This window comes from Macaca mulatta, chromosome 10 (assembly GCF_049350105.2).
Source record: "Macaca mulatta isolate MMU2019108-1 chromosome 10, T2T-MMU8v2.0, whole genome shotgun sequence".
NCBI classification, from domain to species: Eukaryota; Metazoa; Chordata; class Mammalia; order Primates; family Cercopithecidae; genus Macaca; species Macaca mulatta.
In genome coordinates this window covers 14,601,304-14,672,178 of record NC_133415.1, presented here as the reverse complement: position 1 = coordinate 14,672,178, position 70,875 = coordinate 14,601,304, and the positions used below count along the sequence as shown (strand labels likewise).

General features: G+C 47.7%; 1 protein-coding gene and 1 pseudogene across 5 annotated transcripts; both read left to right on the top strand.

Annotated features, from left to right (window-relative positions):
- Window positions 1-29,497: 29,497 nt before the first annotated feature.
- On the top strand, window positions 29,498-55,614 carry CSF2RB (colony stimulating factor 2 receptor subunit beta). 5 transcript variants are annotated; one of them, XM_077949797.1, is made up of 14 exons: window positions 29,498-29,887; window positions 38,868-39,115; window positions 40,088-40,211; window positions 42,812-43,005; window positions 46,239-46,396; window positions 46,474-46,642; window positions 47,201-47,336; window positions 47,499-47,656; window positions 49,604-49,743; window positions 50,620-50,782; window positions 52,137-52,227; window positions 52,416-52,504; window positions 53,335-53,461; window positions 54,180-55,614. In XM_077949797.1, the coding sequence occupies exons 2-14, from the start codon at window positions 39,040-39,042 to the stop codon at window positions 55,303-55,305; spliced, it is 2,751 nt and encodes a 916-aa protein (XP_077805923.1). In that variant the 5' UTR covers window positions 29,498-29,887; window positions 38,868-39,039; the 3' UTR covers window positions 55,306-55,614. The 5 variants fall into 5 exon arrangements, with proteins under 5 accessions (XP_077805923.1, XP_015005742.3, XP_077805924.1 ...); XM_015150256.3 differs by having other exon boundaries at window positions 52,416-52,473; window positions 53,358-53,461; window positions 54,180-55,449; XM_077949798.1 differs by having other exon boundaries at window positions 47,481-47,656; window positions 52,416-52,473; window positions 53,358-53,461; window positions 54,180-55,449.
- Window positions 55,615-65,172: 9,558 nt separating this feature from the next.
- On the top strand, window positions 65,173-65,254 carry LOC114670707 (small nucleolar RNA U13; annotated as a pseudogene).
- The last annotated feature ends 5,621 nt before the right edge of the window (window positions 65,255-70,875 follow it).

Sequence of the window (70,875 nt, the reverse complement as noted above, 5' to 3'; positions counted from 1 at the left end):
CTAAAAATACAAAAAATTAGCTGGGCGAGGTGGTGCACGCCTGTAATCCCAGCTACTCTGGAGGCTGAGGCAGGAGAATCACTTGAACCGTAGGTTGCAGTGAGTCAAGATCGCACCACTGCACTCCAACCTAAGCGATAGAGCAAGACTCTGTCAGAAAAAGAAAAAAAGAAAAGAAAAGAAAAAAAGACCGTTAGATTGAATTTTTAAAAATCTAAATCTATGTAAGTGTCATATATACAAGAGACACACATACAATAAAAGGTTATGGAAACATTGAAAGTAAAAAAAAGTATGAAAAAAGATATTCCTGGAAACCACTAACTGGAAGGCAGCTGGGACGTCTATACAGATTCACAATCTACTTTTGTGTAAACTTGGCACTCAAACTCACTTGGTAGCACTCCTTGCCCCTGAATGGAATAGTTACGCTTACCAGCCATATGTCTCTGCTATTCCCTTATTTTTTGACGCTTTGGGGGGGATGACTTTCGATTTTATGTATAACTGAAGTAAGAACGTGTCAAAATCAGAAGTGAAAAGCTTTTGCTGATAATGAAGCTGATGAAAATTGCATGGGTGGGTTTGTTAAGTAATGCTATCTGATGAAAACCTTGGCTGTGGGCATCAGTCTGCTCTGCAGAATGACTGATGAGGACCCACCAATTACTTACACCCTGTTGACTGTTCTTGGTGCACCACGTGCTACAGGAACACACTGGATACATTTGCAAGTAACTGGAAAAAGCCAACATCCATCATCTTTGTAGGATGTATCCAATTTACTGTCTGTCGGTACACATATTAGACACCATGAGTAACCACAGAAATATTTTCTGACTGATTAACAACCTTTTTCTACCAGTGGTACAGACTCATTGCAAGGATTCTGGCTTGGAAGAAACAACTGTTAGATGTTATCATTCCTGGGAAACTACTATGCATACCTCCTTCCTAAACATCTTGTGAAAAGCAGTTTCGGCTTTTATTTCCCCTAGGGGGATACGTGCATTTTAGCCTGAGTGCAAAGAAGTTTAGAGGAAGGGTAAACACCTTTTTTTTCAGGCTGTGTTCTTGCTACAGTCACAGATTCCATGACTCCCGAAAGAGTCCAGTGTTAGAATGTCTACACAATTGACAGTGTTTGGAATAATGTTGATTAGACATTAGCACGTTCGACACAGATTCTGACTATACTGATGCTTGCAAACAAGTCTGTACAAAAAGGCTTTGGAGAATTTTTTGTGACTTATGAGAAAATGATGACGTAAGACTTCATTCTTGCACAAAATGTTTATCAGCTAAAAGTGGAAATAACTAAGAAAAACCGATACCAAAGAAATGTTGAACACCGTGATTCAGCTATTGTTCATTCTTTGCATAGTGGAGAAGTTGCTGACAAATACAGATGAGGGTTGAGGGTAACTGTGATGATAATGACGACACAATTAACACAGAGTAAAACATTCCCATTAAAAATATGGTGAATATTTAATTAGTTAATTACGGGCCTTGAACAATTCGCCATTAATGGTGAGCAGGAGATAATAGAAAATTACCCAATTAGAAACAGACTTCTCAAGTAGGCATCTAATGCAATAGGACACTAGAAGAAGTCATTAAAAAGGCAATTGATTGCAGTGTGCTTCTTGGTTTGAGGACCCTGTTCCTGGTACATCATGAGATATCCAGGAAGAAAAATCTGGCATTCTCAAGTTAAGGTAATTCAAGGTGCGTTTAATAAAGGGACTATTTACAAAGACGTAGGCAGCACACGGGAAAACCTCAAGGAATAGTTCAATATCCCACGGATAGGACCTCAGACGTGTTACACTCCTGGGCCCAAAGGAATAAAGGGAAGGAGTGTCTACAAAACCTGGAAGGAGGGGATTGTGTAGACATGGCCTCCTTAGAAGGACTGGTGATCTTTGGCTGGTGGGCGAGTTTGACCCAAAGTAACCCTGCTGGGAGGGGATCAGAGGACGAAATACCCCACCTTCCTTCCCCATCCTGATCTCAGGGAAGGGGTTCCCTACTGCCAAACATAACTGGAAGCCCTAGGGCCAGGCTGTTATAATCCACACAGGTTAGCTTCCCAAGGTAGAGAGCAGGGCAGAAGAGAGCACAGTGTAAATGTGAGTGGGGAAAAATGAAGATCTCTGGCACCCTTCACCCGTTTTTCCCCTCATTATATATGCTTATTCTTCAGCCAAGTGAAAACTCCATGTTCCCAAGACAGGGGACACAGGAATTCCCATCAGCTATTTTGGCATTTTAGGGTCCTGTCCATACAGACATACTCCCACCTGAAACCTACAGTGTTAGCTGCTACGGGTATTCTTTATATATCCAAAGTTGATATTTTGAGCTACCTGTTCCCAGTGTTCATTTCATGTTCCTCTTTCCTCTGCCAGTACATGGGTTAAATAAGGGTCTTTATGTGGTGAAGCGACTGAAGACTTCATTCCTATGGGATCTGAGTTCTCGTTAGTCTTGTCTTTATCAGATTGCCTCAGTATTCCATTGACCAGGACTATTGGGTAAGAAAATACTAAGAGGCACCTATGTGAATCACAGTGGGACCACACATAATCCTCTCTATCTCCTTTCTTTTTTCTTTTTTGAGATGGAGTTTCGCTCTTATTGCCCAGGCTTGAATGCAGTGGCGCAATTTCAGCTCACTGCAATCTCTGCCTCCCGGGTTCAAGTGATTCTCCTGCCTCAGTCTCCCAAGTAGCTGGGATTACAGGCACTCACCATCACACCCAGCTAATTTTTTTTTTTTTTTTTTTTTTTTGTATTTTTAGTGGAGATGGGGTTTCACCATGTTAGCCAGGCTGGTCTTGAACTCCTGACCTCAGGTGATCCACTCGCCTTGGCCTCCCAAAGTGTTGGGACTACAGGCATGAGCCACCGTACGCAGCCTCTCTACCTCCTTTCTGTAGCAGCAACCTAGTTTCCCTCTTGGTAACGGATCAATTACTCTAGCCAATACAGTGACCTCTTTCTCCACCTATTGGCTCAATGGCACAAGGAGGGTCAAATGGTTCAAATTTCTAAAAAATGTCACTTTGTATATGCCACAAGTTTTCATATGCCCCATTGTCATTTGACTGTAACTATCCTTTAAATTCAATTAGGATTTGATTTGAGCTATCAGTTACTTAGAAGTGCGTTTTAAAATTTCTAAACATGTGAGAATTTTATGTTTTTGTTTGTTTGTTTTTTGGGTTTTTTTTTTTTTGAGATGGAGTCTTGCTCTGTTGCCCAGGCTGGAGTGCAGTGGCACAATCTTGGCTCACTGCAACCTCTGCCTCCCGGGTTCAAGCGATTCTCCTGCCTCAGCCTCCCGAGTAGCTGGGATTATAGGCATGCACCATCGTGCCCAGCTAATTTTTGTATTTTTAGTGGAGATGGGGTTTCACCATGTTGATCAGGGTTGTCTTCAACTCCTGATCTCAAGTGATCTGCCCGCCTCGGCCTCCCAACGTGCTGGGATTACAGGCGTGAACCACTATGCTTGGCCATGTGAGGACTTTAAAAAAAACACTGTTTTTCTTTTTTCTTTTTCCTTTAAAGTATCCTTGCACATTTCATGCAGATTCATTTGTCTTTCATGTCCTTCGGTTGTAGAGACTAGACAAGCTAAGGGAATGAATCAAAATCAACAGATACCAAAGGTAAGGCTTCTCAAAGTGAAACATCCTGTTTATGTCGGGTAAAACCACCTCCACAGAACATCATGAGTCATCAGGTATAAGGCCAAACACCTGTGGCGTGTAGTGATCCAGCATTTTATTTCTTCCTTATAGCCCCATGAAATAAAGAGAAAGTTTGTTCAAGAGATGATGGTAGTTTTCACTGCACTAGAAGGTTAAAAGAAAGTAAATGAGAACAATAACCCCAGGAAAAGGAGGCTGCTGCTCGCTGCTCCAGCATCTGCAGCATTCTCCTGAGGGGACACATTAGGGTAGCAGATAGACATTTCCCAAAATAAACAGCGAGGGAAATAGAGATGTAGGAGTCCCAGTGTGGAAGCTAAAGTGACTCCATCTAGGAAGCTAAGCCACCATGTTGACTTCTGATGAACGCCGGTTCCTGAAATGCCCCTAAGATTTCCATTTCATCTGTTGGCCTCTGTGTAAGCACATATGCCTGCCATAAATCCTGCCTTTTGATCAAATTAAGCATGCATACCCTTTCTTTTTAGGGTGTACAATCCCTGGGTCTGGGGGATAATAGTGTAGAGATGTACCTGTCATACAGCTGCCCAAGACCATGCTTCAGTCCCTAAGTTCCCAAATAAAACCACCCTATCACAAGCTGGATTTGTCTGCTTCCTTCTTCTGTGTCCTGGCTCCTATGTTTGCGGGTCACTTTGCATATACAGGCTTAAAAAAACACTTTTAATGGTCAAATATAACAACACAGAAAGTACATAAAAGAATGGCTGAAAAATAACAAGCTAAACGTCCAAAATCAGAAGTAAATAAACAAAAACAGACAAACAAGAAAACAATAGAATTAGCTCAAGGAGGGAAGTAAAGACTTATAAAGATAAGGCCAGAACTCAACATCACCACCACCACCACCACCACCAACAAATACAATAGAAAAGGTCAACAAAGCCAATATTGGGTTCTTAGGAAAGACTATGGTAAAACTGATGAAGATAAAAAGAAAGAAGAAAAAATAGTATTAGAAATGTAAATGAACCATAATCATAGATGAAACAGAGGCTTAAAAGACACTGAGAATTTCATCAAAAGTTTAATATTCTAGATTTTAAAATTTAGATTGAACAAATACTTAGAATAGTATAATTTGGTTTAAAAAATCAAGAGAACCGATAGACTGAATTTTCCTTTAACTATTAAATAAATTGAAGCTGAAATGTTGCCTCCCCAGGCACATATGGTTTTATGGGCAAGTTCTGCCAAACATTAAAATAGCAGATTATGCTAATATTACAAAAAAATTCCAGAAAATAGAAGATAGAATATTTCCCAACTCATCTACGCAGCCAGAATAATCTTGATGCCTGTCTTAGTCTGTTTTGTGCTTCTATAGCAGAATAACACTGATCGGATAATTTATAAAGAACAGAAAGGTATTTCTCACAGTTCTGGAGGCTGGGAAGTCCAAGGTCAAGGCACCGGTAGGTCAGGGTCCAGTTTCCCTGCTTCCAACATGGCATCTTGAGTGTTGCATCCTCCAGAGGGGAGGAGCACTATGTCTTCACATGGCAGAAGCAGAAAGGGAAAAGAGTAAATCCATTCCTGCAAAGTCTTTTTATAACAGCATTAATCCATTAAACACTTCCCAAAAGCTTCCACATTCCAACACTGTGACACTGGAAATTAAGTTTGCAACACATGGATTTTAGGGGACACATTCAGACCACAGCAATTCCCAAATAGACAAAAGCAGTACAAGTAGTAAAAATTATAAACCAATCACACATGTGAAAATAGACAGAAACTTCAGCAAACTAAATCTGGCAGGAAACAGACATACATACAAAGATAATATAAATGCCTACATTAGGTTTAACCCAGATATACAAGGAAAGCTTTGCATCTAAACGTGTATAAATATTATTCACACTGGGTGTGGTGGCTCATGCCTGTAATCCCAGCACTTTGGGAGGCCGAGGTGGGTAAATCACAAGGTCAGGAGATGGAGACCATCCTGGCTAACACAGTGAAACCCCGTCTCTACTAAAAATACAAAAAATTTGCCAAGTGTCGTGGCGGGTGCCTGTAGTCCCAGCTACTTAGGAGGCTGAGGCAGGAGAATGGTGTGAACCCAGGAGGCGGAGCTTGCAGTGAGCCGAGATCACAGCACTGCACTCCAGCCTGGTCAACAGAGCAAAACTCTGTTTCAAAAAAAAAAAAAATATATATATATATAAATAATTCACCCACCACATAAGAGAATAAAGGAGAAAAACTATATGATCATCTCAACAGATGTGGGAAAAATAATTTGATACAATTCAAGACCTACTCATGAATTTAAATTAAGCACACGTGCACATACTCACACACCTCTTAGTATACTGGGAATAAAAGTAATGTCTTTCATTTAATAAAGGCTGTCTTCAAGAAAACCTGCAGCAAACATCATTCTAACATTTAGTAGGAGCACATTCGAATACAGCAGTAGTTCCTTTACATGGTAGAAAGGCAAGAATGTCCACCATCACTCATCTACGGACACTGGAGGCCCCAGCCACCCAGCATGGCATTAAGAAGAAATAAAAGCATAAGAATTGGAAGGCAAAAGCATATCTGTCATTATTCACATTTGCTATAATTGTCTACATTGAAAACCCAATAGAATGGATAGGCAAATCATTCACTGTGATAATAGAGCTTCACTATGTGGCTGATTATGCTAATACTGAAGATTGATTGTCTTTCTATACAACAACAATAAATAATTTGAAAAGAATTCTTGAAAGAGATGCCATTTACGACATTAATACAAACTTAAGGTACTTGGAAATAAATCTAACTAAAGGTATGCAACACCTGTATGTATAAAATGTTAAAACGTAACTGAAATATTCAAGAAAACTGAAATAAATGGAGAGACTACCCATGTTCATGAATAGGAGGCTAATACTGTACAGCTACCAGTTCTCCCAACTGATCTATAGCTATCCATAGGTTTGATGCAAACAGAAAAACATCCCACCAATTTATTTCTTCTTTTTGTTTTATTGTTTTGTATATAATTTCATAAACTTATTCTAACCTTTATACAGAAGAGCAAAGGACTTGAAATAGCCAAGTTACTCCTGGAGATGTATAAAGTGATGGGAGATGACCTCTAGAATAGTAAGAATTATTCTAAAGCAATAGAAATGAAAACAATGTAATGTTGTCCCAGGGACTGATAATTCAACAATGGAACAGAATAGAGAGCCCAGAAATACTTGATATGTAATAGAAGTAGATTTGGCTGGGCACAGTGGTTCACCCCTGTAAACCCAGAACTTTGGCAGGCCGAGGCGGGCAGATCATAAGGTCAAGAGTTTGAGACCAGCCTGACCAACATGGTGAAACCCAGTGTCTATTAAAAATATAAAAATTAGTCAGGTGTGGTGGCATGCACCTGTAATCCCAGCTACTCAAGAGGCTGAGGCAGGAGAATCGCTTGAATCCAGGAGGTAGAGGTTGCAGTGAACCCAAATCACACCACTGCACTCAAACCTGGGTGACAGAGTGAGACTCTGTCTCAAAAAAAAAAAAAAAAAAAGATAGATTTGCAGATTAGTTGGGGGAAGAGAAGTAAAATCAAATAATGGTGCTTGGGCAATTGCTAGACCATATGGAACACAAAACAAATGAGATTGGATCCCTAACTTAAACCATTCCAAAAGGCAATGTTATGCATTAAACTGTAAGAGGGAAAAGTAATATTTTGAAAAGATATATAGGATGCTATCTACCAAATCTTGGGGTAGAGAAGAACTTCATAAATAAAACAAAAATAAATAAATATTAATAAATTTGACTACATTAAGATGTTCTCATCAAAAGACACAAGAAAAGAGGCACAGTGGCTCAGCCTGTAATCCCAGCACTTGAGAAGGCCCAGGTAGGAGGATTGCTTAAAGCCACAAGTTTGCAACCAACCTGGGGAACAAAGCTAGACCTTGTCTCTATAAAAGAAATTTTAAAATTAGCTGATGTGCCTGTAGTCCCAGCTACTCAGGAAGCTGAGGCAGAGGAATCACGAGCCCAGGAGCTCGAGGTGGCAGTGAGCTACGACTGCACCATGGCTTTCTAACCTGGGCAACAGAGACCCTGTTAAAAAAAAAAAAAAAAACAAAGAAAACAAACAAAAACAAAAGAAAACACAAGGAAGAGAAAAGATAAGCCAAAAACTAGAAGATATTTGCAAGATGTGTAACTGACAAAAGATTAGTATCTAGAATATATCAAGAATTCCCACATATTAATAAGAAAAATACAGACAATTATATAAAAAATGGGCAAAGCCATGATTAGATATTCCACTAAAGAGGAAAAAAAAAAAACAAATGGTCAATAACTATATAAAAAGATACTCAGTAGTCATAAGGGGAGTGCAAATTGGTTCAATCTCTGGAAGACAGTTTGCAATTATTTTGTAAAGTTGAACATTCCCATATCTTATGACTCAGCAATGAACCTCGCACGGGACCCTGGGACATAAGCAAGAACATTCACGACAGCTCTCTTCCTAATAGCTCCTGACAAATGTAAGCAACCCAAACGTCTGTCCAGAGAAGAGTAGGTTCCGACAGTGACTATAGCACAATGACAACATGAATGATTCTTAGAAATGTAATTGAACGAAAAACCAACTATCAGAAGGCAGGATTCTATTTTTTAAAGCTCAAGAACTATAAACACAAATAGCAGACACAAAACTCAAGATAGTGGTTATTTCTGGGAAGGAGGTAGCAAAGGCATAGGAGAGGAAGATATAGGTATGTATCCGTAACAGGTACTGAAATTTGTTGAAATACTTGGGGTTGAGTGGGTGGGGGAGTGGGTTCACAGCTGTTTTTTATATTTACGGCTTACATATATGTTACACATAATCTTTTGTATGTATCAAATATGACATTAAAGGTAACATATAGTTTACAAGTTTAAAAAACGGTTTCCATAAAAGATTCTTATTCTCCAGTTTTCAGAGCTTTGACTTCATTTTGTATAAATTATTTTGATCTGTTATGCCAGGAGAGTGCTGCTGGTCACGTGGTAGGAGTGGGGTTTTCCTGAAAGACAGGGTGGGATGAGGCTGTGGTGAGCCTCCCCTTGGAGAGGAAAGGGTGAGGCAGGAGTCCAAGCCTAGCATTGCTGGCTGGAGGGACCTGGAGCTCTCTTCCCGGGCTGAAAACTTTGGGACTTTCCACCTTTGAAGTTCTGGTTAATATTCTGTTTCCCTGCAAACAAGTGCAGGGAATAACCTTACAATAACCATGGGCTGGAGGTTCGTCCTTAGGGGGAATGAGGAATGCAACAAAAGAGAGGAAGGACAGGTTCAGTTGAGCATGGGAGTGGGGGTGGAGAAGGGGCAGTTCATGCTAAAAAAGAAAGGCAGACGACCACCCACTTAGAGGCTGCTAGGAAGATGCTGAAAGAAAGCAGGGGAGACCATGAGGCCCTAGAGGTAAAAACATGGGTTCTGGCTCCACTACTTCCTAGCTGGATAACTTGGGTAAGAGACTGTCTTCCCATCTGTAAAATGGTCTAATAATAATGGCAGCACTCCTAGTAATAGATCTCAACAAATGTAAACAACCCAAACACTTGTCCAGAGAACAGTAGGTTTATACAGTGATTATAGCACAATGATGACATAGATGATTCTTAGAAACATAATTGGATGAAAAAGTCAAGTATCAGGAGATAAGATTCCTTATCTTCATACCTCCCTTTGTTGCACCCTTTTTGTGACAATAGGAAATATATTTTGTATATTGTCTGCCACACAGCACCCATCGATAATACAGACTAAAATAAAAATAAGACCGCCTAAAAAGATGCTTTAACAAGAAACTAAGCAATTTGAAGTGGCAGCCATGGCATAGTAAAGGCCAGCTGGAATCTGGAGGAAACATGGAAACCTCCAGCATACTCTCTTGTTTCTGCTGTGCCACTATAACAACTTCTTCAAGGAATAAAACTGCCCCTAGAAACAGTAAACCATCCAGCAACTGTGTATGAGACATGCTTATGGCTGTTAAGTAGACTTTTACAAGTTGTATTCTCTTCCTGTAGCGCTATGAAAATTCATCAACAGGTTTCCTGTAGAGTACGATGGACTTGTTCACACATTTGATATTTCAATAATGTACACTTGGGCCCAAATAACTCAAGTTGGGATGGTTGGCGATTTGGGCCTAGGGCTTGTGCACTTCCTGCTTGAAAAGCAGAACCCTTGAGCCGCAACATTAACTCTTGCTGATTCTAACATTTTACAACTTTCAAAACGGGGTAATTAGAATCTTAGAGTGCCCGTGACTGAATCACAGAACCTCTAAAGATCTGTGTGTGTGTGTGTGTGTGTGTGTGTGTGTGTGTGTGTGTGCTGGAAGAAGGGGTTGGGGCAAAGAATACCAAAGCAACAAAAGTAATATGGGATGAATGAGTTCAAAGTCTTGCAAAAGGGACAAGATGTTTCTGAAGCCTCAAGCACAGAGACGCAGAGATGGCTCATCAGTGATGCTATACGCCTGTTTGATTAAACTTTTTTTTTACATGTATTGGCCCTTTGCATTTCTTCCTTTGTGAATTATTGTTAATTAGTATGTTCATATTTTTCTTATTTAGTTATAATATCTCTGTTGCTATTCAGGATATCAACTCTGTATTTTGCATATGTTTTTGCAAACTTTTGCTCTCAGGTTGTCATTTTATGTCTGTTTCATGAGGTGGTTGGCCTGTCTTTGCATCGTATGACTATACAGTTTAGCTCTTGGAGTGAGGGCCTGTCTTCTAAATTCTGGGAGGATGTCACTCAGTGGCTGTCAAAGTGCTCATAAACAGAGAAAACTAGGGAATTTCCTGATAAATGTGGCCACAAGAATTCATCTTTTTGTTAGATAACCCAAACCCTTCCCAACCCACTCTCAGCCAATTTCCTTATTTTATGCCCATATAAAAAAACCTGCCTATGCCAGTTTTTAAGTTATTGTCTCCCAGCTCCAAACTCATTCCTCTGTACTTTGCTTTGTTGTGATGCTGGAATTGGTACTTCCCAGCCACAGTGATGTCAGCTGGTTCCTGGTACCCTCTGTCAACTTCGGTGCTAGACGGAAGCTGTGAGCTGTGAGGTTGGAGGGAGAGAGGACTTGCACCTTCCTGCCCGCTTGCTGCTCCAGTGAGCCTCACTTCAGGAATACTTCTTCACCCTTCACCCTAGCAGCAGCAATTATTTCCTGTGGCAGTAGCTGAATCCATTTTGCAGCTTCTCCAACCCTGGCAGAACCAGTTTTGATGAGAAACTCCCCTTTTCCCCTGGTCCCCGCACAAAACACCAGCATCAGCTGATATTGTGTGGGTGTTCCTCCCCTCCAAATCTCATGTGGAAATGTGATTCCCAGTGTTGGAGGAGGGGCCTGGTGGGAAGTGAGTGGATCGTGGGGCCAGACCCCTCATGAGTGGCCTAGCACCATCTCCTTGGTGATAAGTGAGTTCTCATTCAGTTCACACAAGAGCAGGTTGTTTAAGAGTCTGGGACCTCCCCCTTCTCTCTCTCTCACTCCTTCTCTCCCCATGTAATGCTTCTCCTTTGCCTTCTGCCATGAGCAAAAGGTCCCTGAGGCCTCACCAGAAGCTGAGCAGATTCTGGCACTGCACTTCCTGTTCAGCCTGCAGAACCATGAGCCAATGAAACCTCTTTTCTTCACAAATTACCCAGTTTAAGGTATTTCTTTATAGAAACACAAGAATGGACTAACACAAAAAAATTGGTACCAAAGAGTAGGACATTGCTATAAAGATATCTGAAGATGTGGAAGTGGTTTTAGAACTGAGTAATGGGCAGAGGGTGAAATAATCTAGAGGGCTCAGAAGAAGACAGGAATATGAGGGAAAGTTTGGAATTTCTTGGAGACTGGTTAAATGTTTGTGACCAAAATGCTGATAGAGTTATGAATAGTGAAGTCCATGCTGATGGAATTTTCAGATAAAAATGAGGAAGTTATTGAGAACTGGATTAAGGTTCACTTCCGTTTCTCCCTAGCACAAAACTTGGCTGCATTGGTGCATGACCTAGGGATCTGTGGAAGTTTGAATTTAAGAGTGATGACCCAGGGTACCTAGCAGAAGACATTTCTAAGTGGCAAAGCATTCAAGATATGACCTGGCTGCTTCTAATAGTCTATGCTCAGATACAGGAGCAAAGAAATGACCTAAAGTTGGAATTATATTTAAAAGGGAAGCAGAGTGTAAAAGTTTGAAAAGTTTGTAACCTAGCTATGTGACAGAGAAAGAAATAGCATTTTCAGGAGAGAAATATGTTTAAAAGAGTCTTGTGGATAGCCACTTGCTGAAGAGATTAGCATGACTAAAAGGGAATGAGTACTACTGTCCAAGACAATGGGAAAAATGTCTGGAAGGCACGGAAGACCTTGAAGTCATTTTCAAGATTTTCCTTGAATGCAAATCTTCACAGCTGCTCCCATCACAGACCCAAAGGCCTAAGAACCAATGCTTTCAGGGGCCAGGCTGGGGTACCACTGCATTGTGTAGTCTCAGGATGCTGTTCCCTGCATCCCTGCTGCTCTGGTTCCAGTCCCAGGTTAAAGAGCTCCTAATACAGTCAGGCTGCCACTCCAGAGGGTGTAAGCAGTGAGCCTTGGCAGTTTTCACGTGGTATTAAGCCTGCAGGTGCACAGAATGCAAGAATGAAAGAAGCTTGGCATCTCGCACATAGATTCCAGAGGACGTATGGGAAAGCCTGAGTGTCCAGGCAGAAGCCTGCTGCAGGAGTGGAGCCCCCACAGAGAAACTCTACTAGGGCAGTGATGAGGGGAAATGTGGGGTTGGAACCCCCACACAGAGTCCCCACCAGGGCACTGCCTAGTGGGGCTGTGGAAAAGGAGCCACTGCCCTCCTGAATCAAGAATGGTAGAATCGGCCAGGTATGGTGGCTCATACCTGTAATCCCAGTGCTTTGAGAGGCTGAGGAGGACAAATCACGAGGTCAGGAGATGGAGACCATCCTAGCCAACATGATGAAACCCCATCTCTACTAAAAATACAAATATTAACTAGGTGTGGTGGCACGTGCCTGTAATCCCAGCTACTTGGGAGGCTGAGGAATGAGAATCGCTTGAACCCAGGAGGCAGAGGTTGCAGTGAGCCGAGATTGTGCCACTACACTCCAGCCTAGCAACAGAGTGAGACTCCGTCTCAAAAAAAAAAAAAAAAAAAAAAGAATGGTAGAATCATTGGCAGCTTGCAACCTCAATATAGAAAAGCTGCAGGCACTCAACTCCAACCCATGAGAGCAGCCACAGGGCTGCGCCCTTCAAAGCCAGAGGAGTGGAACTGCCCAAGGCCTTGGGATGCAGGGCATGCATCTCCTCACACCAGGATGCAGGGCATGGAGTCAAAGAGATTGTTTTGGAGCTTTAAGATTTAGTGACTTCCCTGCCAGGTTTCAAACTTGTGTGGGGCTGATTGCGCCTTTCTTTTGGCTGATTTCTCTTTTTTGGAATGGGAATATTTACCCAATGGCTGTACCACCATTGTATCTTAGGAGTAAATAACTTGTTTTTGATCTCACAGGCTTATAGGCAGAAGGACCTCATCTTCAGATGAGACTTTGGACTTGGGATTTGGAGCTTGGGACTTCTGAATTAAGGATGGAATGAGTTAAGACTTCGGGGGACTATTGCAAAGGTATGATTGTATTTTAAAATGCAAGAGAGACACGAGATTTGGAGTGCCAGGAGAGGAGTGATAGAATTTGAATGTTTATCTCCTTCAAATCTCATATTGAAATGTGATTCCCAGTGTTGAAGGTGGGGCCTAATGGAAAGCATTGGATCATGGGGATGTGGGGGAAGCTCATGGTTTAGTATCATCCCCGTGGTGATGAGTGAGTTCTCATTCAGTTAGTTCAACAACCACATGAGATCTCACTGTTTAAAAGAGTCTAGGACCTCCTCCTTCTCTCTCTCTTGCTCTCTCTCTTGCCATGTGACATGCCTGCTCTCACTTTACCTTCCTCCATGAGTAAAAGCTCCCTGAGGCCTGCCCAGAAACTGAGTGGACATGGCACCATCCTTCCTGTGCAGCCTGCAGAACCATGAGAAAATTAAACCTCTTTTCTTTATAAATTGCCCAGCTTCAGGTATTTCTTTATAGCAGCACAAGAACACACTGACACACCAGCTGAAGAGTGGCCCCTCCTCAGAGAGCTCAAGTTCATCTTCTTCCTCTTTGTTTCTCAGTTTTTATAATTTTAAACTCTTCCCTTTTGTGAGGGGTGAAAGCTGCTTCCTGCAGTTGTTACCACCATGATACTTTACAGTTCTCTCTCTCTTTTTCTGTCTCTCTCTCTCTCTGGCTTGCTCTCTTAATCTTTTAGTTACCTAGTTAACAACTCTATACTTAATTAGCAAATCTTTATGTTAAGTTCTCTCTGATCAGATAACTGGTATGATTTCTGTGTATGGACTGGACCCTGACTGACGCAATAAATATAAATTAATCATATTTATTGTATGTCATTGTCTGGGACTTAGAAGGTCTGCATTTCAGACTTCATTTTACCACTATTATATAAAGTAATCAAGGAAACAGTCCTCTGGACTGCCCTCTCTCTAACTCTACTCCCATCCTCTTGGGTTACAAAGTTTCACCTGCTAGAATGCTCTTATTTCCAGGAAATAATAACAGCATGTTTTATTTATATATGCTATTTATAATAGTATTTTCAGAGTTTATGTGCCACATAGATCCTTATTTGGATTTTCTTATTTAGTCCTCATAACAACACCATGAAGTAAATACTATTGTTAGTATTATCCCTATTTCGTGGACAAAGACATTAATACCCAAAGAGATGAAAAGACTTGCCCAGGAACACACAGCCATAGCCGGCAGGGCCAGAAATCAACCCCAAGTAGGCTAACCCCAGGGCTAGTGTTCGTCACCTATTGGTTGCTGCTGGTATGGAAAGAAACTAGCTCTGAATTCCAGTTCTGCCACTAATGAGGTGAATGACCAAGAGGTCAAGGTATTGGCTGGATGGCTCTTGGGAGATGGCAACCTGAGGAAGTGGAGGGAAGGAGACCAAGAGCTGGTTGCTGAAGACATCAGCATTGGTGGGCGCTGACCAGATCATTGGTAGATGCCAGCAACACAGAATGAGCTGCAAATGAGCTGGGGTTTCTAGAAGGCAGGAATGAGGGAGAAAATCAGCCTCCAATGGAGAGGGCTGCAAGGAAGCAGTGTGCTCAGGGAGGACAGGTTCGAGTTGGCACAAGAGGGTTACATGAGTGTCCTAGGGCTGCCAGAACAAAGTACCATATGGGTGGCTTCAACAACAGATATATGTTGTCTTCGTCCTGGAGGCCGGAAGTCTGAGATCAAGGTGGCTCCAGAATGGTTCTTTCCAAGGGCTGTGAGGGAAGGACCTGTTCCAGGTCCCTCTTCTTTTTTTTTTTTTTTTTTTTTTTGCGACAGAGTCTTGCTCTGTCGCCCAGGCTGGGGTGCAGTGGCCGGATCTCAGCTCACTGCAAGCTCCGCCTCCCGGGTTTAGACCATTCTCCTGCCTCAGCCTCCCGAGTAGCTGGGACTACAGGCGCCCGCCACCTCGCCCGGCTAGTTTTTTGTATTTTTTAGTAGAGACGGGGTTTCACCGTGTTAGCCAGGATGGTCTCGATCTCCTGACCTCGTGATCCGCCCGTCTCGGCCTCCCAAAGTGCTGGGATTACAGGCTTGAGCCACCGCGCCCGGCCAGGTCCCTCTTCTTGCTTGCACATGGCATGTTCATGTTGACATGGTGCTCTCTCTGAATGTGTGCCTGTCTCAACATTTCTTTTTACAAGGACACCAGCCATATTGGATCTGGGATCATTCTAATGACCCCATTTCAGTTTGATTATCTCTGTAAAGACCCTGTCTTCAAATCAGTTCATATTCTGAGGTATTGGGGTTAGGACTTCAACATATGGATTTTTGGGTAACACAATCCAGCCCATAACAAGGATAAAGAGAACAGTCAGAGAAAAGGAGCAGGGGATGTTGCTAGACCATGAGTTCCCACAGGTACAGGGAAGGGCTTGGAAAGGCTGAGTGGTCAGACAGGAGATGCTATTAGGAGGACTTATGTATGGAGGACTTGGGGATGAAGTCTTGGGTCTTGAAGGATGTCCTGGGAGCCTGGGTTTCTGGCAGTGACTAGGGAGAGCCAGAGAGTTGATGTGCTGGACCTGACCATGATGGTCACCTTGGGGAAGGTGGTGACCAGTTCCAACTGGCCTGGGGCCACTGGACTGCTGGCCTTTCTTCCACTCTTGGTAATTTGGTGCCAAGTGGGGAGTAAAGGCCTCCTCGAGGCCCACACCCTTAGGCAGCATTGAGAGTGGGGGTTCATCCTCCGCTCTCAAATAAAGGGACAGGAGGTCTCCTCCAGGGCCATGAAAGCAGAGTTGGTATCACTGAGTGTCACTGACCTCTCTGTGCACGGTAAGGGCAGGGGATACAGTTCTGGAACCTTTTTGCCTCCCATCAATCAATCAGATTTTCTACCTCTGTCAAGTTTCCTCTTGTAGTCAGTAAGAACATAAAGATCCTAAGAATATGGAAGGCCCTCCTGGCTGGTGTGAGGAGCTCTGCTGCAGGGGAGCAGGAACCCTTCAGGCTATAGGGGCTGGGGCCTTTGAGAAGAGGCAGGCAATGTGGGGAATTCTGGGCACCCACAGGAGGGCCAGCTGCACTGTAGGCTGGGCTGGATGGAAGGAGCTGTTGAGGGTCAAGCCCATGGGGCAGCTCCCAGATGAGAGGGGCCTTGATGGCCCTGGATCCAGGCTTGACAATCCCACACCGTCTGAATCCAGTTAGCTCTCCTCATCTGCCTCCCCACCAAACCTCAACTCCTCCCTGCCCTGCCAAATAAGTCCATCTGGTGTGAGTGGCCCTATGTGTCCAGTTAGCTCCCCACCCCCATGCCAGTCACCCCAGGACACATGCTTACCACTTCCTCTGTCATACTATCAAACTATCACTAAGGAAACTATCAATTTGAAGGCATCAAATGATTCAACAAAGAGTCTGGATAAAACCACAGTCTAGAGAGAAGCAGGGGCTCATGGAGACCGCAGGGGACATGTGTTTGAAAGTCGGGACAGGTCGCGCACGGTGGCTCACGCCTGTAATCCCAGCACTCTGGGAGGCCGAGGCGGATGGATCACGAGGTCAGGAGATAGAAACCATCCTGGCTAACACAGTGAAACCCCATCTCTACTAAAAATACAAAAAATTAGCCGGGCGTGGTGGTGGGTGCCTGTAGTCCCAGCTACTTGGGAGGCTGAGGCAGGAGAATGGCGTGAACCCCGGAGGTGGAGCTTGCAGTGAGCCGAGATCACACCACTGCACTCCAGCCTGGGCGATAGAGTGAGACTCCGTCTCCAAGAAAAGAAAAGAAAAAGAAAGAAAGAAAACAAGTAGGGACAGAGTCTGAACACTCCATGTATCCTGGACAGGTCCCTGCCAGTGGCAGTGAGGTGCAGATACCTAGGACAGGAACAGGTATGTGGGTCCCTCCCTCTTCTCTGCCAGCTCCCAGGGCTGTACAGGGCCCCAGCCCAACCTGCCCTCCCTGAGCCCAGTATACCACACTCACATCTCCTGGCTCCTCCACTGGCACCACTGTCCTTAGAGTGTCCTTGTTCAGATGCAGCTTCGTGCCCAAGCCACACTCACAGGGTCTGTCTGTCCAGGCCCCTCCCGGGATCCCTCCCACAGAGCCCTGCATTCTTACCTAGAGGAGAACCTCCAACCCCACAGAAAGAACAGCGTTCTCAGGGACAACCTACCTGGTTCCTGCCCCCTGGTGCCCCTGACCCCCAGGCTGGCAGCTCAGATCCATCCCCAGCCCTGGGACCCGCCCTGACCCGAGTCAGGAGGGACTTGCAGGAGGAAACTTGCTGTTTCCCAGTGCTCCTTAATTCTCGGTTCTCATTCTGGTGCCAGCTTTGTTTCGGACAGCTGGGGCCACTTACATCTGACAGCTGAATTCCTACGTTCCTTCCCACGGCCTAGAAGCTCAAGGTGGAGACTGCCTTGCCCTTCCCCATCCCAGTTCCCCTCCTACCCCTGCACCTGGAGCCCAGGTCCCTGTTGACAGCTGGCCCCTCAGAACAACCCTGCTGTGGGGACACCATTCTCTTTGGGCAGCTTCTACCTGCCAATAGTAATGGCCTGAAGTCCCTCAGCCCTGAAGCTCCTATCTGGAGACCTGAAAAAGAGCCCCATCTCTAAGAAGGAAGCATTGCTTCTTATGAAAGGGTTTTCCTGCAGCTTCTCACTTGAGAGCAGTTGTTGTATCTGCCTCTGCAGTAGATCAGACGCTGATGGCTCTTATCTTTCTCATGACTCCAAACCACACAGTTTGGTTCCTGGTATCTCCTTTACTACCTTGGCCTGCTCCTGAAGACCAGAACGTGGATGTTTGGGTTCCCTGTCTTTGGCTCAGGATGGTCCTGCTGGTGAGATGTGTGTTGGGCGCTTTTCTGGCCTTGGAAGAGCTAAAGGTCCAGGGCAAAGTCACTGAGATAGTGCAGGGATGACGGGGAGGTAGAGAAGACAAAGAAGGCCTTCACGAAGGGGAACAGAATACACAGCATATTAGTGGGTACAGCAGAGTGCTGTCAGCTGCAAGCAACTGAAAAACCACTGAAAGTAGCCAAGGAACAAGGAGTTTGTCATTGCTCAGATACAGAGAATCTGGAGACACAATAGTACCACGCACGGCCATGTAGGGTCTCAACCTCTTCAAGAACCCAGGTGCTTCCCCTCTTTCCACTTTGACAGTTCAGAATGGGAGTGATGATGGCTGAGGGAACTCCAGGTATCACATGCAAAGGGTGATGCCCAGAGGTAGAAACAACATCTTCCTTTGTCTCACTGACCAGGTTGAGATCACATGACCCTTCCTAAGCCAGTCACAGGAAAGTAGAGAATTACTGTGAGTAGCTTCAACTAATCAAGTTCTACCTTCTTGGGACAGAGGACAGGAAGGTATTTTATATCCAAGATCTGATTTTTCGAAGCTCTTTGGTTCTTGAAAGTCTATATCTTTGTATTTTATATCCAAGATCTGATTTTTTCCAAGATCTTTGTTTCTTGGAGGTCTATATGTATTGTTGATTGTTTCTGCTGACTCTCACCATGGTGGCTTGTTTCCTTGGGAGTTTGGTGATTGTTAATATGGGCTTCTACATGGGAGCATGTGACTATGTGGAAAGTCAACGTGGTTCAGTGAAAAGAAATGGTGTCTTCTACTATCAACCAGAACCTTGTGCCTGAGTGACATCCAGGATCCAGCTGTTTCATTGCTCCTCCATTGACTGGCCAAGTTGGTGTTTGTACTAAGTCACGTGGTTGCACGTCCATATTGTCATGCCTGTTCCCTGTCATCATGGCTACCTGGAGGGGAACTATGGGAAGCAGGAGCCAGGAGCAGGCAGACGAGCTTGTTCTCTCTCCTACGCCCTGCCTTCTACCCTCCACTGCCTTCTATCTGCTCTCCCAGGACCCCCACTCCTTCCCAGTTCCTGAGATTTCGTTACATAGAGGATGTCAGTGGCAGGAGGGCAAGGTCTTTTCCTTTCATAAACAGAAAGGAGACTGTTGGTGTATCCAGGGGTTACAGTGAGAAACAGAGATGTGAGTTTCACAGTGAGTGTGTGGATGAAATTCTCTGTGGGAAACGCAACTTGAGATGAGTTGAGAGCACTTATGGGGACTTGGAAACATCATCACCTGAGGAATGGGCAAAGAAAGAGGAAATGACAACAGAGAGTGCCAAAGATCCAACAGAATTGGCTTGTCCAACCCGTGGCCTGCGGGCCACATGCAGCACAGGATGGCTTTAAATGCAGTCCAACACAAATTCATAAAAACATTATGAGATTTTTTTGGCGATTTTTTTAGTTCATTGGCTATTATTAGTGTTAGTGTATTTTATAAGTGGCCCAGGACAATTCTTCTTTTTCCATTGTGGCCCAGAGAAGCCAAAAGATTGGACACCCCTGAGCTAGAGAAAGGGAAGAAAATAAGAAAGTGTGGTGTCCTGGAGGCCAAGGCACAAACAGGTGTCCAGAAGTGAAGGCTCCACCGTGCCAAATTCTGCTACCACAGAATAGGAGGTAGCTCTAGAACTGGACAAAAGGAACGTCCCTGTGCACAAAGCAGCATTTGTGGAGCAGGTTTCACTGAGCTGGGGAGTAAGTGAGAGGGAAGAAATGCTGACAGTGAGTGCAGATGGACCCTTTAGGAATGCTGAGTACCTCTGCTGCCTGAGCAGGTGTACCCTGACCATCCCAGTTAATGCTGGAATCTGCCTTGTCATCATCCATCCAGTCCCCTAATGGCTCCACTTCTTTGTTCCATTGCACTGACACTCACAGTCCAAAGTGCCATTTGCCTTGTATTTTTTACTAATGTAATATGTTCACTGCGGATTGTGTATCTCCCCTGCAAGATTATAACAGTCTCAAAGGCCTTTATCTCTTTTGGTCATCAATACGTTCTAAGTGCCCAGAGCAAGGGCTTGGCTCCTGGTAGGTGTTTAGAAGAGTTGGTCAAATGGAATGACTGAATGGGGAGAAGGACAGGGTTTGGGAAGAAGCCTGGGGCAAAAAAAAAAAAAAAAAAAAAGGTTTCTGCTTTTAGAGCTGGGTGCAGCCTGCTTGTTTATGGCTGAGAGAAAACAACTTGGTTTGAAAACAGAAGAGAGAAGTGGGAATTCGTGATGCAAGGTCTTAGGGGAGATGAGTTTCAGAGCAGGCTTGGGGGAAACGACCTAGTTCAGGGAAGCTGGGAGGGGCCAAGGGGTCAGGCTGGAAGGTAGGCTTCTGGAGTGTCTTAAGTAACTGAGGGGCTTAGAGTCAAGGCCCTGGGTACTGGGCATTCCCTGGGTGATGGGATTTTTGTTGTTGTTGTTGCTGTTGTTTGTTTGTTCGTTTGTTTTTTGAGACAGAGTCTCACTCTGTTGCCCAGGTTGGAGTGCAGTAGTGCAATCTCGGTTTGCTGTCACCTGCGCCTCCAGGGTTCAAATGATCCTCCTGTCTCAGCCTCCAGAATAGCTGGGATTACAGGTGCGTGCCACCAAGCCCAGCTAATTTTGTGTTTTTAGTAGAGAGGGGGTTTCACCATGATAATAAGGCTGGTCTCGATCTCCTGACCTCAAGTGGGTTTTTTTGAGCAAAGGAGCAACACATCACTATGGTGACCACTCAGGGTCATTGTGCTGTACAACTCAGGAGACACCATTTGCAATCCCATAGAACACAACGGGAATGGTGCCCCTTGGAGGTGTGCAACATGGCAGCCCTGTGAGGAAGGGTTAGTGCTAAGAGGAGTGTGAGGCAGGACCCTCTGGTGGGAAACTCTTGGAGACTTAATTAAGGTCTGACTAGGGGGTTGCGGGAGGGACAGCAGAATGATCACAAATGCAGTCTGACAACAGGTGGGAAGGTAAGAGGACTGGAGGGCCTGAGTGTAACTTGTTTATGGAAGGACCTTCAGGACAGCAGGCTGGCTGCACTAGGGAGATAATAAATTGAGGTTTTGATAGTTGCCGTTGCTCAAGAACAAAGAAGGAAGTCCACTTAGATGTGGTAACATTGAAAAATATGTATGATGGCAGATAAATTCCCAGGTAAGACCCACAGAGGGAATTTAGAACTTACCCCAGAAAGCGTTATTGGAAGAATCTGGAACTTTTGAGATTGATGTAGGGAGGCCACACATGTCCTACTGAAATCATCTTTTAGTGTCTTTCCTACTTGATCTAATTGCATCCTGTCTGCTCCATTCAGTTCAACTATATCCTAGTCCATTCAATAAACATTAATTGAGCATTTACAAGTCCTCAGAATTAGAAACAAAAAATAAATGGTATAATCCCTGTTCCTGATTGGCTGTCAGGCTAGCAAGAGAAACAGAAGCATGAGCAGCTACAACAGAATATGGAAGATGCTCAACTAGGGGTTCTGCAGAGGAACAGGGGAGGGTAGAGGCAGGATCTCACCAAATTTCCTGTGTATGTGGGGCAACATTGAGCGTCCCTTGGTCATTTTTCTTCCCAAAGTCCCAGGAGCTGGAGCATATGGGCGAAGAAAGAGTAGAAAGCTCAGACCCCACATTTGCTCCTGGATTCCTCACTGAGGCTGTAAGAGGTAGCGCTGGCCTTAACTCAGCCGCTGAGTGGCTGTGACCTTGGGGTAACACTTGCTACCTGTGAGCCTGGAAGTGGGTCTTGGGCCAGTCCTATTGGAGGTTCCCTTGACTGCATGGTGTTCTCACAGTTAACACAGTTTGCCAGGTCAGAGAGTAGATCCCAAGGATGATGAGTTGGAGGGCAAAAGCCACCACCTCCAAGAAGGTAGCCAGATACACCTTTTGCTCTGCCTGGCAAGACACTCCACAGAGTCCAAGGTCTAGCTCCGGGGGTGCCACCTCTGTGGATCCTCCTCTGACCCCCTCAGAGATGAGTCTCTGGCTTCCACATGATTCTACTCTGAGTGAGGGGTTCTCCTCCTTCTGGTGCATAGGACAGAGAGGACCCCCAACTCAGAGGAGAAGCATGCCCTCTCTAAGTTGTAAACTCAATGATGTCATCTCCATATTTCATTGCCTGGCACATAGTAGGTGTTCAGTGCTCTTTGAATGGATGAATACATTAACAAATGTCAAAATCTTATATCGTCCACAACCCAGTGCCTGTGTCACTGCCCCTGGAAGTCTTCCCGTGCCTCCCATACTAACAGTCATTTCTCTTTTCCCCATACTCCAATAGGATACTGTTTGAATGCCTACACTAGAACAGAGCTGGCAAACTTTTTCAATTAGGGACCAGATAGTAAACATGGCTTTGCCAGCCACAAAATGTCTGCTTTAATGACTTCACTTTGTCATTGCGGCACAAAAACATCGCGCAGCCACGGAGAACAGAAATGCATGAGTGTAGCTGTATTCCAATAAAACTATTTACAGGCCGGGTGTGGTAGCTCATGCCTGTAATCCGAGCACTTTGGGAGGCCAAGGCAGGTGGATCACTTGAAGTCAGGAGTTCAATACCAGCCTGGTCAACATGGTGAAACCCCATCTCTACTAAAAATACAAAAATTAGTTGGGCATGGTGGCGGGTGTCTGCAATCCCAGCTGCTCGGGAGGCTGAGGCACAAGAATTGCTTGAACCCAGGAGGCAGAAGTTGCAGTGAGCCAAGATCACAGCATTGCACTCCAGCCTGGGTGACAGAGCGAGACTGTCTCAAAAAAAAAAAAAAAAACTATTTATGGACACTGAAATTTGAATTTCATGTAATTTCCTAATTTCCGCGTCACAAAATATTATTCTTATTTTGCTATTTTAAAAACCATTAAAATTAAAAAAAAAAAAACAATTTTAGCTCCTGGGCTGAGCTAAAACAGGCTGCAGTCTATGTTTGTTGCGTAGACCAGAGTGCACCAACACCTGCTTGAGCGCTTACTAAGATCGGCTTGCTAATAGGCTTATTTTGGTCTTGCCTATTAGCCTATAAAAAGAAGAGTTAGGAACACAGCCTTTGGACGCAGATGGGTCTGCATTAATATTCTGATTCCAGACTCCCTCTCTCTTTTTCTTCCTTTTCGGTCAAAGTCACTGGGCAGGCCTGCTAAGGGCCAGAAGGCAGTCCAAGGGTAGCCAGGACTCAAACAAGGACAGTGTGCCAATTTCCTAGGGCTGTCATAACAGAAACTGGGTGGCTTAGAACAATAACAATGTCTTGTCTCACTTTTCTGGAGGCTAGAAGTCCAAAGTCAAGGCACCGGCATGGCCATGCCCTCTGATGCCTCTAGGGAGAATTCTTCCTGCCTTCTTCCAGCTTCTGGTGGTTGCTGGCAATCCCTGGTGATCCTTTTTTTTTTTTTTTTGAGACAGAGTCTTGCTCTATCGCCCAGACTGGAGTTCAGTGGCGTGATCTCTGCTTACTACAACCTCTGCCTCCCAGGCTCAAGCAATTCTCCTGCCTCAGCCTCCTGAGTGACTGGGATTACAGGCATGTGCCACTACGCCTGGCTAAGTTTTGTATTCTTAGTAGAGACGGGATTTCACCATGTTGGCTAGACTGGTCTTAAACTCTTGACCTTGTGATCCGCCCACCTCGGCCTCCCAAAGTGCTGGGAACCACCATGCCTGGCCCCCTTGGTCATCCTTAACTTGTGGGATCCCTCCAGTCATATGACTTTCTTCTTCCTGTGTGTCTTCAGTTGTTTTATCTCTAGGGCTGTCTCCATGTCCACACTTTCCCCATTTTATAAGGACATCGGTCATATTGGATTATGGCCCACCCATAAGACCTCATTTTAGTTTGATTACTTCTGTAAAGACCCTTTTTCCGAATAAGGTCATATTCTGAGGTACTGGAGATTAGAACTTCTGCATATCCTTTTGGGAGACACAAGCCAATCTCATAACAGACGGTGTCAGTACAGAGCAGGACCCAGCCCAGCTTGGAAGTGGGCTATATTCAGTGGGGCAGGGGGAGGGGAGCAACGATGTAAATACACTGACCACAATAGTGTAGTCTGGCACAGCTAAGGAGGAAGGTACAGATACAGACAGAGAGAAAGCTAGAAAGAACCCTGTGGTGTTGGATTGGAATTGGCAGTATAAGTGTGAACTCATGGTTTTCAAAATGATAGATATAGAAATAAATATAGCTGGTCGCACGTGGTGGCTCACGTCTGTAATCCCAGCGCTTTGGGAGGCCGAGCCAGGTGGATCACTTGAAGTCAGGAGTTCAAGACCAGCCTGACCAACATTGTGAAACCCCATCTCTACTAAAAAAAAGAAAAAAAAAAATTAGGAGGACGTGGTGGTGCACACCTGTAATCCCAGCTACTTGGAAGGCTGAGGCAGGAGAATCACTTGACCGGGAGGTGGAAGTTGCAGTTAGCCGAGATCACACCAGTGCACTCCAGCCTGAGCAACAAGAGCAACACTCTGTCTCAAGAAAATGGAAAAAAGAAAAAGAAAAAAGAAAATATAGCTGTAAATACAGTACATGCATTTGTTCATTCATTCTCTGGCTCTGTCCAATGAGAGACCGGGGGGCAGTGACACCTGAGCAGCAGGGAACAAGGTCACCTTGTGTGTATATCTTGGCTCTAAATACCATTCTCTACTATGAGGAACCCGAACCCGTTGGAGAAAATTCCCAAGTCCAAGCCCAGGGCAAAGCAAGCAGGAGAGGGGATGAGCATTTCATGCTGCCTGAAAGGCAGGGAGGTCTTAAAGAATGATATTGGAAAGGACACAGGAGCCCATTTGAAGGAGCTGTCACTGGCCAAAGTTGGCATGATTTGAGCATTAAAATAAATCATGATAGGAACTGACTATAAGCCATTTAATAAAATAGAAATCCATGAGTCCACACTGGTTAAATAAGTGAAAAAAGAAAACAAGAAGGAAAACAAGCTCTTCCTTAGGTAGAATGCCAACTATTAAATGCAAAAGGAATGGTGACATTTTATTTATTTAATAAAGGCAACTTTTATTTTAGATTCAAGGGTTAGACGTGCAGGTTTGTTATGTGAGTATATCTCATGATAATTCATGTCCCAAACCGCATGGTAAGTGTAGTACCTGGTAGTTAATTTTTCAATCCTTGCCTCTCTCCCTCACCCCTCTAAGTAGTTTCCTGTGTCTTTTGTTGCCGTCTTTATGTCCATTAGCACCCACTGTTTAGCTCCCACTTATAAGTGAAAATATACAGTATTTGTTCCTGCATTAATTTGCTTAGGATAATGGCTTCCAGCTGCATCTATGCTGCTTCAAAGGACGTATTTCATTCATTTTATGGCTGTGTGGTATTTCATGGGTGTATATGTACCACATTTCCTTTGTCCAGTCCACTGTTAATGGGCAACCAGGTTGATTCCATGTCTTTGCTATTGTGAATAGTGCTGCAATGAACATATGAGCACAGGTGTTTTTTTGGATATAAACCCAGTAATTGGACTGTTGGGTCAAATGGTCGTTCTGTTTTAAGTTTTTTGAGAAATCTCCAAACTGCTTTCCACAATGTCTGAACTAATTCTTATCAATAGTATATAAGCATCTTCTTTTCTTAGCAGCCTCACCAGCCTCTATTGCTTTTTGACTTTTTAATAACAGTCATTCTGACTGGCGTGAGATAGTATCTTATTGTGGTTTTGATTTGCATCTCTCTGATGATTAGTGATATTGAGCATTTTTCATATCTGTTGGCTGCTTTTATGTCTTCTTTGGAGAAGTGTCTGTTCATTTCTTTTGCCCACTTTTTATTGGGGTTATTTTATTATTATTATTGTTGTTGTTGTTGTTGTTGTTTGCTTGCTGAATTCTTTAAGCTCTGTACAGATTCTGGATATTAGACCTTTGTTGCATGCATAGTTTGTAAGTATTTTCTCCCATTCCGTAGGTTGTCTGTTTACTCTGTTGATAGTTTCCTTTGTTGCACAGAAGCTTTTTAGTTTAATTAGGACCTGCTTGTCAATTTTTGTTTTTATTGCAAATGCTTTCAGGAACTTAGTCATAAATTTTTCCCCAAGACTGATGTCTAGAATGGTGTTTCCTAGGTTTTCTTCCAAGATTCTTATAATTTGAGATCCTACATTTAAACTTTTAATCCATGAGTTAATTTTTGCATATAGTGAAAGGTAAGGGTCCAGTTTCATTCTTTTGTGTATGGCTGGCCAGTTATCATGGCACCATTTATTGAATAGGGAGTGTTTCCCCCATTGCTTATTTCCATCAGCTTTGTTGAAGATCAGATGGCCGTGGGTACTCAGCTTTATTTCTGTGTTCCATTGGTCTATGTGTCTGTTTTTGTACCAGTGTCATGCTGTTTTGATTACTGTAGCCTTAGTATAGTTTGAATTTGGGTCATGTGATGCCTCAGGCTTTGTTCTTTTGGCTCAGGATTATTTTGGCTATTTGAGCTTTTTTTTTTGGTTCCATATGAATTTTAGAATAGTTTTTCTAATTCTGTGAACAATGACAGTAGTAGTTTGACAGGAATAGCATTGAGTCTGTGGATTGCTTTGGGTAGTATGGCCATTGTAATGATACTGATTCTTCCAATCCATGAGCATGGAATGTTTTTCCAATTGTTTGTGCCATCTGTGATGTCTTTCAGCAGTGCTTTGTGATTCTTCTTGTAGAGATCTTTTATGACCTTGCTTAGCTAGGCATTCATAAGTATTTTATTTGTGTGTGTGTGTGACTATTGCAAATGAGATTGCATTCTTGATTTGGCTCTCAGCTTGAACTTTACGGGTGTATAGAAATACTACGGATTTGTGCACATTGATTTTGTTTCCAACTTTACAGAAGTTGTTAATCAGTTCCAGGGGACTTTTGGTGGAGTCTTTAGGGTTTTCTAGGTACAAAATCATATCACCAAAGAAGAGACAAAGTTTGACTTCTTCTTTTCCTGTTTGGATGTCTTTTATTCCTTTCTCTTGTCAGATTGCTCTGGCTAAGACTTCTAAATGACAGAATTTTTAAAAATCACCATTTGGCAATGATCACCATGGTAATGTTTAATTAAATTAAGGAACATCATTGCATATTGAAATTATACAGGTGTGGGAGTGGGATGAGAAAGCTTAAAAGTATCTCCCTACCAAATGCTTATAAATTACGATGTGGAAGGGGAAGTAACTTTACAATAGAGAAACTTGACTGAGGTCAAGTTAATCAAATGATCAGAGTGAACAACATGAGTGATGGGACAGATTGACAATGAAAGCTGATAGGACTCATCAAGAATAATCCAGCATCACTTCTATGTTATTTTGGCCAAAAAAGCATAACCTCGGTCTAATCATCAGACAGAGCCAAATTGAGGGACATTATTCAAAACAACTAGCCTGCAGTCTTCGAGATGTCAAGGAAAAAACAAGGCATCTGTTTCAAACTGGAGACCCGAAAGACACGGTAACTAAGAGCCATGCACGGTCCCAGATGGATCCTTTGCTAGAAAATACATTTATTGAGACACTTAGTGAAACTCAAAGGGGGTTTCCACACAAAGGGTATGTGAGAGTTCTTTGTACCGTTCCTTTAACACTCTGTATTTTGAAATAGTTTCAGAATAAAAATGGAAATGGAAAAAAATGCAATGTTAACATATACGAGTTACTACTTTCAACAAGTTAGCTTCCTTTTCATGCCTCAATTTCTTCACTTGTACGGTGAAGACAGTAACAGCTACATAAAGGTTACTGGGAAGAGATGGAGAAGCACCGAGCCCAGGGTCTGCTCACAGCATAAATGCTCAAGCCCTGGTCATTATGAGTACTACGTTCTTGCCAACATTTTCTTGGGTTTCTTAGTCTCTAAAAGATTGTCAGTTGCAAGAAACGGTATTTTACATACCACTGAGGGAGAAAACAAACAAACAAACAAAAACATTCAATGAATTCCTGACAATGTGATTCTTCTCGCTTAGAGCTTTTAATACTTATTGAGAGAACTCTGTTAGACTTATTCAAATGTAGATTTTTATCCTCTGCTGCTCTATGACAACGTTTAAAAGGAGAGGATCAGTCAAGTGAATTGGCTGAGGTGTTCCTAGGCTCCTTCACATTTTGGGTCTGGTGTCCGGAGTCATTCTGGGTCAGAGTCTCGGGGTCTTCGTTTCTCCACCAGTCAGCATCCTCTGTGCTCCTGAGGGCATCCAGGCCTGCAGCCTGCCAGTCCCACAGAGGAGCTCAGGAAAGACAGGCAGAGTGGGGACACCTGGGAGAAAAGAGAGGCTGGGATGTCGCTTTAATTCCATCCTCTTCAGCCCTGGAGAATCCCCTGCAGGGTTTTTCCATGCCAGGCAGAGACATCACACTGGCTGGAGTGCCCGAGAGAACCACCCATGCCTTCCTCTACCCTGGGCTTTCTCTGCTAGGGTGAGGCCCTGCCAGCTCTTCCTGGCCAACCCTGCCCTTCCTGGTAGGAGGAAAGCAAAGAACAATCAAGCCAGAATTCCAGTGGCTTCGAGGCAAGTTCCCGCCCCTCCATTTCCTCGATTCCCCTCATTCTTGCCCTCCATTCCCCTCATTCCTGTCTGTTGCCCTTTCCCCTGGGAGATAGCCCCATGTAGGAGAAATCTGACTGCATTTTGTTGTGTCTTGGCACTGTGACTCATCCTGTCTTTATTCAAACTTTTCATATTTGGTTCACCATGAATAGTTTCTGCATTAATTGAGATTTTTTTAAACCATATTGCATTAAAATATTACTTATATCGATTACTGAATTTTGAGATGCCTGCTTAAATTTTGAGCCCGAGGGAGTGCCTCACTCATCTGACCTTAATTCTGCTAGCCCTGCTATACTCAGGGAGCCATTCATTCATTCATTCATTCATTCACACACAGTCACTAAAGGTCTCCTCTGTACCAGGCCATGTGCTAGGTATTTGGGAGGGAAATGCAAGCTAGACACAAGCCAGCACTGAAGATAGTGTCGGAGGAAAGACAGCCATGAACATGCATGACCATATGACACATGGTGGGATGGGACGGCAGGGCAAAGAGGACATCGGGGAAATCAACATACCACCAGCTACCACTTGTAGGGGGTTCTCCTCTGGCCAGTTCTGAGCTAAGGTCTTCCTGCACACAGTCTCGCTGGATCCCCTCAACAGTCCTTCCAGGTTTGTAGATGCTTCTGCAAAAGTAACAGACAGATGGATGTCCCAAGGCTTGGGGAAGTAACACGCAGATGATTTGCGTAAGGACACACTTTAAGAAGCAGTGGACTTGGAAGTCCAACCCAGATCTGCCTGGCTCTGGGCTCAAACCAGCTGTGGTTATTGCAGCCATTTCTACCTGCATCGCCATCGAGGAGTCAGGGAAGGCTGCATGGAGGAGGCCCTGTGTCAGCTGAGGCTTGAAGGAGGCCTAGAAGTTTGTAAGAAGGTAAGTTGGAGTAGAAGGCCTTCTGGAAGTAAGAAAAGTCACGTGCACTATTAGCAAAGTAGTCCTGGGCTGGCACTGCTTCCTCTTTCTGCTTCTCTGTTTCCTGATGACGTCAACATAAATAGGAAGCGTGGGAGGCTCACTCTGCCTAGAGGCTCCAGAAGAAAGCTGGACTCTCCGACCACACAGAGGTATGTTCCGGCGTCCAGGAGCGGTGCTGAGGCAGGGTGGGGTCACAGCAGGGGGGAATGTGGGGAGTCCAGGATGGAGAAGGACAGGGGGAGCCTGGGGGGCGTCCTGTGGGCAGCTGCGCCCTGGGGACTTGGAAGAGTTAGGGCTTGGCCTCTTGGGATGACCTGAGCCCAGACTCCTGGGGCAGCCAGCGGGTGGGGAGGCAGCCAGGGGCGCCAAGCTGTTTTGGTGTTGTATGATAGCTCTGGGGAGGACTCAGCCTCGCCAGTGGGATCTGGTTGGTCCTGGTGGGAAGGACACCTAGTGGGGTGGAAAGAGCTCAGGCCTGGGAGTCAGGCACCTATGGTCTGTCTTCATTTTGTCACTAAGATGCTGGTGGTAGTGAGAGCACCCCCTGTCCACCCCGGGCTTCTGTCTCCTCATTTGTGGAATGGTGAGCATAGAGAGTCCCTGACATCTTGATGTAGAAACAGAGAGAATGCATGCTCGTGTGTTTGCCTGTGTGGGCATTTGTGTGTGTGTCTCTGTGTGTATGTGCATGTGCGGATCCCTGGGGATGCTGGAGTGCAGAGAGACTAAGAGGCAGAGGGTGAAACCTGGAAGCTTGCTGCGCTGAGGCCCAGAGCTGGGTGCGGTGTGGCTTGAGAAGCTCACTTTGAACTTGAGAGAAGCTCACTTTGAACTTAACAGAGTGAACTTAGTTCTGACACTCTGCACTGCTTATTTGGGTTGCTGATGTGCGTTGGTGCCCAGGTGTGTGTGTTCTGTAACCAAGTATGTTGGCTGGGTAGGTAGGTATCTGGGGTGTCTGCTTTAGGGTGTGTGCAGGCGTGCGTACTGGCCCTGAGAATGAAAGGGCAGGTGTTTTACTGGGACCTTGTCAGACGGGTGCTAGTGACGAGCTGCATATGTGCAATTTTTAGTCTTCAAAAACCCTGCTGTTATATTTTTGTATAGCCAAATTCTAAATTTTTTCTATTATCTTTCCTGCTTTTTAATCATTTTATAATGAGCGAACATTTCCAATTAGCTTTTGGTCACTCTTTTTTTCATCCTGCAGTTTTATTTATATTGTTCCAGTGTACAGATATACCAACACCATAGGATAGTTCATAAACTGTAGAAGGAATGTATTTAATACTAAACAAGCAACTACGCAGAAACCTGACTTCATGAAAATCAGAATAATCTAGAAGTATGCAGCACAAGAGACAAAGTCCCCAGCAATTTCTTTTCCCAAGTTCCATAGCTTACTCTTCTCACCACATGTATTCTTCCAGAACATTTTCTTTTTTTTTTTCTTTTTTTTTTTTTTTTTGAGATGGAGTCTCGCTCTGTCGCCCAGGCTGGAGTGCAGTGGCCGGATCTCAGCTCACTGCAAGCTCCGCCTCCCGGGTTCACGCCATTCTCCTGCCTCAGCCTCCCAAGTAGCTGGGACTACAGGCGCCCGCCACCTCGCCCGGCTAGTTTTTTGTATTTTTAGTAGAGACGGGGTTTCACCGTGTTAGCCAGGATGGTCTCGATCTCCTGACCTTGTGATCCGCCCATCTCGGCCTCCCAAAGTGCTGGGATTACAGGCTTGAGCCACCGCGCCCGGCCTAGAACATTTTCTAAGCATGATACAAGCACGTAGTTTTTCTTTCCTTTTCTTTTTTTTTTTTTTGTTTGTTTTTTGTTTTGTTTTGTTTTTGTGATGGAATTTTACTCTTGTCGCCCAGGCTGGAATGCAGTGGCACAATCTCGGCTCACTGCAACCTCCTCCTCCCAGGTTCAGGTGATTCTCCAGCCTCAGCCTCCTGAGTAGCTGGGATTACAGTCCCCAGCCGCCACCAGGCCTGGCTAATTTTTGTATTTTTAGTAGAGATGGGGTTTTACCATGTTGGTCAGGCTGGTCTCGAACTCCTGACCTCAGGTGTTCCACCTGTCTCAGTCACCCAAAATGCTGGGATTACAGGCTTGAGCCACCGTGCCCGGCTGGTAGTTTTTCTTTTTACAGAAATGGGATTATTTATATATTATTTTATATATATATTATTTATATATAATTATTATACATAATTATATATATTATATATAATATATATTATTTATATATAATTATTTATATATAATTATTTATATATATATTATTTATATATAATTATATATAATATAAATATTATTTCTATATATATTATTTATATATAGATCTAACTTGTTAAGTAATCCTAAGAAATATGTGGCATTTATTAGGATGAGTACACCACAATGCATCTAATCTCATGTTGACTGACACCTAGATTGTTTCTAATTTTTCCACGTCTACGGAACTGTTTCTATAGACTAAATTGCTAAATGCAGAATTACCATGCAAGAGGTTGTGCGTTAGAAATTTTAATAGGTATTGTCAAATCAGTCTCAAAGCAGCTGAGCTAAGCTGACATTCCCAGGTAGTGCCTAAAAGGGCCAATTTACCTTTAGAGAAATTATCAATCTTCTAATTTTTGTCCAATATTATGTACGGAAATTCTCAATGTTGCTTGATTTTTTTCTTTCCCTGATTATGGGTGAAGTTGTACATTTTCTATATGTGGATTGGCCATCTGGATTTCATTTATGATGAACGTGGAGAAATTTTTGTTCATCTCCTGTTGAATTCTCTTTTACATCTTAACTTTTGGAGTGACTCGTTTATTATGTATATTAATAATCCATTTATATATGTTGAAAATATATTCTCCCAAGTTATCACTTAGCTTTTTCTTTACCATGTTTAAGATGTCTTATGTCATATAAAAATGTTTTCATTGTTAAGGCAAACCTGTCATTACTTTTTATATGGTTTCCGGTTTTGGTGTCTTGTAAACCTCTGAGATTATCGGTGTCTTGTAAACCTCTTTTTACTTTATGATTTCTGGTTTGGTGTCTTGTAAACCTCCAAGATTACAGAAAGAGTTTTAATAATTTTACATTTTGGTTTTGACTTTCAGATTTTTAGCCTACCTCGAATTTAGAGAGGTGAATAATGTGTAAAGTAACTTTTAAAAATAATTACCATCTAATTGTCTTAACATTGCTAATTATGAGTGTGCGGTTTCTCCTCTCTTCAATGATTCGAAGTGCTCCTATTACATCCTAGGATTCTATACGTACTTTGTTATTTTCCTTATTGTTTTCTGTTCCATTTGGCTACCGCTACATTCCTTATTATTTTTCCAGGGAATGGAGCAAGTCTCTCATCTCTGGTTTGTTATAATTTAGAATCAGTTTGCCGAGGCCCAGCGCAGTGGCTCATGCCTGTAATCCCAGCACTTTGGGAGGCTGAGGCAGGCAGATCCCTTGAGGTCAGGAGTTCAAGACCAGCCTGGCCAACATGGTGAAATCCCATGTCTGCTAAAAATACAAAAAATTAGCCGGGCTTGGTGGTGCACACCTGTAATCCCAGCTACTTGGGAGGCTGAAGTGGGAGAAGTGCTTGAACCCAGGAGGCAAAGGTTGCACTGAGCTGAGAGCACACCACTGCACTCCAGCTGGGGCAACAAAGCGAGACTCTGTCTCAAAAAAAAAAAAAAAGAAAAAAGTGAGGGGTGGGGTGGTAGGCGCGGTGGCTCACGCCTGTAATCCCAGCACTTTGGGAGGCCAATGCGGACGGATCACGAGGTCAGGAGATCGAGACCATCCTGGCTAACATGGTGAAACCCCGTCTCTACTAAAAATACAAAAAATTAGCCAGGTGTAGTGGCAGGTGCCTGTAGTCCCAGCTACTCGGGAGCCTGAGGCAGGAGAATGGCATGAACCTGGGAGGCGGAGCTTGCAGTGAACCTAGATGGAGCCACTGCACTCCAGCCTGGGCGACAGAGCAAGACTCCATCTCAAAAAAAAAAAAAAAAGAAAATCAGTTTGCCAAGTCCATTAAGTATCTTTTTGGAATTTTCATGTTGATTGCATTGAATTTAGAGATTATCTGAGGGATATTGGCCACTGGAAGTAAAGACAATAGTGAGAGCCTCTTATGTGAGGCTTTTACGGGAGGACACTAACGTGCCCCCTTGGCTCTGACATCGCCTTTGGTTTCTGGCAGACATTCAGTGATGCCAACGTTTCCTCCACTGCCTCGTTTGCCAGGGTTTGTTTGTTCATTTAACCAGAAAAGTCTTGTTTATTATTAAATATTTAGGAGCACCTTTCAAGATCAGCTTATCCTTTTTCCCTTTTAATCTGTTCATCTGTTTGTTTGAATCATAAGTAGATTTCTCGAGCGTTCTCCTTCAATGTATGGAGCACCCTCTACTTGGCCATGATGTCTTCTCCTTTTAAAAGTCTTTGTCAGGTTGACCTATGAAATTGTTTCTGGAGTGAATTTGTATTTTGCTTTTTTCCCCCTAGTTTTTATTCCTACCATTCAGTTTCTTCATAAGCCTGGGAATGTTTTATGTGTGTGTTTATTTTAAGTAAGAAGGTGTTTGGTTTTTCTCTTCTCTTTTCTCTCTCTTCCTTTCTCTGTCCCTCCCACCCCTTCTCTGTCATCCTCCTGTCCCCATGCTTACTCTGCATTCTTAGTGATTTTTAATCTTTACATTTTTAAGGATTTCAAATGTATTGAACTTATATTTTCTGGGTTGGGCACGGTGGTTCACACTTGTAATCCCAGCACTTTGGGAGGCCAAGGTGGGCAGATCACTTGAGGCCAGGAGTTTGAGAACAGCCTGGCCAACATGGTGAAAACCGGTCTCTACTAAAGATACAAAAAGTAGCCAGGCATGGTGGTGCATGCCTGTAGTCCCAGCTACTCAGGAGGCTAAGTCACAAGAATCGCTTGAACCCAGGAGGCAGAGATTGCAGTGAGCCAAGATCATGCCATTGCACTCCAGCCTGGGTGATGGAGTGAGATTCTGTCTCAAAAATATATATACATATTTTTTTAAAGAAACCGTATTTGCTACCAGCATTTGGGTTTATTTAGCACATATATGCTCTTCCAAAACAAGAGGAGATCTTTAGCAAGTTTTCAGCTCTCCTCCACTCTCCACCCCAGCCTCACAGCCAACTCCCATGTTAAAATCATCTGAGTTTTGGTTCAGTATTCTTCTTTACTTATCTATAAGTGTTACTGGTTTCTTTGCCTCAGTGTTTCAGCCTTTCTTGGATTTTTTTTCCTGAAATATAACCTGGAGTAATTTTTTTCAGAAAAGATTTGAAAAACTTTCTTTGTCCTTACATATCCAAAATTTTTTGTGTCCTTTAAATGTCAAAGAAAACTTGGCATTTTGTGATTCTAGGTTTAAGCATGATTTTCCCTTGGTATTTTCAAGACATCTATTTAAAGTTCAGAGTCTCTCATGTGAAATCTCTAGCCAATCTGACCCTTGTCGCATTCAAAGTATCCTATTTGTTTTCTTCTGGAAGCATTTCTAGGATTATCCTCATATTCTTGCAAGATGGAAAGTTTACCAGTGAGAACTGGGTTTGGCTCTATTAAAAGGAATCTTGAGAGTTAACTCTGATCTCTGTCCCCTACTATAAAATCCCATTGTAGTAGTCCCTGCCCCTTGAATACAGATTCCTTACTGTCTTTAAAAAATATTTCACAAAGGAATCTTGTTCTTTATTGAGTGGCCTGTTGTCTTCTTGAAAGCCCTGGGAAGCTTTCCCCATTTGCTGTTGTATCTGTTTGGTTGCACATGGAAAATCCCTAAGCAATGGTGGCTTGACAACATAGAAGTTTCTTTTTCCCAGCATATAAAAGAGGCCCAGGGGTAGCAGTTTCAGGCTAGTATGGTTGCTCCAGAGTGAGAGTGGGAATCCAACTTCCTCTCTTTCTGTTGCATCATCTTCACATATGACTTCCATCCTCAAGGTAACCTCATGGTCCAAAATAGCTGCTGAAGCTCCAGCTATCACCTCCAAGTTGCAGGCTGGAAGAAGGAAGAAAGACAGAGGGACAAAAATGAACCTCTCCCACCTGAGTCAACTGCCATCGAGCAGCCTTTTTTGGAAGACATACACAATGTTTCCACTCTCACCTCCTTGGATCACATTTAGTCACTTGACGGCACCTAGCAGCAAGGGAGTAGGGGAAATAAAAACTTTTATTCTGTGTAGCAGTCAACTCAGCTGAAACCTTGGTTTCTGCTGCCAGGAGGAAAGGGACACGGTCTTCCACTGTCTTTCAGACTAGGTGGCTGACACTGTCTGCCATACCTGTTCTTAATTCTCTCCACCCCCTGCTTCCGGATGCTGGAATTTTTGAATTTCTTTCCCAGGTCTAAACTTTTCTCTAAGACTTTTCATCTTCTTGATTATTTGCTCTATTTTATACATCTATCTTTTTCATTTGTGGTATCCCTTCTGTGGTTTGGCCCGTTATTGATAGTTTGTTGGGGTTTTTTTGTTTGTTTTTTTGAGAGAGAGTCTCAGGCTGGAGTGCCATGGCAGCTGTCTCAGCTCACTGCAACCTCCGCCTCCCAGGTTCAAGCAATTCTCCTGCCCCAGTCTCCAGAATAGTTGGGATTACAGGCGTGTGCCACCATGGCCAGCCATATATATATAATATAAATATTATATTTTTAGTAGAGACAGGGTTTCACCATGTTGGCCAGGCTGGTCTCAAACTCCTGACCTCAAGTGATCTGCCCGCCTCGGCCTCCCAAAGTGCTGGGATTACAGGCATGAGCCACCGCGCCCAGCCTTTGACTGATTTTTTTTTTAATTATGGATCTCACATCTTCAAATTCCAAGAACTCTGTTCTTTGCATAGAAGTGCCTTCTTTTAAATGGCTATGATTTCTCAAATCTCCCCGAGGATGCTGATTTAGATGTCTTAATGTACTCTTTTATTTTTGCTGTTTCTGTGCCTGTCTGTAGAAGCGTCTGCTGGGTTAGTGTATGTCAGAATAGATGTGCGCTGTTTGGAGATTTGGGAAATGGAATCACTATTGGCATAGAGGTCAGGGACAGAGTCTAGAGGTAACTCACCGTGGGCTTGAATCCCAACCTGTTCCTTACCAACCATGTGACTGTCGACCAATTATATAACATCCCACCTGTTTTCTCATCCACAAAGTGGAGATTCTAGTGGTAACCTATACATGGACGTATTCATATCCGTGAAGCCTTTTGAATAATGCCTGGCTCAAGGAAAACACTGCAATATTGTCAGCCACTATCATGCATTCTCTCTGTATATGTGAATGTTGTTTGTACTCTTTAATGATATTGATTTGTTTTCACCTTTTACACTAACCTGTGCTCCATAATTCTAGTTGCTATGGTCTATATGTTTAAGTGCTCCTAACTTGATGTTGCAACCTAATCCCCAATGTGAGAATATCTGGTGGTAGTGCCTGTGGCACCCTATAGAATACCCCAGCAGGTTCCCTTGCTCCTTCCGCCATGTGAGATTACAGGGAGAAGACTGTGAGGAACAGGCCCTCACCAGATATCGAATCTTGAACTTCCCAGCCTCCAGAACTATGAGAAATAAACTTTGTTACTTGTAAGCCACTCCGTCTATGGTATGTTGTTAGAGTAGCCCTAAGGGATGAGTACGTCGGTGCAAAGATTTTCTGTTTGCACTCTGTCCTTTGCTTTTATGGTTCTGTCAGTTTCATAAATTACAGAAGATTTCACTTTTATGTATTTCTGCCAGCCTTTGTCTCTGTGATGTCTCTCCTATGCTTTTAAGCTTAAAGAGTTCAAAGGCATTCACTTCTCTGGTTTGCAGGTTTCATAGGATGTAACATTTTACGTTGAAATTTGTAATTAACTTGTTATTTGGGGGAATGGTGTGAAATGGGGTTTTAGATAGGCATTTTTATGTTGTTATTCAATGATTTTAGCATTTTTTTAAATTGAATATTTCATCACTTCACATTGATTCCTGATTCCTCCTTCATCATGTATTAGTACATTCTGGGGTCAAATAGAGTTTGTTTCCAGCCAGCATGTCCACTGATAGATTCTGTGTGTGTGTATGTGCATCTGTGCATGTATCTGTATGTATGTGTGTATGTCTGTGTGTAGATGGTATATGCGAGTGTGTATATGTGTATGTGTGTGTGTTGTGCATGTGTGTGTATGTGTGTGCCTCTGTGTGTGAATTTGTGTGTATATGTGTAAATGTGTGTGCATGTTTGTGTGCATATGTGTATATATGTGTGTATACATGTATGTATCTGTGTTGTTCATGTGTGTGTATGTGTGTCTGTGTCTCTCTGTGTGTGTTTGTGTGTATGTGTGTGTGCATGTTTGCGTGAGTATATGCATGTATATTGTATGTATCTGTGTGTGTGTCTGTGTATGTGTGTGTGTCTGTGTCTGCGTTTGTGTGTATATGTGTGGGTATGTGTGCACGTTTTGTGTGTATGTGTATATATGTATGTATCTGTGTGTGCCTGTGTGTGTGTTGTGCATGTGTGTGCCTGTGTGTGCGCGTGTGTGTGTGTGTGTTCACGTGGGCATCTTGAGTGAAGCTTCCAGCAATCTTCCAGAAGAAAAGGAGCCACAGTTGTCTGTTCTGCTCTCTTGGGTACTTCCCAGACCAGTGAACTGAAAGGGAGGAAACCCCCGGCCTCCGAGGAGAAAAGGGAACTGGCAAGCAGAGGGTGGGGGGATGACGGTAAATGGAGCAGGGGTGGGGAGAGCACAGGCCCTGTGGAAGCGAGGACATGTGTGTGTACGTGTGTTCATGTCCAGGGGATGACACCGTGGCATCCAACAGCCGTGGACCAGCAGCCCACGGGGAGCTTAGTAGGAGTCAAATCCCAGGCCCCCCTCTCGGCTGCTCTGCTGTCTAGCACATTGTGCAGTGGTAGCGTCCGTGACCCAAGTGGGGGCCCAGCGCCTCAGGCCATGCAGCACATGTCCATTGCCTTCATGTTGCAGGACACTGAGGGGTCACGCGTGAGGGCCACTTCTCTGGGTTGTCCCCACAACATGGGTGGTGTCCCTGGGACACGTGGAAGGGGAGGGGCAGCTCACTGCTGATATCTCCCTCTGCAGGCCTGGAGGAGGCAGAGGCCGGGAGGGAGAGGTCCCAAGAACCTGTGAAATGGATCTGGCCTGGCTCCCAGCTGGGCAGGAACACAGGACTTCAGGACACTGAGGACCCTGCCACGCCCATGGCCAGCACCCACCAGTGCTGGCACCTGCCTGTCCAGAGCTGACCAGGGAGATGGCGCTGGCCCAGAGGCTGCTCTCCATGGCCCTGCTGGCCCTGTGCTGGGGGCACAGCCTGCCAGGGGCAGAAGGTGAGTTCCGTGGCTCCCACCCCCTTCCCTGTCCCCCTCCTCACTGCTGCATCCTGGGGGAGGGCCGCAGCCTACCCCCAGGACCCTGCCCACCAGCCCTCCTCCTGCTCCTCTCGCTCCGTCTCTCCCCCTGGCCTCCCCTGGGCCTCCCTCGCTTCCCTCCTCCTGCACATTCCTGCTCATCCTGTCCTGGAAAGTCCAGCTGAGCGTGTCCGGCTTCCTGGCCCACATTTCTCAGCACGGCACTCCTGGCCCCCAGCCTCCAGGATGGCTGCTCTGGCCGTTTCCCCGTCCCTCCTTCCCCAGCAGACACTCTCTGCGCCTCAGGGGTTCCCACCTCCGGGACTTTGCTCCTGCAGGGCCTCGGCCGGGGTTCTCTCCCTGCTTCAGCCGCTAGCACCCTCCTTGTGCCTGAAGGCCATGCTGGGATGCTCCTGGGTTCTTGAGGTGAAATGGCCCCTCCCAAGGGCTCCCAGACTCCCAGGGGCTTCTGTGACAATGCTGGAACCACAGTCCCCTTAACAACTATCAGGCTCCCGAGGCTGGGGACTAGAAAGCAGGGGGGAGGGCACAGGTGGGACTCTGCCACACTGCATCCCAGGGCTGAATGTGTGCCCCCTCCCAGGCTGCACAATGGGTTCAGGGGCCAGGCCTGTGCCTGATGCATGTCCCTGTCCTGAAGGTGGGGGAGGGGACCGTGCCCAGGAACAGCACACAGCAGAGCCCCAGAAGGTGTGCTGAGAACCAACAGAATATTGCGCTTCTGTCGGGAGAGGAGGGTCTGCAACCAGGAGCCCCCCCATCGGGCAGACCCCCTTCCCAACTCAGGGCACCTCTGCCTGGCCACCTGGTGCCTCTGCAGGGACCTGGGAGACCCCTCCCCCGAGCTGGGCATCCCAGAGCAGCTGGAGGTGATGGTGACAAGGGTCCCCACAGGAAAGAGAGGTGACCCCCTCCTACTCCTCTTGTCAGAAACCATCCCGCTGCGGACCCTACGCTGCTACAATGACTACACCAGCCACATCACCTGCAGGTGGGCGGACACCCAGGATGCCCAGCGGCTTGTCAACGTGACCCTCAGTCGCCGGGTGAATGAGTGAGTGACGCTGGGTGCAGGGTCCACGGGCAGGGGCTACGATGTCCCCTGTGCCTGGCGTGGGACGGTGGTGTAGAGAGGGACCTGTCAGGTCAGCCTCAGGGTGGAAGTGGACAGAGGACAGAGGAGAAGGGAGGCCCTCCTGGGAGCTCCTGCCCTGCCAGACACCTGCCAGGCCGGGCGCTGCCGTCTGACCTGGGGTTTCTGTGGAGTGCCTTCTACACTCACGTTGTTGATGATGGTGCTGGTGACAATGGTGACAATCTTCTCTTATTTTGTCACAATTTAACACAATTGCCCCACATGTCCTGTCTTAGTTCCTCCTGACCGTGAGGTGGGCAGGGCCAGGCCACGATGCCCCAACTCTGCCACCGCCTGCCTGTTCAGAGCAGAGCAGGGCAATGATGCTGGCCTGGGAGCTGGCCTGGGAGTTCACAGATGGGGAAACTGAGGCCCTGGAGGTGAAGTGCCAGCCCTGGCCACAAGGTAGGGAGTGGCAGAACAGGCCGTGTGAACGTGTCTGGGAGGGGGCCCCGTGCTCTCCCAGGGTCCCCCCTCTGCATATGGGCTGCCACCTCTCCCACCCGAGCTCTCCTGGGCATGCACCACACGGGAAGGAGACCAGCATCGCTCTGGGGTGTTGGCCAGGATCTAAATCAGCCTTAAATGAAATAATTAAACAGCTGGAACCAGAGAGGCAGGTGACAACCCATTGGAGGTCACCCCAGCATTGGGGGGTGGGACCGGCTCTGCCACTCCCCACCCCTCCACCGCCTTCAGTTCTCCTGGGCACCTCTGTTGGACCTTCTCCATTCTCCCCAACGACCATCCTGCCCCTTCCCGTGACCTGCTTTCTGCTGCACAACAGGGGACCAGGGAGAAGCTCCCTGCCCACCCCACACTCACATTCCCCACTGCCCACCGCCGGGGTGTGGGCCTGGACCGGGGCTCCTATCTAAGGCCTAAGACCTGATGCTGTCTGGTCCTGTTGCTCGGGAACATCACGGTCCCCAAGTCCCCACTCTGCCCTGTGCCACCCACTGTACCCTCTCTCAGGATCTTTCCCAATCGCCTTGCAAACCTCAGGAGTGCAGCGCCTGGGCATCTCCTGACCTGGCAACCCTGCGGCCCCTCTTTCTCTGCTTCCTTTGACAGCAGCATTCCCGACAGAGTTGTCCACACTCACCACATCCAGTTTCTTTCCAGCCGTTTCCTCTTGGGCCCACTCCGCTAGGATGCTGCCCCCACCAGGCCACCCAAACTGCTCTGGTCCAAGTCAGCAAATGCCCCGGGGAGCAGGATCTCATGGTGGAGCCTCTGCCTTCTTCCTACTTGACCAGGGGCAACCCCTGACAAGGAGGACCGCCGCGGCCTCCCAGCAGTTCCTCCTGCACCTGGCTCTGCCCACAGCTCACCCAGCGCCCCCGGGGCCCTGCCCACCCTCCTCTTTCTCCTTGTCTGCAGCCTCTTGGTTCTCTCGGCTGCCAAGGGTGAGACACCCAGGCCCAGTGTATGGGTCTCCTCTCTGCTGTATCCACTCTGCGGAGACCCCCTGAGGTCCCAGGGGCATCTCCCAAAGGTGACCTCAAGCCCACACTTCCCCTAAGCTCCAGGCCTCCAGGCTCACTAGCTTCTCCACCTGTCACTTAAACAACAGGCATCTCCGACTCCAGATGTCCTCAGCCAAAGTCCTGCTCTCACCTGAGCTGCATTGCTGCCTCTGTCTTTCCCCATCCCCCTTTCTAAATGGGAGCTCCTAGTGGCTCAAGCTAAACAACAGGGAGGATTTTGTTTTAAGTCTCTTTTGCCACCATTCCTTCCTGACTGCTATATCCCTCCACCAGCAAATGCTGCCAACCTTATCTCAAGCAGAGCGTGAATCTCACCCACACCAGCCTGACCACCCTGGTGCACGCCACCTCCTGTCACCTGGATATTCCAGAAGCCTCCTAACAGGGCCCCCTGCTTCCAACGTTGCCACATTCCCACCTCAGTCTATTCACAACTGAGGACGCTCAGGAATCCTTTCAAAGCATTCATCAAAATCTACAACACCTTTGCTCAGAACTGTTTCCCACTCACTCGCAGTGAGATCCAATCCCATCACGTTGATGGGTGGGTCTCCTAGACCTCCCTGTCACATGCTCCACTCCCCACACACTGGTTTGAGGCCAAACCACGCAACACATCAAACAAAGCCCCAGGGTCTCTGCACATGCTGTTCCCGTTTCCTGAATTCCTCACAATTTGCACAGTCCCTCCCTCAATGCCTTTCACATTCTGCCCCCAGGTCACCTCCTTAGAGAGGCCTGCTTGTCCCATATTTCAAATTGCCTCCCCAGCCCAGTCCTTACTCCCTCCTCACCTGCTGCTTGCTTTATTTATCCACATGAAGTTCTCTCCACTGCTCACGCTACACGCTCTTTTCCATGCGGGTCCCCTTCTCCCAGGATGGCAGCTCTGGGGGCAGGATTTGTGTGTGTTTTGTCACTGCCTGGCCCCTGATTCTGGACAGAGCCAGGCACGTGGTGAGCACTCAGTGAACCTTTGATGAGTGAGTGATCCCCATACACCCTGGGCTAAGCCATGTCCTCTCCCAGCAGGGACCCTCCAGAGCCAGTGTCCTGTGACCTCAGTGAAGACATGCCCTGGTCAGCCTGCCCCTATCCCCGCTGCGTGCCCAGGAGATGTGTCATTCCTTACCAGAGTTTTGTCGTCACGGACGTTGACTACTACTCATTCCAACCAGACAGGCCTCTGGGCACCCAGCTCACCGTCACTCTGACCCAGCATGGTGAGGGGCTGGGGACCCTGCCCGGGGCTTGGTTTCCTGTGTGGACAGGGGGGCCCCGGGGGTGGCCCAGGGAGTCTTCAAGGCAGGAGACTGTGGCTTGGGGTTGGGTGAGGGTATCTTGAGGGATGAGGGTGTGGTCTGGTTACGTGGAGGCTTCAGAGCAGGGACTGTATGAGGGGCCCCTGACAAAGGCTTCTCCTATGCCCCTGGCTGCTACCACCTCCCACTAAGCCATGGGCTTCCAGCACTGCAGGCTTCCCTTGAAGAAAACCGTTCTCACCACTCACTTAGAAGCCTACCCAGTTAGAAAACTCTGTCCGCTTAATTGTTTCATCTCATCTCTGAAGCAACCCGTTTCCTGGATGTGGCCCTTGAGGCCCAGGAGGTCAGATGCCTCCTCTGAAGTCCCCCCGCTGAGTAGTAATGACAGAGATGGGTCAGCCTTCCCAGGGGCTTCCTGCATGGTAGACAGGGAGCTTCTCTCCTCCCTGCCCTGGAGGAGGGACCCCGGTGTGGGCTGCAATCCCACAGTGGTCCATGAAGCCATCTGTGGTCTAGGGTGGGGTAGATGATCATTTTATATAGTTAAGTTTTATTTGCCTCTACATTAGAAAGAAATATAACCCGCAATTCGAAGTCCTGGATTCAAGGAAATGGTTGCTTAGAGTGAAGCTAAACCTAAAAAGGGACATGTTTCATGAAAGTTTTCGTTGACGTGGCAAAAACCCATGCTGGTGGCAGGCTGGTAGGAGGAACTGCAGGCTGTCATTGCAGTCTCAGCACCACGGCACGCTTGGTGCTGTTACTGGTGTCTTTGGCTGCTGCTGAAACAGAGACAGACGGAGGTGACTAGTCCAGGGCCTCTCTGCTGCTGCTGGCAGAGCTGAGATCCAGATCCAGCGCAGGATGGTCTGGCTCCTTGGTCCTAACCACCAGCCCACCTGGTGCTCTTTGCAAGGGTCACACGGAAGGGGCTCTGACCATGGCTTCCTGCCCCTTTTGGTCACAGCATCATAAAGCCACGGCCAGAGGAGGGGATGGGTTAGGCCACCAGGAATCCATCAGAAGCAATGTTTCCACACATGGGTTTGATGGACACGAGAGTCCCTTCCTTCCTGAGAGCAGCTCAGGGTGCCCAGGCTGGAGGGAGGAGAAACGCTGTATGTCGTCCACCGTAAGAACTTACTGACAGCGGCGGGTGGGTGCCTCATGCAGGGGATAAAGCACAGTGTCCCTGGGAGATCAGCACAGGCTTCCCAGAAGGAAGAGCTTTGCAACTCAGATCTGAAGGGTGGACAGGAGAGGAGGGCAGGAGGAGCCTCTCTGGCAGGGTAACAGCTGTGCAGAGGCTGGGGGATCGGAAGGGCACGGGTGGCTGGGGGACCTGCTGACCACTGTGTCCAGGGAGCATCAACTTCAAAGGTTGGGCAGTGGTGGGAAGAAGCAGGAGACACAGGCAGGGACCTGGCCCTGGAGTGGCTTCTGTCTCCCGCAGTCTCAGGGTAGAGGGGACCCTCTAGGCATGGAGAGCACTGAGGGGAAATGCCACGATCAGATGTGGATGTGAGAATGCTGGGGACAGGGGACTTACAGGGTAGATTGGAGGAGCAGGAGTGGGAAAGAAGTTGAAGCTCAGGATGTGACCTCAAGCACTCATTCCTAGAAATGACGAGGACACAGCTGGCTAGGAGATGGGGGCATGAGGGCATGCAAATCATAGTTTGGATATACACACAATTCATTCATTCAACCCTCTTTCCTTGAGCACCTACATATACCAACAAAGCCGTCAACAAACCAGCCAGCAACCCTGCCCTTGGAGCTTACAGCCCGGAAACCAGGAAGGTTTCTAGGGCGAGGGAGACAACTTAGATATAGGGAGAGAAGTGTGGCCGTTGGCCTCCTGGAGGCTGTGTTGAGCAGTGAGGTAGGGTCCAGCCTAATGCAGACTAGCAATGAATCAAGGAAGCTGGGGGGCACTGGGCAGGTGACAGGCCTGCCTCTGATCTGCTCTGAGGCTCCATGTTTGGAGACCTTGGACATTTCACTTCCTCTATGAGTTTCTCCATCTGTGACATGAGTTGGTGGACTAAACCTCTTGAGCTGGTTGAGCAGGTTTCTGATGGGGCTGCCAGTCTGTGCAGTTTGTGGCAGCTTCCAAGAGGGCTCTGCCGGGAAGGACTCCCCCTCCATGACAGCCTCGGGGGCTGGGAGTGCAATGACCCATGAGGGACGCTGGTCCTGGCTGTGGGTGGGGAGGGGCGGCTCCCCTGCTGTGTGTCTGCCGTTCTGGGCGGATGATTCCTGACACGCTGTAACACACCACAGCCCATGTCCAGCAGAGAGCACTTACATCCTATGTGTCAGGGTATTTTTGTTTGAAAGTCATCCCTCAGCAAGCAGACACAGAAATGCCAGAAACCAGGTGCCATGTCTTCATTCTGCATGTTCTTGAACAACCCAGAGTTCCCAGGAGATGGGTGCTTGCCTTGTGGCTGCAAGGATTTCATGAGAAGCCCCAAGGTTGCCTACGCATATCCGTTCATTCATTCACTCGTTCACCTTGCCCTGTAATTCACTAAGCAGCCACATCTCAGCCTGGAGGTAGGGAAGGGGGTCAGGACCAACCCCACCCACCCCCATCTCCTCACCCCTTAGGGGAGGCAGACACAGAAACACAGGAATCCCTTGGCTGTGGTAAGACCCCGGTGGAGGGAATTCCACTGAGCTATGGTGGCAATGAGAGAAAGAATAAGGGATTCTGCCTGGAGATGCGGCTCCGAGGACGTTCCTAGAGCCAGAGGCATTTGCCCCGGGCATTGACAGCAGGAGGGACCCTGGGCAGGAGGAAGGGAGCTTGGATGGCAGGAGGGGGAGGCCTCTGAACCGCAGGCCCCTCTGCTGGCAGGAGCCACCCAGGCCGCAGCATGGGCAGTGGGGAGCCTCAGGACAGAGGAGGCTCCAATGAGAGTTTCCTTGCCAGCGCCTTTTATGGAGCTCGGGTCACATGGGCGTTGCAATCGGCACGGCTTTCCATTGCTTTCATGTTGAAACGCTACAGTTTTGCAGATGAAGGGCTGAGGCCCACAGAGGAAATGGGTCTTGCTCAAGGTCCCTTAGCTGCTGGGGGCAGGGGTGGCCTGGAAGCCCCTGTGTCCACACAAAAGGCCACGCAGGCCCTGACTGCCCCCCAGCAGTCCAGCCCTTAGGTGCCCTTCACTTCCCCCCGCCAGTCCAGCCTCCTGCGCCCAAGGACCTGCAGATCAACACCGACCAGGACCACTTCCTGCTGACCTGGAGTGTGGCCCCTGGGAGTCCCCAGAGCCACTGGTTGTCCCTGGGGGATCTGGAGTCTGAGGTGGTCTACAAGCGGCTCCAGGATTCTTGGGAGGTAGGAACCACGGCCGCTCTGCCCAGCCCAAAGGGATGGGCGGTACCCCTCCTTCAGCACCCACTGTCTTCTGACAGGATGCAGCCACCCTCCTCTCCAACGCCTCCCAGGCCACCCTGGGGCCAGAGCACCTCATGCCCAGCAGCACCTATGTGGCCCGAGTGCGGACCCGCCTGGCCTCAGGCTCTCGGCTCTCGGGACGTCCCAGCGAGTGGAGCCCAGAGGTTCGCTGGGACTCCCAGCCAGGTAATGGAGCCAGAGCTCAGGAAATGCCCCGCGGTGGGAGGGTGGGCTCATCAGGAGCTCCTGGCACAGCAGGGTTCCTGGGCTCCACCTGGGGGCTTCCCAGAGCTCCTGCTGCCATCTTTCCAGGAGCCTTCCTGGGCCGTCCCACCTCTACTGTGATTGCTGCCCAGTAGGACTCTGCCTCTGTTCACTTTGGGCTTCCCGGTTCCTGCATGCTCTCTGCCACTGGCAATTACAATAATAACAACAATAGCGCTATTAGCAGCCGTGTGTTACTGGAGGCTACAGGATGTGCAGGGCTTACCCACGTTTTTCTGTTCAATCCCCAAACACTGAAACTTAGATACTATTTCCACTCTCTGGGAGGGTGTGCAGGTGCACAGAACTCTCTCTCTCGGAGCTGTTGGACACCCAGCTGGCAGGTTCAGGCTGAAGTTTCAGTCCTGGTCTTTTGACCCCAGAGCTCGTGACCTCTGTGATGAATCACACGGAGGGCACCTACCGAGAACGATGGGAGGGATGAAGGAGGGAGTGCATGAGGACCTGTCTCCCTCCCAGGGGACGAGGCCCAGCCCCAGAACCTGCAGTGCTTCTTTGACGGGGCCGCCGTGCTCAGCTGCTCCTGGGAGGTGAGGCAGGAGGTGGCCAGCTCAATCTCCTTTGGCCTCTTCTACAAGCCCAGCCCAGATGCAGGGTAAGCATCCTTTTCCTCCGTCCCCTCCCCTCCTCTTGGCCTTGCTCTCTCCATGCTTCCTCCTGTCCCTGGGGCCCCAGCAGAAGCCACAGCCCACCCCAAGCTCTCCTCCCTCCCGTGTGCCCTCCCTCCCCCTGCCCTCAGCTCTGCTGTGCTCCTCAGGGAGGAAGAGTGCTCCCCAGTGCTGAGGGAGGGGCTCGGCAGCCTCTACACCAGGCACCACTGCCAGATTCCCGTGCCCGACCCCGGGACCCATGGCCAATACATCGTCTCCGTTCAGCCAAGGAGGGCAGAGAAACGCATAAAGAGCTCAGAAAACAGTGAGTTTGCTCCCAGCCCGCTGTGGGGATGGTCTGGGGACTAGCACACCCTCATTGTGTAACCCAGATCAGCTCAGGGTTCCTCCTGGCCAAGTCTTCATGTTTGTCACTTTCAAAGAGATGCAGTCCAGTGACCGAAAGTGAACAGAGAAGCAATGAAACCACGATGGCAGTGGCCGAAAACAGGAGCAGATCTTTTAAACCTCTGATCTCTTGTCCTTTTCTTCTGGACAGCGGCGGGTGGGTGCCTCCTGTCCTGCAGCTCTCCAAATCTCCACCGCTAGCCACACCCTCCTGGTCCTGTCACCAAAACCCTCCCTTTCATTCCTCGTTGGATTTTCCTCTTTCTGATTTCCGAAGTTCCCCGCCGACTGATATTCTTCCTTTAATGTAATTGATCTATGATGTACTTTTCAGCTGGGGCCTGTGGTGCGTACGGATAGTGTTGATCCTTGGAGTTTAATATGCTTCATTTCTGTGATGTAACGAAGACCCCAGTGCAGTGGAACCTCTCACATTGTTTCAGGATGACCAAGTTCTTCCATCCAGTCTTTAGCACGTGTGAAGGGCAGAGGCCAATTTGTCTTAGTTACCTGGGTTTGAATCTATCATTAACTCTCTTGGGATCCTCACTGGAAAAAGGAATTCTGATTGTTCAAACGCACAGGATATATTAAGGGCCTCATATAATGCCTGGCACATAAGAGGCCTCAACAAATTACAGGCATTCATATTATGTTTATACTGTGAAGGCATCGAGGTTATAAGCATTCTCTTTTTTCTTTTGGGTAGACTGAAGCTCAGAGAGGTTGAGTGACTTACTTAAAGTTGCACAGCTGTTAGTAGGCAGATCAAGATTAGAGTTCAGAACTTCTGACTCCCTACCCAGTTTCTGCTTTCTTTACCCTTTGCCTCTTTCAACTTGTGAGTCTGCCAGCCAGGTGGGAGGTGCTGTCTGCAAAGGGCTTCCCCTTTCTCTTTGGCCACTATCTCGTTGGGGAGAGGCCTCACCTAGATGTTGTTGAAGGCCTGCTACAGCTGCTGTATTGGGGATTTTCTGGTGATGAGAACGTGTGAATGGTCCTGGCCTTCAGCCATCTCCCTACAACACCTCTGGGAGTGTCAGACAAGAGAGCCCATCACACTGGTGGGGTCGCAATCTTTGTTCTACCACTGCTTACCTGCCTTTCCTCAGGGCAAGTTACTTAATGGTTCTGTGACTCACTTTCCCTGTCTGTGAAAAGTGAAGATTAATAGTACCCACCACATAGGGCTGTTAGAATTGAGTGGAATAATTCATGTGAAATAATATGTATAACATTGCCTAAAACATAGTCAGGCTGGGCACAGTGGCTCACACTTGTATTCCCAGCACTTTGGGAGGCCAAGGCAGGTGGATCACAAGAGGTCAGGAGTTCAAGACCAGCCTGACCAACATGGCGAAACCCCATCTCCACTGAAAATACAAAAATTAGCTGGGCGTGGTGGCAGGTGCCTGTAATCCCAGCTACTTGGGAGACTGAAGCAGGAGAATCGCTTGAATCCAGGAGGCAGAGGTTGCAGTGAGCCAAGGTTGCACCACTGCACTCCAGCCTGGGTGACAGAGTGAGACTCTGTCTCAAAAAAAAAAAAAAAAAAAAAAGCCGTTGCCTAGAATAGAACCAACTAATAGTGGTTTTATTTTTATTGCCAAAAAAAAAAAAAAAATAGGAGTGATGCAAGCACTGGGCCACATCGCTACAAAACAAGTGTATCTCAGCATCTCCCAAGAGGATACCACTCAGGTCAAAACATGATATAGTGAAGTGGGGATGAAAAGGATGAACCATGGACAGAACCTGGGGTCTTGTGCCAGTGGAGACAGCCCCAGTGTCTAGCATGAGACACGGGGAATGTTCTGTTGGAGGGTGGGTGTGATGACTCTCTTAACAGTGTCCCTCCCTCCAGTCCAGATGGCCCCTCCATCCCTCAGCGTGACCAGGGATGGAGACAGCTACAGTCTGCGCTGGGAAACAATGAAAATGCAATACGAACACATAGACCACACATTTGAGATCCAGTACACGAAAGACACGGCCACGTGGAAGGTGAGGCCCTTTGTCCAGGGAGGGGAGAAACACTGGGGAGGGCGTTCCAACTGCAAGGTGTCGGGCCCTTGGCAGGTGACCAGTGAGAGGTAGCCACGGGGACGTGGTGATCACTAGGCTATGTGGTTAGCAGGTCACTGTTCCATCTCTTGGTGAAGCAACTGAGGTTCGGAAAAGTGGCGTGGCTTGGCCAACACGAATAGCTGACCCTGAGTTCCCAGGGAACAGAGGACCCTCTGGGCAGGGAGGGGTTGAAAGGGCACTGGGAAGAAGGTTTTCAAAAGTCATGAAAGTTTGGGGTTATTTCCTCAGAGGAATCGCGTCTGGACACACATGGAGGCTCAGACAGAGCTGCTTCTGATGAGTCGGGGGTGCGCCCAGGCCAGGGCTCAGTCCCCTGCTTCCAGAGCCCGGAACAGAAACCACAGAACCAACCCCAGACCTTCAGACTAGAAATGGGGCAGCTGAGGCTAGGAGGGAGGTGGGCCAGTGGTGGAGCCAGGAGCGGGCCTGGGGTCCTGAACTCCCATTGTCAGGGTCCAGAGTCCAGTCAGCCTGCACTGCATTCCTGGAAAGGCCATAATGTGGGTGTGCTGAGAAGGCTCAAAAGATGGTGGGACAGGTGGTTTCAGGGTTCCGGGCCTCAGTGTTGTCAGTGTCAGGGCCTGCATTGAGAGGCGGAGTCCCCGGTGCCATCCGAAGTGCTTTCCCTGGGTGGGACCTTAGGGAGGATCCACGGTGGTGAGAGAGAAGCCACAGCGGGCCTGGGGCATGGCAGAAGCTGGGAGCCAGCGAAGCTGAGGGTCTAGGTGGGAGGGATTTGCAGCCGCTCCCACAGGCACCGGGCCAGGCCTCACCCTCAGCGCCAACCCACAGGACAGCAAGACTGAGACCCTCCAGAACGCCCACAGCATGGCCCTGCCAGCCCTGGAGCCCTCCACCAGATACTGGGCCAGGGTCAGGGTCAGGACCTCCCGCACCGGCTACAATGGAACCTGGAGCGACTGGAGTGAGGTGTGCTCCTGGGACACCGAGTCGGGTAGGTGAAGGCTGGAGTCCAGAGCTTCTGGCCAGGACCAGCTCATAGTTTCTCACTGCCATATAATCCTCAATGCAATAGCTGTAGTAGACCTGCAACAACTTGTTGGTGAGCCCTCTCCCCAATTAGATGGTGGCCAAATAGAAAGGGAAGGCCTTTGCAGACAGCACCTCCCACCTGGTCGGCAGACCCGCAAGTTGAAAGAGGCAAAGGGTAAAGCAGGGAGAAACTGGACGTGGAGTCAGAAGTTCTCCATCCACTCTTCATGAGACAGCGCAGCTGGGCAGAGAGTGCAGGCTGTGTGGGCACAGATGTGGGGCTCCAGACCCCACCCCATTCAGGCCTCCTTCCCTCCCTTGGGCCACTAGTCATTGGAAAGTGACACCTGGTGTGCAATACAGACTGCAAGTGAGGACTTGAGGGAGCAGAGGAGAGCAGGTCTCATGATCACTCCTCCTTTAAACAGGGACTTAGGCCTCTGTTAATATGGCCCTTGATTTCTTAGCTTTTGGGACTACCAAGTTTTTGTGGTTGCTCCGTCAGAGTTTCCTGTTACCATGGAAGCTAAGAAAATCTAGAGCCGCAGACTGGGTCCTTGGATTGCAAGGTTTTGCTGTGATTCCTTCATCTTCCCACCTCCCTGCACTTGCCTCGTGCACTGACCCCTCACCTTTCACCATAGTGACCACCAGGGGACTCCTGTAGAACAAGACAAGTCCAAGGGGTCGTTTCAGAGGGAGTAAGGATACAGGAGATATTGGGAGCATCCCAAGTGCACAGTCAGGCTTGGTAGTGGCAGGGGCCCAGGAAGAGGGCCACAACCAGGCAGAAACGAGGCCGGACCAATGGGCCCAAGGGAGGACCAAGAGGGGAGTCCTGAGGAACCTGGTCTGGGAGCTCAGGGCTGGGCAGCAGGAGGGATCAGGGGCCTCCAGAGGGGCCTTTGCACCTGCTGGTGTCTCTGCCAGCATGCCTTTCCCCATCTCCACCTCTCTAATCCTTCCTATTACTAGAGGCCCAGCTAATATGCCACCTCCTTCAGGAAGTCCCCTGTGATTGCCATGAACTGTGTGGTACTTGCCCTCCCTGTAGCACCTTCTGTGTTGTAGATCCTGGAAAGGATCTGACCCTCAGGTGTCCTCCCAGCACTTTGAACACTGTGGGGGTTCAGACCAATGCCCTTCTCAGCATGGATCTGGCCTCTCTCTGCTAATCCTCCAAAGCAGTAAGTTCCAGAGCCCTAGGCCTGCACAGAGCAGGCTCTCAGGGAATACTGCGCCAACCCCACTCCCTGCCCTGAGGTCGATTTCCCTCCCCGATGCTGACACTCCTCTTCCTCCCCGGCTGCTGGAAGTGCTGCCCATGTGGGTGCTGGCTCTCGTTGTGATCTTCCTCACCATCGCTGTGCTCTTGGCCCTCCGCTTCTGTGGCATCTACGGGTACAGGTGAGGGGACTCTGTGGGGCTGGAGGTGGTAGCCGAGACCCCAGAGGGCACCAGGGAATCCCACCCAGCTCCCTCCAGGTCCTGCTCTGCCACTCACTTCCTGGGCCTCAGTTTCCCCTCTGGACACGAGCATGGGAGCAACTGGCCCTGAGTTCTCTGATGGCTGTCACCTCCCTGGTGTCTTCCAGGCTGCGTAGAAAGTGGGAGGAGAGGATCCCCAACCCCAGCAAGAGCCACCTGTTCCAGGTAGGAACTGGCTGCGAGGGGTGGGGTGGGGGCTTCTCTGTTCCTGCCTTTCTTGTCTCTGTCCCCACCTCCTTCCCTTCCAGTGGGTTTTGGGTGGTAGGGATGTAGGTGGGCTGGAGGGGGGCTTTGGGAGCTTTGGGAGCGGGGCCAGCACTTGGAAATTCATTCCTGGGATTCCCTGCAGTGCCCATGCCTGGTCCTGCCTGCCAGAGCTCTGCATGGAGCCCAGTGGACAGAACTGAGTGTGGGGCTGCCCGGGACAGGGTGGGCTCACGGCAGGGGGGTCCTGCTACCAGGACGGATGGGGTGTCAGGAGGCAGAAGGGCTCCCCAAGGACAAGACACCTGGGCTGAGCTGTGAGGGTCCGAGTGGTGCCAGGTAGCAAAAGTTGCTCAGGCTCAGGGCATCTCAGGCTTAGGGCATCTTGAGGGTGGAGACGGAAACCTTTCAGGAAGGGAGCTGAGGGCATGGGACAGGAGGCTGGGGGCCATGGCGGGAGGCTGAGGTGACCATGGGGAAGACACCAGCATGTGGGTGATGGGAGCCCTTTAGTCAGGCAGGCAGGGCCAGCTTTGCCTGTGGAGGGATCTCTCTTGGCTGGTGTGGAGGAGAAATGTGGGCGAGCATGGAGACAGGCACTCCAGGTTAGGAAAATCACAGGAAAAGGACCCTGTCCTCAGGTATCAGGGACATGCGGGAAGTCCCAGCCCCTATCTGGGCCTCACTTTGCTGGTGTCAAAAGGCCATGGCCAGTCCTGAAGAAGTGGAGATGCTTCTCTTGTCTGGGGGCTCCTTGAATCCCCCTGCACCCCCATCCCCCTCTGCCTTGCCCCCACCTCGGGGGCCTCCTGATGCCCACAGGCACAAATATCCCTCCCTTGCAGAACGGGAGTGCAGAGCTTTGGACCCCAGGCAGCATGATGGCCTTCACCAGCGGGAGCCCCCTACACCAGGGGCCGTGGGACAGCCGCTTCCCTGAGCTGGAGGGGTGAGTGTCTGGGCTCATGGATCACTCCTGACCTCTGGGGAGCCTACAGGGAGCTGACCCCATTGTGCAAAGTGGGACTCAGGTGAGGTTGTTTGTGGCTTACTGTGAAGGGATCCAAGGGGACAGGTTTGCACTAAAGCAGGAGGCACCTGGGGTGGATGTGAGGAAGAACTTCACCTTTCCAGGCTAGGGAGGGCCAGACAAAGGAAGTGACCAGAAGCGAAAGAGGGAAACAGATGGCCTTCCCCTCCCCTGTTGGCTCAGAGGTGTCACTGCAGAGGCCTCACGGGGTAGCTGGGTCTGTAAACTCCCGGGAACTCAGCGCCTGAGCCGGCAGCTCACCACCGACTCGGCAGGGAGAAGGGGGTGGCATGGTTGATAGAATGGTGGAAGGGTGGCCCAGTGCACAGGCTGGGCATGAGCCTGGTGCTGAAGGAGGATGGACTTTAAGGTCAAAAGGGAGAGGGCTCCAGCCTTGCGGAGGAAGACCTTGAGCTCAGCACGGAAGATGGAGCTCCCGAGCCACAGACAGACTGAATTCATGTCCCGTGTTCTTCTCTGGGGCCCCTGCTCCCTCAGCCCTGCCCCGCTCAGGTTCTCACTGTGAGCTCTGGGGGACATCAGGGCTTCCAGAGAACCATCTCCACCCCACCTTGTGCCTGAGCCGAATCATCTGCCCAGGGTGGTCCCAACTCTTTGGCCCATGTTCTTCCCACAGGGTGTTCCCTGTAGGATTCGGGGACAGCGAGGTGTCACCTCTCACCATAGAGGACCTCAGGCATGTCTGTGATCCACCATCTGGGCCTGACACGACTCCAGCTGCCTCCGATCTGCCCACAGAGCAGCCCCCCAGCCCCCAGCCAGGCCCGCCTGCCTCCTCCCACTCGCCTGAGAAGCAGGTTTCCAGCTTTGACTTCAATGGGCCCTACCTGGGGCCGCCCCACAGCCGCTCCCTGCCTGACATCCTGGGCCAGCCAGAGCCCCCACAGGCGTGTGGGAGCCAGAAGTCCCCACCTCCGGGGTCCCTGGAGTACCTGTGTCTGCCTGCTGGGGGGCAGGTGCAGCTGGTCCCTCTGGCCCAGGCAATGGGACATGGCCAGGCCATGGACGTGGAGAGGAGGCCGAGCCAGGGGGCTGCAGGGAGTTCCTCCCTGGAGTCCGAGGGAGACCCTGCCTCTCCTGCTCTTGGGCCAAGGGTGGGAGGACAGGACCCAAAGGACAGCCCTGTGGCTATACCCGCGAGCTTTGGGGTTCCTGAGGACCCTGGAGTGGCCTCTGGTTACGTCTCCTCTGCAGACCTGGTACTCCCCCCACACTCAGGGGCCTCGGCTCTCTCCCTGGTTCCCTCTCCGGGCATCCCCTCAGACCAGACCCCCAGCTTCTGTCCTGGGCTGGCCAGTGGACCCCCTGGAGCCCCAGGCCCTGTGAAGTCAGGGTTTGAGGGCTATGTGGAGCTCCCTCCAACTGAGGGCCAGTCCCCCAAGTCCCCAGTGAACAATCTTGTCCCCCCTGAGGTCAGAAGCCCTGTCCTGAATCCAGGGGAACGCCGGGCAGATGTGTCCCCAACATCCCCACAGCCCGAGGGCCTCCTTGTCCTGCAGCAGGTGGGCGACTATTGCTTCCTCCCCGGCCTGGGCCCCGGCCCTCTCTCACCACGGAGTAAACCCTCTTCCCCGGGACCCTGTCCTGAGATCAGGGATCTAGACCAGGCTTGTCAAGTCAAGAAGCCCCCAGGCCAGGCTGTGCCCCAGGTGCCCGTCATTCAGCTGTTCAAAGTCCTGAAGCAGCAGGACTACCTGTGTCTGCCCCCTTGGGAGGTCAACAAGCCTGGGGAGGTGTGTTGAGACCCTCAGACCTAGACAGGCAAGGGGACGGAGAGGGCTTACCTTCCCTCCCGCCTGACCTTCCTCAGTCATTTCTGCAAAGCCAAGGGGCAGCCTCCTGTCGAGGTAGCTGGAGGCCTGGGAAAGGAGTTAGCCTTGCTCCAGACCCCTTGACCTTCGGCAAATCACTTCTCTCCCTGCGCTCACACACACACACACACACACACACACACGTACGTGCACACATTTTTCCCCTCAAGTTAACTTATTTGTAGGTTCTGAATTATTAGAACTTTCTAGACATACTCATTCCATCTCCCCCTCATTTTTTTAAATCAGGTTTCCTTGCTTTTGCCATTTTTCTTCCTTCTTTTTCCACTGATTTATTATGAGAGTGAGGCTGAGGTCTGAGCAGAGCCTTGTCAGACTGAGACGCGTCTGGTTGTGTTTAGGATTTGTGTGGGCTGCCTGTCCCCGGCAGGTGCTGATGCACGTGACATGATTCTCATCTGGGTGCAGAGGTGGGAGGTGGGCACAGTTGGGGTTAGGGCTTGGAAGAGTGGCACAGGATTGGGCACGCTCAGTGAGACTCAGGGAATTCAGACTAGCCTCGATTGTCATTCTGAGAAATGGGCTTGGTAAAGCGGGGGGCGGGGTGCAAGGGACGTACATGAGAGACTGAGAGCTTCTGGGGAGCCCTGCTGGTGATGTCTGTGGGACCTCCAGTCCCCTGAGACCCCATGTCATGTAGAGAAGTTAACGGCCCAAGTGATGGGCAGGCTGGTGGGACCTGGGGAACATCAGGAGAGGAGTCCAGAACCCACGTCTACTGCAGAAAAGTCGGGGGAAACTGCCTAACAAAGAAAATACCCCAAAGGCATATATGTTTTAGGGCCTTTGGTCCAAATGGCCCAGGTGGCCACTCTTCCAGATAGACCAGGCAACTCTCACTCCACCGGCCACAGATGAGGGGCTGCTGGTCAATGCCTGGGCCTACACCAAGGATTACATTTCTTTTAAATCTTGGCCTTTCAGATACGTGAAAAATAATGGCATTAAATTGCTTTAATTTGCATTATTTTTGTTATCCAGTTTGCACATTTTTTATAGGCATCTTAGGCATTGATGGGTAGTTTTTAACTGGGCCAAGCCCATTAAGGTTTTTCTTCTGTTGGGTGCTATCATTTTCTGATTAAGTTTTTTCAACTATTAACATATGGTCTTTCATGGATGATGGAGTGTTTTCCCCCCAAATCTGTAGTTTGTCTTATAATGTTGTATTTGAGGTTTTATGGTGTACAAATGTGAATGCTTCTGTAATGTCAAACAGATCCCTAGTAAACTCCTTCTTCACTTTTACTGTCAAATTTACAAAGGTCTTCCCACTGCAAAGCAGCGTTTGTCCTAATTTATATAATTTTTTCTGGTTCATTTTGTGTTTCCAACTTTTCATGTAAAATTTTAATTATTTTTGAATGTACAGATGTGAGATGGAGGTGCCTTTTGGTATTGAAATTCTTTTTCCATGTATCTGAAGTGTTACTTTTGTGATATAGGAAGTCCTTGTATATGTACTTCATCGGCCCCTAGGCTTCCTATTTTGTTACCTCGTTCTCTCTATGGCATCCACCATTTTGATTGTTCTACTTGTATATGTTTTCATAAGTGGTTAAGCAAGTGTTCTCGTTACTTTTGCTCTTAAATCCCTGTTCATTACAGCAATGTTGGTGGTCAAAGAAAATGACAAACAACTTGAATGTTCAATGGTCCTGAAATTCATGACAACATTTTAGTACAAGTAGAATCCTCTGTTCATAATGAACAAGATGAACCAATGTGGATTAGAAAGAAGTCCGAGATATTAATTCCAAAATATCCAGACACCGTTAAAGGGGAAAAGTTGCAATAAAGTATCTGTAACATAAAACAAAGTGAAACCCTGAATTTGTGTGTGCATGTTGGTGTAGCTGGAGGAAGGAGTTGCTCTTTGAAACCTCAATTGCTATTGTAAGTGATACAGCTCCAGTGACTGAAGGAACACCAGGATCCTTAGTCTTGCGCCGATTTAAATAAAATGACACAGAAACACATGGAGTGGTTTTAAGGAGTGGAGAGTTTAATAGGCAAGAAAGAAGGAAGAAGGGACAGATGGAGGGGGGCTCCAAAGCTGAGAGAGGAAACCGAGTGCCACAAAAATTAGCCAGTTATATGAGGATGCTAGAGGAGGCGGTATCTGATTTGCATAGGGCTCAGGGGGGATTGGTTTGACCAGGCATCTCATTCATGTAACCCCTGAAAAACCTGGCCCTTTCACCCTAGCATTTTAATATGCAAATACAGGACATGACGATCTACACAGGTGGGGCTATGTGGGGGCGGCCATATTGCCAGGCAAACCTAGGGGCAAGGAAAAGATGGTGGGAATTCCCGTGTTTGGGTGGACCCGGTTTCTAATGGTCCACATTTGCATATCAAAGGTTGCCAGCCTGACTCTAAGAGCTGGGGCTTTCCTGCTAGACAAGAAACGTTTTTTGGAGCTGCTTTTAAGACAGAAATGAAAACTTCCCAAGGACCCCTTTTCCTCTTTATCTGCCTCAAATAATTTTTAAATAATTCCTATAACATAAGGAAATGAATTCTGCTAAACAGAAGGGCCTTTGGTCTTTGGAGCACTGCAGTGGATACATGATGGCGTGTGGGACACCACGCAATGGAGGGAGATGCAGGGCGCTTCTGGGAAAATCCAGGAGGGCAGAGGGAAGAGGAAAGACAGTGAGGAAAAGGAGGATAAAGAACACACTTTTAAAAAATCGTTTATTATTATCTGAAATTCCAACATAACTGAACGTCCTGTATTTGATCTCTAGCCATGAGAGTGAAAAACTTAAATAGAGACCAAATTCCCCATAAAAATAACAGAGTGATCGAGAGCTTATTCCTGGCAGGCCCCGTTTGAGTGACCTATAAGATCAATTCATTTAGATACTATGGAAGTGGAAGATACTACCTTTATAATTTTCATCATTGAGGAAACTAAGGCACAGAGATGTCACACACTTGCCCCAGGTCTGCCAGCAGGTAAGGGGCAGAGCCAGGATTTGAACTGTAGTCCTGTGGCTCAGAGCCTGCCCTCAAAAGGTAAGTCTGTCACCTAAAGATCCATATGTGTTTGTAAGATGATCCATGTTGGTTGGCAAAACAGAAAAATCCATAAACCAAATAAATTGATTTGGTGGCAGGGGGAGATTGAATCAGAGGTGACCCTGAAAAATGTCTGTTTATCTGGGAGCTGAACAATGAAGGTGTGGTTCTCACCCATTGGAGTCCTGAGAGACCTTTCCTGTAGGACTGCAGCTCCCTCATCTGTCTTCCCCTGAGAACCCAGCCCAGAGCCACGCATGTAGTAGGTGATCACTGAGGTGAGCAAGGCCTGCAGGAGGCTGTCCCTGAGATGGAAGAGGACAAAAAACTTATTAGGGGGAGGACAGGAAGCAGAAGTGGGCCGGGGAAGCTATTGGCCATCCAGAGTTGACATTTGTGCCCCCGTGGAGAACTTGGGGGCATGAATTGCCTGTTGGAAGAGCCCGTGTTGGGTGAAAATGGCTAGGCCCAGAGCCCTTCATGGTGGGGAACCCTGAGAACCTACTACATAAGGAAGGAGTAGGGCTGGAGACCATCAGTGGCTTGGGCCTCACAAGCATTTCATGTTTAATTGATCACACAGAACCCTTGCACCAAGACAGTCGTTTGCTCCTAGAGGGAGCCTTTCCTTCTTTTGAAAACAATCCTTTCCCAACTCCAACAAGGCGACCTACACCCAGGGTGCTCAATCAATAAAAGTTGGGCAGCCCGGCTCCGGGGACAGTGTGCCCAAAGCATTGAAATGCAGTGATTTGGGCCATGGGTCACGCTGGGTGTCCTGAGCAGGGGTAACTTCATCTGCCCGGTGACACAGGTAGCAACTCTCTGGGTTTGGTGGCACAGGAGGTGAGGGAATTTACCAAGCCAGTTGTAGGTAAAGAAAGGCAGATTTATTAGAGAAGATATGAAAATACGTTGCAAGGTTGCCTTTACAATGAGCAGAGAAGGGGCTGTCTGCAAAGAGGCAGGGGCTAGAGGAAAGTTTCATAGGGTCACGTTGAAGAGGGCTACATGCAGAACAAGCAGAACGAGGTCGTTGTACCCAGTTGTTTGTGATTAGCTGTCTCTCAGAACAGTTGTTCATTTTTCTCCCGACTTGGGCCCCTCCCCAACCTGGGGTTTCTTCCTCATCGTTGCTCATTTATCAGGACTCCACACCAGGGACCCTGAGTCACCCAACAAGTACTAACTCAAGTGTGGGTTCCTCTTAGAACACAGCCCCTCCAGCTTCCTTGGAAATCCCCATGTCTGCCCAAACGACGTAGGACTTTTCCTCTTGGTCACTTTGCAAGCCAGGGTCCCCAGCCAGGGATGCCTCGCCCAGGTCTCACTCGGCCTCGCTGTTGTACCCCAGCTTGCCTGTATTATAACTTGTACCCATGTTCGGTGGTTCCTAAGCTCTTGTACCTCGCCCAAGAAGAATGAAGATATACTGGACATTGGAGGGTGAGGAGGGCTGAGAAGAATTTTGAGCGATGAAAACGGTTTCCGTGGAAAGGGAACTCGGGGGTGGGAGGTGGGGTGTTGGGGGAGGTTTTGCCATGTGTCTGGGTCTGGGGCCCTTTATGGATTCAAAATGAGGAGTGTGTGCTGATTGGTTTGTGAGTATGCAAAAAAGGTTAAAGGGACAACACCACTCAAAGGTGGGCACAACAGTGTAGGAAAACCAATCAGGAAAAGGTAGGAAGGTATATGTAAAATAGGTGAATGGTGAGGACCAATCAGAGGTAAGCATGCCAAACAGGAAGACAAGTTATCAAACCAGTCCAGTCGGAGGATTTAACTTGTAGCTTGGCTTTCAGGTTTTAAGCTGTCTTTGGCTTGGAGGTGGGGTTTCACTGAGGACCTGCCCCTATCTGCCTAGGCATTTGTCCACCTCCTACTTCTATCACAAACAGAGCATGTCTCAGCCTGTCTGTCCCACTACTCAACTTTGTCCCCCTGCCTTTATTACCCATCTTGTAATTCCTGACTCACAGCTTTGTGTTCCAACTAGACTGAGAGCTCCCTGAGCCCAGCTACTGCCAGGCTCACTTCAGGCTTCAATGCCCAGCTCGGACCCAGTGCATCTGCTAGTGTGAGGGGTGTGTGTGTGTGTGTGTGTGTGTGTGTTAAAAGTGTTTCTTGCTGGCTGGTTCTGGAAATTTGTCATTCCCTGTCCTCTATCTCCCTGTTAAAAACTTCAGCTGAATTAAATGTGAAGGAGTTTAATTGAGAAATAAACAATTTGTGAATTGGGCAGTCCCCAGAATCACAGCAGATTCAGAAAGACTCCAGGGGGTGCCTTGTGGGCAGAACAAATTTATAGACAAAAAAAGTAAAACGACATACAGAAATCAGAACTGAGGTACAGAAACAGCTGGATTGGTTACAGATTGGCAGTTGCCTTATTTGAACATAGTTTGCACACTCAGCAGTGTATGAGCGGTTGAAGTATAACTGCTGGGATTGGCCGAGACTCAGTGATTGTTACAGGCACATACTCCTAAGTTGGGTTTTCAGTCCTGTCTACCTACCAAGTTAGGTTGCAGTTCATCCACAAGGACTCAAATATGGAAGTACCAAGTCCTTCTCAGGCCATATTTAGTTTGATTTGACATCCCCATTGAGATGACTCAACTATTCGGCTAAGGGCTGTAGACAGGGAAGAAATGTGACTAATTGCTGGATACTGCAGTATATTGAGTGTGTGAGAGCATTATATCTAAAAAACAATGTACGTACTGCAATTTAAAATGTTTTGCTGCTAAAAATAAATGCTAACAGTCATGTGAGCCTTCAGCAAGTTGTCATCTTTTTGCTGCTGGGGGCTCTTGCCATGATGTTGATAGCTACCGACTGAGTAGAGTGGTGGTTGTTGAAGGTTGGGATTGTGTTGAAGGCTGTGGCAATTTTGTAGTGGCCACCAATGGAGTTTGCTGCATCGATGGACTCATCTTTTCATGAAATATTTATTGGTAGCATGCAATGTTATTTGATAGCATTTCTTTCCAAATTGAAGTTAATCTTCTCAAACCCTGCTGCTGCTTTATCAACTAAGTTTATTTGATATTCTTCATCCTTTGTTGCTATTTCAACATGTTCACAGCATCTTCACCAGGAGTAGGTTCCATCTCAAGAAACCACTTTCTTTGCTCATCCATAAGAAGCAGCTCCTCACCCATTCAAGTTTTATCATGAGATTGTAGCAATTCAGTCACATCTTCAGGCCGTACTTCTAATTCTAGTTTTCTTTGTATTTCCACTATATCTGCAGTTCCTTCCTCCCCTGAAGTCTTGAATCCCTCAAAGTCATCCACAAGAGTTGGAATTGACATCTTCCAAACCCTGTTAGTGTTGATGTTTTGACCTCCTTCCATGAATTGCAAATGTTCTGAATGACATCTAGAGTGGTGAATCCTTTCTAGAAGGTTTTCAATTTACTTGGCCCAGATCCATCAGAAGAATCACTGTCTATGACAGCTATAGCCTTAAGAAATGTGTTTTTTAAATAACACGTCTTGAAAGTAGGAATTTCTCCTTAATCCAAGGGCTGTATAATAAATATTATGTTCGCAGACATGAAAACAACATTAATCTCCTTGTGCATCTTCATCAGAGCTCTTGGGTGACCAGGTACATTGGCAAAAAGCAGTAATATATTCAAAGAAATACTTTTTCTGAGAATTATATCTCAACAATGAACTTAAAATATTCCTAAACCATGCTGTAAACAGATGTGCTGACATCCAGGCTTTACTGTTCCATTTCCAAAGCACAGGCAGAATAGATTTAGCATAATTCTTGTATTAGTCTGTTTTCATGCTGCTGATAAAGACATACCCAAGACTGGGCGATTTACAAAAGAAAGAGGTTTAATTGGACTTGCAATTCCATGTGGCTGGGGATGCCTCACAATCATGGCGGAGGGCAATGAGGAGCAAGTCTCATCTTACATGGATGGCAGCAGGCAAAGAGAGAATAAGGAAGATGCAAAAGCGGAAACCCCTGATAAAGCCATCAGATCTCGTGAGATTTTTTCACTACCATGAGAACAGTACGGGAGAAACCGTCCCATGATTCAATTGTCTCCCACTGGGTCCCTCCCACAACACATGGGAATTATAGGAGTACAATTCAAGATGAGATCTGGGTGGGGACACAGAGCCAAACTGTATCAATTCTTTTTTTTTTTTTTTTTTTTGAGACGGAGTCTCACTCTGTCACCCAATGGTGCGATCTCGGCTCACTGCAAGCTCCGCCTCCCGGATTCACGCCATTCTCCTGCCTCAGCCTCCCAAGTAGCTGGGACTACAGATGCCTGCCACCGCGCCTGGCTAATTTTTTGTGTTTTTAATAGAGAGGGGGTTTCACCGTGTTAGCCAGGATGGGCTCGATCTCCTGACCTCGTAATCTACCCGCCTCAGCCTCCCAAAGTGCTAGGATGACAGGCGTGAGCCACCGCACCCAGCCAACTGTATCAATTCTTAAGGGCCTTAGGGTTCTTTGGAACTGTGAATAAGCATTGGTTTCAACTGAAAGTTACTAGTGGCATTAGCCCTTAACAAGAGATTCTGCCTGTCCTTTGAAGCATTGAAGCTTCAAATAAAAGGCATCTTCTTCCAATAAAAGGCTTTTTTGTCTACATTGAATATCTGTGTTTAGTGCAGCCACCTTCATTAATCATCTTGGCTGGATCTCCTGGATAACTTTGTGTAGCTTCTCCATCAGCACTTGCTGCTTCACCTTGTTCTTTTATGTTAAAGAAATGGTTTCTTTCCTTAAACCTCATGAACTAATCTCTGCTAGCTTCCAACTTTTCTTCTGCAGCTTCCTCACCTCTCTCAGCCTTCGGAGAATTAAGGAGCATTAAGGCCTTGCTCTGGATGAAGCTTTGGCTTAAGGGAATGTTGTGGCTGGCTTGGTCTTCTATCCAAACCACTAAAACTTTCTCCATATCAGCAATAACGCTGTTTTCCTTTCTTATTCATGAGTTCACTGAAGTAGTACTTTTAATTTCCTGCAAGAACTTTTCTTTTGCATTCATAACTTGGCTAACTATTTTCCCAAGAGGCCTAGTTTTCAGTCTATCTAGGCTTTCAATGAAGCTTAATCATTTCTAGCTTTTGATTTAAAGTAAGAGATGTGTGCAACTTTTCTTTGGACTTGAAAGCTTAGAGGCCATTGTAGGGTTATTAGTTGGCCTAATTTACCTGTTGTTGGGTCTCTGGGAATAGGGAGGCTAGATTTGGTATCTGGTTAGGGCCTACTTCCTCATAGATGAAGCCTTCTCACCGTAGGGCGAGAGATAAGAGAACGGACAGTTGGTGGAGCAGTCAGAACACACAGAACGTTTATTCAGTTTACTGTCTTCTGTGACAGATCGTGGCATCCCAAAACAATTGCAGTAACAACATCGCTGATCTCAGACCACCATAACAGAAGCAATAATAATGAAAAAGTTTGAAATATTGCAAGAATTACCAAAAGGCGACACAGAGATTAAACTGCCCCTATAAACTTTATGAAATTAATCAAGGAAGAAGGAAGGGAGAGAAACAAAAATCACCCACGCTGGCCTCCATCATGAGGTTGGCCTGCTCTCCAACCTGCATGCTCATAGCTGTTTGGTACCTACTGTGCTAAAATCACATAGACCCTGTTACGAGATCACAGTTCCCCGTAACTGCTCCGTAGATAACAACGTGAACATTATAAAACGTTTAGTTTTCCCTGTGAGATAGTCCTTCAGGTCCGATATACTGATGAAACTACTGACCCAGCCGGTCTGAAGGACCCCACAATGGGCTGACTCACCAAAGAATGCAGTTTCCATATCATGATGATTTCATCCTCCCTTCCTCCGACCAATCAGCAACCCCAATTTTCCAATTACGGAGGGAGTCTCTCACCCTCTGTATTCCCCTTAAAAGCCCCAGCCCAAAGCTCTTTGGTGAGATAAGCGGAAGGGTCTCCTCCCATCTTCTCAACTCAGCACTCTGCAATCATTAAACTTCCTCTGCTGCAAACCCTGCTGTCACTATGTAATGGATCTGTTACCGCACGATGGGCATATGAACCCATCGGTCCTATAACAGAGACATGCTATTGGAAAAATGGTGATGGAAGACTTGCCAAAACATGGCTGCCACAAACCTTCAATTTGGAAAAACACAGTATCTGCAAAGCACAATAAAGCAAAGTGCAATAAGACAAGGTGTGGCTGTATATTCAAATTAAAATGAGATGTAGTTCTTTTACTCACCACATTGGTAAACATTACTGGTAAAATGACTGACAATACCCAGAATGGGAAGTGTGTGGGGGTACAGGTACTCTTGTACTATAAAATACTAGTCTATTTTTTTTTTTAAATAGATTTTACTTTTTAGAACAGTTTTAGGTTCACAGCAAAATTGAGTGGGCAGCTCAGAATTCCCATATATTCCCTGCCCCACACATGCACAGCCTCCCCAACTTAACATAGACCAGTGGCTTATAAACAAGAGCATTTATTTCTCACAGTTCTGGAGGCTGGGAAGTTCAAGATCAACATGCTGGCAGATTTGGTGTCTGGTTAGGGCCTGCTTCCTCATAGATGAAGCCTCCTCACTGTAACCTCGTATGGCCGAAGGAGCAAGGGAGTCTCTCTGGTCTCTTTTATAAAAACACTGATCTCGTTCCTAAGGTCTCTGCCCTCATGAACTAAGCACCTCCAAAAGGCCCATCTCCTAATCCATCACCTTGTGGGGTAGGATTTCAACACAGATCATTTTGTAATTCATAGACGTGATGATTGGGTGTTCCCAAGTATGTGTGAGATGTGCCACCTTCAAACCTTGTTACTGTAAGAGTTAAAGAAAGAGGAAAGAAACCAGAAAAGGGGCTCAACAGTCAAAAAACAGGTTTATTTTGGAGAATAAACCTGAAAGGGGCTTCTGGCCAATTTTGGTCGGAATATTCTCTCTTACAATATCAACAGCCTGCACTGCAATTGTCTTAGCCCACTGGGCTGCTATAACCAAAATAACAGACGGGTGGCTTATAAACAACAAGAGTATGTATTGGTTTTAGAGTGAGAGAGCTTTATCACAGGCTTGGAATGGTTCTGTGTCGGGGAGAAGTTTATGGTGGGGTTGGAATGTCTCTGGCCGGAGGGGAGGTTATCTTGAGGCTGACGTCTCTCCGCCCGTGGGGAAGTTATCTCTGGGCTGGCATGTCTCTGGTCGGGGAGGGATTTATCTTAAGGTTGGAATGTTTCTGGTTGGAGATGTCATTTGTGGTTTATGGTCATGCTGACCTTAGTCACTAGGTTGATGCCCTTTGAATTTAGGCAATTTTTGATCAAGGGGAACTTGAGAACGGCAGTGCTTGTCCAAGATGGCGATGCTTCTGCTCTGTCAGTTACCGTGTGGGCATATTACCCATCTGACATGAACTTAGAGAAAAAGAAGTTAAAAAAAAAAGCAAAAAGGATTTCAACGCACTGATTCGGAGGGATATAAACATTCAATCCATGGCAACAGTGGTATATTTGTTACAATTGATAAACCTACATTGATACATCATTATCACTCAAGCTCTATAGTTTACATAAATACATCTTGACAGGTATCCAGCATTATAACATGGCACAGAATAGTTTCACTGTCCTAAAAACCCTCTGTGCTCCACTTTTCATCCCTCCCTCACCCTAACCTCTGGCAACCACTGATGCTTTTTCTCTCTCCATATTTTTGCCTTTTCCAGAATGTCATATAGTTGAAATCACACAGTATGTAGCCTATTCAGAGTCACTGTTTTTGCTTAGTAATATGCAGCTAAGTTTCCTCCGTGTCCTTTCACGGCTTGATAGCTCATTTCTTTTCAGTGCTACATAGTATTCCATTGTCTGGGTGTATCATAATTTATTTATCCATTCTCCTACTGAAGGACATCTTTTTTTTGCTTCCAAGTTTTGTCAGTTAATGTTGCTATAAGCATCTATGTGCAGGCTTTTGTGTGGACATGTTTTCCACTCATACGAGTAAATACCAAGGAGTACAACTGCTGATCATATGGTTAAAGTGTGTTTACTTTTATAAGAAACTGCAAAAGTGTCTTCCAAGGTGGCTGCACCATTTGGCATTCCCACCAGCAATAAATGAGAGTTCCTGCTCCTCCACATCCTGGCCAGCATTTGGTACTGTCCCTGTTCTGGATTTTGGCCATTCTAACCGGTGTGTAGCAGTATCTTGTTGTTGTTTTAATTTGCATTTCCCTAATGACGCATGATGCTGAGCGCCTTTTCATACGCTCTTTTCACATCTGTATGTCTTCTTTGATGAAGTGTCTACTCTGGTCTTTAATTGGATTGTTCATTTTCTCGTTTTGTTTTGTTTTTTGAATTTTGTAGAGACGGGGTCTCGATTCAGGTGATCCTCCCACCTCAGCCTCCCAAAGTGCTGGGATTACAGGCATGAGCCACCACACCCGGCCCTTATCGTTGAGTTTTAAGAGTTCTTTGAATAATTTGGATAATAGTCCTTTATCCAAAAGATATGTCTTTTGCAATATTTTCTCCCACTCTTTGTCTTGACTTCTCATTCTCTTGACCAGGCACTCTTATATCACTTTAGTGGGAAGTTGTTTCTTGGACAATATCTAGCAAAATGAAAAACGTACACCTTTTGACTTTATTGTTATGCTTCTAGAAATATTCAGACCCATACCCAAAACTGTAGGTACATAAATATTTGTTGTAACATTGTTTCCTTCTAGAAATAGAAACCACATGGAGGGCCGTTCACACAGGAGACCTGCCCCAGCCAGGGCCCCCAGTTCCTCACCATGCTAGGTCAGAGTGACGGTGAGCCGGGCGCCCAGAGCCCTGTCTGGCTGGAATGAGAAGTAGTCAATGTCACTGATGATGACAAAACTGTGGTAGGTAATGACACATCTCCTGGGCACACAGCAAGGACAGGGGCAGGCTGACCAGAGCATGTCATCACTGAGCTAGCAGGACATGGGCTCCCGAGGGTCCCTGCTGGGAGAGGACACAGCTTGGCCCACCGTGCATGAGGATCACTCACTCTTCAAAGGTTCGTTGAGTGCTCACCACTCAATGAAGAAGCCTTCGGGTCTTGGATCGGGATTGGATCTCACTGTGAGTGACTGGGAAACAGTTATGAGCAAAGGCATTGCAGACTTTGATGAATGCTTTGAAAGGATTCCTGAGGGTCCTCAGTTGTGAATAGACTGAGGTGGGAATGTGGCAACGTTGGAAGCAGGGAGCCCTGTTAGGAGGCTTCTGGAATATCCAGGTGGCAGGAAGTGGTGTGCACCAGGGTGGTGGGGCTGGCGTGGATGAGAGTCACGTTCTGCTTGAGATAAGCTTGGCGGCATTTGCTGGTGGATCGGATGCTGCAGTTGGAAAGGAATGGTGGCAAAAGAGACTTAAAAACAAAACAAAATCCTCCTTGTTTTGCTTGAGCCACTAGGAGCTCCCATTTAGCGAAGGGAGATGGGGAAGACGGAGGCAGCAGAGCCACTTCAGTGAGAGTGGGACTTTGTTTGTTTGTTTATTTATTTATGTGTTTATTTGAGACTGTCACTCCTGACACTCAGGCTGGAGTGAAAGGGCATGATCTCGGCTCACTGCAACCTCCGCCTCCCGGGTTCAAACCATTCTCCTGCCTCAGCCTCCCAAGAAGCTGGGATTACAGGCATGTGCCACCAGCTTCTCCCTGGTGACCTGACATGTCCCTCTCTACACCACCGGCCCACGCCAGGCACAGGGGACACCATAGCCCCTGCCCGTGTTCCCTACACCCAGCGTCATTCACTCATTCACCCGGCAAATGAGGGTCACATTGATGAGCCGCTGGGCAACCTGGGTGTCCATCCACCTGCAAGTGATGTGACTGGTGTAGTCGCGGTAGCAGCACAGGGTCCACAGCAGGACGGTTTCTGACAAGCGAGGCAGGAGGGGGTCACCTCTTTCCCCTGCAGGGTCCCTTATCTCCACCCCCCCCAGCTGATCTGGGGCAGAGGTGCCCTGGTTTGGGAAGGGGTCTGCCGGGGTAAGTTTCTGCCTGTGAACCCTCCTCTCCTGACAGAAGCACCGTGCAATCCCTGCAGGATGGAGACACGCAGCAGCGGCAGGCCCTGCCCCCCCAACCCTCAAGCATCCTGGGATGAGGCACAAACCCAGCCCTGAGATGAACCCCAGGCCAGGGCGCTGCAGGAGCAAAGGTCTGGAGGTGGGAAGCACTGAGGCGCAGCGAGTGTCTGCTGGGGAAGGAGGGGAAGGGAAATGGCCAGAGCAGCCACCCTGGAGCCTGGGGGCCTGGAGTGCTGTGCTGAGAAATATGGGCTGGGAAGCCAGACATGCTCAGATGGAATTTCCAGGACAGGATGAGCAGGAGTGTGCAGGAAAAGGGAAGTGAAGGAGGCCCAGGGAAGGCGGGGGGAGAGATGAAGTGAGGGGAGCAGGAGGAAGTTGGGTGGGTAAGGTCCCGGGGACATGGTGCTGGCTTCCTCCAGGGTGCAGCAGTGAGGAGGGGGACAGGGAAGGGTTGGGAGCCATGGAACTCACCTTCTGCCCCTACCAGGCTAAGCCCCCAGCACAGGGCCAGCAGTGCCATGAGGAACAGCTCCCAGGCCAGCACCATTCTCCTGGTCAGCTCTGGACAGGCAGGTGCCGGCACAGGTGGGTGCTGGCCATGGGCGGGGGTGGGGGTCCTCCATGCCCTGGAGTCCCGTGTTCCTGCCCAGCTGGGAGACAGGCCAAGCTGATCTCACCAGGTCTTGCTATTCCTCCATCCATGAATTGCCATCCTACCCCAGGTCCTGAGAAAGGAGATGCGGGCCAGGATAAGGCCCATCCACGCCTCTCGTCTCCCCAGGGATATGGCTGATGAAGAGGGAGAGGGCCATGTTGAGGGTATGGGGAGCCTGGACCTGTGCCTTCTCCACCTGGTATGGATCTCCTCCTCTGCCGCTCTCACCCATCCCTGCAGTGCTGGTGTAGATTCTGTGTGTTCGTATTGGGTGCTACTGGGTTGATGCCCAAGTGAGCTGCGTTAAGCTCTTCAAGTGATTTTGGTGGATAAGCTTTGTGGATCCACCCACCACAGATGGAGCCTTTCTCCTCCTGGGTCTTGAGGATGCACAGACACCCTTTGGGCCACCTCACTCAACACCAAACACTCCACCATCCTTCCTCACCCGCCCCAAGCTATTACTGCCCATCCCTCCTTTTCTGCAGGAGCCTGAGGCATTTCTTAGTTTCTTGTCCTTTGTGATGTCACGAGAAAAGTCAGATGTCTTCTTTTCTTCTTCCTCAACACTTCTGAAAACATGAAACATGCAAGCCTTCACCCACTCACACACCCACATACACACCTACACATACCTGCGCACACATGCTTGGACAACCCCGATGGGACCTGACCACCCTATGAGGGTGCTGACAAAACCTTGAGGACGCTGGGAAGGAGCTAGGAAGGAGGACAGGATAGGGGTGGAGTTCCTGAGGAGGCAGAGGGGCTTCTCGGTACAGGAAATGGTGAACTGTCAGTCTTCCTGCCCTGCCCATGCTCAGCTGAACAAAACCACATCAGCTGGTCTAACTTAAATTCAGGATTACCATCGGAGGCGGGAGTGCAGGGGAGGCTCTTAATGCGCCAGAACCCCAGATGACACTTCCCAGTAGCAAGGAGGAACTCTGCCCTTCCCAAGAAGCTATTTCACACCTCTCCACTTCCGTTACACCTCTACTTCCCCTGCACCCCATTCCCACGCCCCACTTCCCCTGCACCCCATTCCCACGCCCCACCTCCACCTTAAGGACTCATGCATACCCAGCCACCATGCAAACACACACACCCACAACCGCATGCACAGACGCCAATGCAGGCACCCCTGACTTGCATCAAAGTCAACACCCAAATGGGTCAAATGGCTGCAAGTGGAGGAGGAGGGTCAAAAGACAGGCATGGCGGGAGGGAGGGGCTTCTCCTTCTGGTCATAATGGAGTAACTAGGACCAGATTTAGCCTTCTACTTTAGAAGTATAAAACTGAACAGATGATATTAAAAATCTGTTTTCAGCTGTTAGAAAAGAGGACATCCTTCCATATGATCTCTCAGAGAAGGAAAACAAACATGGTGGGTCCTATGATCATCCTACCTTTCTTTTCTTTTTTTTTTTTCTTTCTTTCTTTCTTTTTTTTTTTTTTCTGAGATGGAGTTTCGCTCTTGTTGCCCAGGCTGGACTGCAGTGGCGCAATCTTGGCTCACCGCAACCTCTGCCTCCCGGGTTCAAGCGATTCTCCAGCCTCAGCTTCCTGAGTGGCTGGGATTACAGGCACTCGCCACCACGCCTGGCTAATTTTGTGTTTTTAGTAGAGACAGGGTTTCTTCATGTTTGTCAGGCTGGTCACGAACTCCTGACCTCAGGTGATCTGCCCACCTCGGCCTCCCTAAGTGC

Bases quoted from the DNA above. Each gene is read 5' to 3' on its own strand.
- CSF2RB (XM_077949797.1), top strand. From the start codon at position 39,040: ATGGCGCTGGCCCAGAGGCTGCTCTCCATGGCCCTGCTGGCCCTGTGC. The intron at 40,212-42,811 runs GTGAGTGACGCT...GTCCTCTCCCAG, and splicing joins CTCAGTCGCCGGGTGAATGA to CAGGGACCCTCCAGAGCCAG. The intron at 49,744-50,619 runs GTGAGGCCCTTT...GCCAACCCACAG, and splicing joins AAGACACGGCCACGTGGAAG to GACAGCAAGACTGAGACCCT.